Source organism: Cervus canadensis, chromosome 3 (genome assembly GCF_019320065.1).
Source record: "Cervus canadensis isolate Bull #8, Minnesota chromosome 3, ASM1932006v1, whole genome shotgun sequence".
Lineage (NCBI taxonomy): Eukaryota > Metazoa > Chordata > Mammalia > Artiodactyla > Cervidae > Cervus > Cervus canadensis.
This window is the reverse complement of record NC_057388.1, coordinates 48,171,208-48,243,296: the sequence shown is the minus strand read 5'-3', so window position 1 is coordinate 48,243,296 and position 72,089 is coordinate 48,171,208. Positions and strand designations below refer to the sequence as shown.

The 72,089-nt window shown below is 43.1% G+C and overlaps 1 protein-coding gene across 1 annotated transcript; it reads right to left on the bottom strand.

Annotated features, from left to right (window-relative positions):
* Positions 1-26,943: 26,943 nt before the first annotated feature.
* Positions 26,944-70,841, bottom strand: WNT2 (Wnt family member 2). The gene is made up of 5 exons (XM_043463115.1): positions 69,697-70,841; positions 67,368-67,594; positions 61,744-62,021; positions 45,302-45,566; positions 26,944-27,774 (listed from the first exon to the last, which is right to left on the bottom strand). Exons 1-5 carry the CDS (start codon positions 69,777-69,779, stop codon positions 27,545-27,547), a joined length of 1,083 nt encoding a protein of 360 aa, XP_043319050.1. The 5' UTR covers positions 69,780-70,841; the 3' UTR covers positions 26,944-27,544.
* Between the last annotated feature and the right edge of the window lie 1,248 nt (positions 70,842-72,089).

The following is a 72,089-nucleotide window of genomic DNA, read 5'->3' as shown; positions in this document are numbered from 1 at the left end:
TAAATGGATAAAGAAAATGTGGCAAGATAGATATACAATGGCATCAGCCATAAACAAGAAAGAAATTGTGTCCTTTGTGACAGTGTGAATGAACCTTGAGGCCATCATGCCAAGTGAAATAAGCTGGTCATAGTCTGATTCTTTTATATTAATATGAAATAGCTTAAGTACTCAAACTCATAGAAGCAGAAAGTAGAATGGTGAGTGTCAGGGAATGGTGGAGTGAGGAATGGGGAGTTGCCGTTCAGCGGATATAGAGTTTAGTCATGCAAGATAGATAAATTCTAGAGATCTGTTGAACAGCATTGTGCTTGTAATTAACAATGCTGTTGTTCAATCTCTAAGTCATATCTGACTCTTTGCAACCCCATGGACTGCAGCAAGCCATGCCTCCCTGTCCTCCACCATCTGCCGGAGTCTGCTCAAGTTCATGTCCATTAGGTCTGTGATGCTGTCTAACCATCTCATAACAATACCGTACTGTATACCAGAAACTTTTTCAAGAGGGGAGATTTCATGTTATCTGTTCTTCCTACAGTGAAAAAAACCAGTCCAGAAGGGTGTGTAGAATACTTCCTCGCCCTTCTCAAAAATTTATCCTCTCATGGTTCTGGAGGTCAGGAGTTTGAAATTCAGGTGTTGGCAGAGCCGTGCTCCCTCCAGAAACTTCAGGGGAGAATCCTTGCTTGTCTTTTCCTGTTCCCGGTGCCTCCAGGCTTTCCTTGACTTGTGACTGCTTCACCCCACCCTCTGCCTCTGTCTTCTCATGGTAGTCCCCTCTGTGTATCTCTCCCCTGTGTGTCTCTTGTAAGGACACTTGCTGTTGGATTTAGGGCCCACCAGGCTAATCTAGGATGCTCCTATCCCATGACACTTACCTTAATCACATCTAAATAAGGTCACATTTATAGGTTCTCTGGGATGTGAGTATCCTTTGTGGGAGGGCCCTGCCAGCCCATTACATACTCAAACAAAGGTGAATTTTGTAAACAAAGAGACTGACATTTTTTATACTTTATTTTTTAAAAATATTTGAAGTCAATAAAAATTTACACAAAAGTTGGGAGCGTAGTCCAAAGGCCTTCCTTTGAGATTTAGTTGCTGATATGCTGTCCCATCACCCCCAAAGACTTCAGCGTGCATTTTCTATAAACAAGGATGTTCCTCTACGTAACCACAGTGTGACTGTCAAAACCAGGAAAGCGACGCTGACACAGAACAACTTCACTTATCCGCATCAACAATCCCATCTAAGTTCCTCCAATTGTCCTAATACTGGCTTCATAGCCAAAGGACCTGCTTCAGAACCAAACATGGCATTTAGTTATCCCATCACTTCACTTTTCTTTACCTGAAACAGATCCATAGTCTTTTTTTGAGCTTCAAATCCTTAACAGTTCTGAAGATTGAAGGTTAGTTACTTTGTAGAATGTTCTTCAATTTGGGCTGTTACATCCTCATGATTAGATTCAGAGATATGTCTTTCTCAGGACCACCCCCAAAGTAATGCTGTGTTCTCATTGCATTCTACGCATAACCTATGTTTTCAATTCGTATGATCACTGGCAATGAAAATTTTGATCGTTTGATTAACGTGTATCTCCCGGGCCTCTCCCCTTATAATTAGTATTTTGTGAAAAGGATTTTTTGACTTTATGTAAATGTCCTATTCCCAACTTTCAATTTATTAGTGTATTTATTTGTATCTGAAAGGTTTTAATCTGTTAGAATTATTGTTTATTTTGATCCTCAAATTGTGCTGTGTTTAGCTAGAAGGAGCCATTTAGTCTGGTTCTGTGTCTTTGTGACATGTCCCCATCATTCTGTGATCACTTCCTTGCTTTCTGGCACAAGATAAGATATTCTAAGCTTATTTTGTAATTTCTTTGCCCCTAAAAGGAGCTCTGGTTCCTTTCAGTGGAAAAAAAGCATTTCGAGAAACGTGTTTGCTCTGTGCGTTTTTCCAGGCTGTTGTTGTGACAGTTTCTCTCTGTTGCTTTTCTCTTCATTCCTTCCACATGCCGTGTTTTTACCACCAGTGTGCCTTCCCCTCCCTTCCTCCCCAGCTCTGCCCCCACATAGGCCATTCTGTCTCTCTGTTGATACTTGGAGCTCCAACTCTGTGAAGCCAGCAGCCATACGATAACAACCCTGTACCCTGGGAAAGGCTGGTGTGTTGTTGGCAGGCATGCTGGGCAACCAACTGGCCCTGGTTGGAGAAACTTGGCTTGAGGACTTCATGGCAGGTAACTCAATGAGCTTCAACATCTGATACGTGTGAGGCGTGCCTAGGCACAAGTGAGGATCAGGCCCAGGGGCTGATCTGCCATTTTACACTGTGAGAACAATTGGTTTCTTATTTTATCTTAGTTCAGCTTTTCCTGGGATTGATTCCTCTGACTCTTTGAAGTTTGAATCCCTAGCTAGCATCCTTGGAGAAGGAAAAACTGAAAGTCTAACTAACCCAACCGTCCTTGCTTCTGCTTAGCTAGAGAATTTTCACCCAGACTATGCCATGGGGTGGGGCCAGTTGGTTTCCTCAAGACTGTGAATGGAGCCTGGGGGCTACCATGGGCTAGCAGTCCACGTGGTGCTCACACACAGCTGACCCGGTCCTCCAGCCTATGTCCCAACTCCTACCTCCTGGATTGGCCAGGACAACCCAAGATGTAGCCCCCAATGTCCGGATACTTTATCCTTCTCAGCCTCTCTGCCCTCTCTGACCTGCCCTTAGGTCTTTTTCGCTGAAGCCCTCCCTAGCATGTCTTCCCATACCCTCTCCACTCCTGGAGTCAGCGAAATCTTGGCTTTCCCCTGGAGCTGTTCACACCCAAACTTACCATCCGTCACTCCAGCCTCTCTTGAAAGTGAAAGTCACTCAGTTGTGTCTGACTCTGTGATCCCATGGGCTATAGCCTGCAAGGCTCCTCTGTCCATGGGATTCTCCAGGCAAGAATACTAGAGTGGGTTGCCATTCCCTTCTCTAGGGGATCTTCCCAATCCAGGGATCAAACCCAAGTTTCCTCTGTTACAAGAGGATTCTTTACCATCTGAGCTACCAGGGAAGCCCAAGAATACTGGAGTGGGTAGCTTATCCCTTCTCCACCAGATCTTCCTGACCCAGGAATCGAACTGGGGTCTTCTGCATTGTAGTCATATTTGAACCCTGTGAAGCTGCTCAGGAGGGGAGACACTGACCTCTGGGCAACCAACCCAGAGGTGAGCAAGAGGACCTTGACATACTTGCTGAGAGGGCTCGGTTTCTTTCCTTCATTGAACTAGGGAAGAGGAGAGACAGGTGAGGGAAGCATGATGTGGGATGAAGAGTTGGAGTCAATTGTCATGCTAGACTGTGAAATTTAAACAAGTGAAGGAAGAGGCTAAGAGAGAGGAAAAGAAAGCTGAGTTGCAGAGAGGCTGTTAGCATGAATGATAAGGGGAGAGTAGCTACCTTGGTTCCCAACATCTTTCTAGAAACAAACATTATTTCATTCAAAGCCCAACTGTACTTTGCTTCATGTTCAGGAATTCTCTCAGATTTGTATAATCTTACAATAAGTGTGCCCTTTTTTGTCTACCATTTATTTGTTGCCACCAAAAGAGCCTTTCTTGAATATTCTTGGTGAGGGTTTTGCCTTCAAGATCTATCCAGTGGAGACAGAGGGGTCAAGTCGAGATGTATCTATAATATCAACCCTGGGAGAAGGATTCTACTCCTCTTACCTCAGAGTGTCATTTCCCAGATATTTCTGCAACACTTCTGTTAAACAAACAAGGTCATCCTTCCTTTTAGGTCCATGTCCAGACAAGGATGTAGTGTCTTCTTTCCTGTCACCCTTTGATATCTGGACACTTTGGTGGTTTAGTCACTAAGTCATGTCTGACTCTCATGACCCCATGAACTGTGGCTCACCAGGCTCCTCTGTCCTTGGGATTCTCCAGGGAAGAATATTGGAGTGGGTTACCATTTCCTTCTTCAGGGGATCTTCCCGACCCAGGGATCAAATGTGGGTCTCCTGCATTGCAGGCAGATTCTTTATCAACTGAGCCACCAGGGAAGCCCCTGGACACTGTTCCATGTTCCCTAATAAACGTAGATAGAAACTTCCCCTCCCCTTCCTTTCTTTGCCATCATCTTGGGCAACTTCCATGTCTACATGGACGATTCAGGCAACAGGTCAGCTCTGCAGTTCCTCGCCCTATCCACTCCAAAAATAATGAAAACAATACATAAAAAGTGATTAGTATTTTATAGGCTAGGAAATATTTTCCCAGTCATAATCTCACTTTGTTTTGGTTTTTGAACTGCACTCCCAAAGCCAAATCATAGACTCATCCTTTTATAACTGGAGTATTTTCAAAACCTGGATGTCTTGATTTTTCTTCCATGAAGACAATTTCTTAGGCTCTTATTTTTTCCCTTTAGTTTCTCCCAGTAAGCGTGCCTTTAGGATTCATTAAGACCCTTTGTCTTTTTCCTTACCTAATCTCTTGGGCTCCCAGCTCCCTTCAGGTTTCCTTGGCAGTTCAGCCAGCCCCATGCTTGGCCGTGACGACCTGCATGGATGTAGCACCACCACAGCTTCCCTCGTTCCCTCATCTCCCCTGCGCTCACCTTGTGCATCTTGGCTTATCACAACACTTGCTCTTGTGGCTCAAGCTCTCTTCCTGCAAATATATGCTCTCTCCCTCTCTGTTTTTCCATCCCTCCCTCCCAGTCTCTTTCATTTTCTCTCTCAGCCCAGGTGGGCCCCAAATACCATTTAATAACATTGTATTATTTCTTTGAAAACTCCTGACCTCTATTTTCCTCTTCCCAGTCTAGATTCTCCTTCTCATCCAGCCTCTGACTCTCCCCCAGGACAGCCCACATCAGTTTTCCTCTCTTCCTCTACAGTCTTTGTTTCAGATCACCTTTTCATTGATCTGAACGAATAGTCGAGTATTTTTCTAGAAACCAACCATTCTTCAATCTTGCTTCTTCCTGAAGTTGTCATTTAGGACCTTCCAACCCCTTCTTTAGATTCATACTCAGTGCTCTGTCCCTGGTTTCCCTTCACATCTTCTTTCTTCAACCCTCCAAACTTTGCTGTGTCGAATCTGCTCTTTCAAAAGGGAAACAGTGACAGCCCAATTCCCAATTCCAATATGATCACAGAGCCCCAGGAACTCTCCTCCTCTGACCTTTAAGACACTTCTCCAGATTCTCCTTGAGGCTCTCTGATCTGTTTTCCTTTCCACTCTATAAAAACATGCCTCTCCCCAAGGTCTCATCTTGTCCTGGAGGGCCTTCTTGCTTCGCTTCTGGGCCATCTTATTCTTTCACATAGCTTTACCCATGCACTGCCCACTCTCTCCACCCACCACTACTCCACCCCATCTCTTCTGAGTGCCTGACCTACATCTCCAACTACCAGCTGGACCTCTCGCTTCAAACCTGGCGTGTGTCAAACAGTACTCACCATCTTTACCCTAAAAATCCCCCATCTTGTGTAAATGACACCACCAACCAGCCACACACATGGAAACCCTAGCAGGTGAATTCCCACAGGTAACCAATAGCTCATCCAGCCAGGTGGCCAAACGGTTTTGGGTCCATTCTGCAATGGTGGGCCTACACCTCTGCCTTCATCAATTGCTATTACCCTTGCCTGACTTGCCTGCCTCCAAACTTCTGTCTACTCAAGCTTGAAACACAGGTTGTATATGTGTGTGTGTGTGTGTGTGTGAGTGTGAGTGTGTGTATTCAGTCACTAATTCATGTCCAACTCTTTGTGACTTCATGGACTGCAGCACGCCAGGCTTCCTTGTCCTTCGCTATCTCCCAGAGTTTTCTCAGATTCATGTTCATTGAGTTGGTGATGCTATGTAACCATCTCATCCTCTGCCAACCCCTTCTCCTTTTGTCCTCAGTCTTTCCCAACATCAGGGCCTTTTGCAGGGAGTCTCTTTTCACATCAGGTGGCCAAAGTGTGGGAGCTTCAGCATCAGTTCTTCCAATGAATATTAGGTTATATCAGACCATTTCCACTCAGAGATAGCACGGATTCCTCCTTGTATGCAAAGAAAGGTTCAGACTCCCTGGAAGGGCGTTCAAGGCTTTCCCGAAACCCTCTGTGCCCTATCCCTGTCACAACATTGTTTGCTAATCGGCTATTCTCCAACACAAAATACAAAGTTTAAAAAAATAATAAATAAAATAACCTGAAATTATAAAAAGGAGAAAGTGAATGAAGCATGAGTGACCCAGTGAGGATTTTTTCCTGGCAATTTCTGATACAGTGCGTAAGCTGTGACAGCCTGCCATGGGAACACCCTTGAGGACTCAGGGCGGTGGGGGTGGCGGTGACTGATTGTTACCATGGTCCACACCTACTACGTATGCTTCCCCTGCAGAGCCTCGGCTTCTCTTCCCATGAAGATAGGCTCTGCCTTGGGATAAGTCTGTAAAGGCAAAACGTGTCAACGTGCGGCTAGCTGCTAGAGTGATGAAAAAGATGAGAGGAGCGAGGGTAGCCTGGAGGCAGGCATCTCTCACCAGAGAAAGGCAACTGAGGATCAATTTGTGAAAACTTAACTTTGGCCTGTGCTTCCTAACTTCTTTATATTGAAATTTCATTGGAAATGAATTTGGGGCTCATATTGACCAGATAATTACTTTCTTTCTCTGCTTGTTTTTGCTTTTGAGTTTGTACCAACCTTAGAATTTAGGGATGAAGTGTCAGTGGACCAGAAAAGCACATGGAGACAAGATTGAGTGCAAAGATGTATTAAACACACTATGTGCTTAATGCTGGGGGCGTGCCGAATGGCCTAGCACAGTCATTTCCAAACAGTGCTGCATGTTGGAATCACTGGGCAACTTAACAGATAAATCAACACATCCCAAAGTCTGGGTTACACTCCACATCAATTCAATCAGAATGTCTGGGTGGATCAGTAATTTTTAAAGATTCTTCAAGGTGATTTCCATGTACAGTGAAGATTGGGAACAACTGGTCTGGAGAAAAGAGACTAAGCTTTGGAGCAAACTGGACCCACATTCACATTCTGGTTCTTGCCCTTACCAGCTGTGTGACCTTCAAAATAAATGTAACCTCTCTGAAAATTCTGAAAGAGATGGGAATACCAGACCACCTGACCTGCCTCTTGAGAAATCTGTATGCAGGTCAGGAAGCAACAGTTAGAAATGGACATGGAACAACAGACTGGTTCCAAATAGGACAAGGAGTACATCAAGGCTGTATCTTGTCACCCTGCTTATTTAACTTATATGCAGAGTACATCATGAGAAACACTGGGCTGGATGAAGCACAAGCTAGAATCAAGATTGCCAGGAGAAATATCAATAACCTCAGATATGCAGATAACACCACCCTTATGGCAGAGAGTGAAGAAGAACTAAAGAGCCTCTTAATGAAAGTGAAAGAGGAGAGTGAAAAAGTTGGCTTAAAGCTCAACATTCAGTAAACTAAGATCATGGCATCTGGTCCCATCACTTCATGGCAAATAGAGGGAGAAACAGTGGCAGTCTTTATTTTGGGGGGCTCCAAAATCATTGCAGATGGTGACTGCAGCCATGAAATAAAAAGATGCTTACTCCTTGGAAGAAAAACTATGACCAACCTAGACAGCATATTAAAAAGCAGAGGCATTACTTTGCCAACAAAGGTCCATCTAGTCAAGGCTATGGTTTTTCCAGTAGTCATGTATGGATGTGAGAATTGGACTATAAAGACAGCTGAGTGCCTAAGAATTGATGCTTTTGAACTGTGGTGTTGGAGGAGACTCTTGAGAGTCACTTGGACTGCAAGGAAATCCAACCAGTCCATCCTAAAGGAAATCAGTCCTGAATATTCATTGGAAGGACTGATGCTGAAGCTGAAACTCCAGTACTTTGGCCACCTGATGCGAAGACCTGACTCATTTGAAAAGACCCTGATGCTGGGAAAATTGAAGGCAGGAGGAGAAGGGGACAACAGAGGATGAGATAGTTGGATGATATCACCGACTCAATGGACATGAGTTTGAGTAAACTCCGGTGGTTGGTGATGGACAGGGAGGCTTGGCATGCTACAGTCCACGGGGTTGCAAAGAGTCGGACACGACTGAGTGACTGAACTGAACTGAACCTCTCTGAGCCTCAGTTTTCCTTCTTGGCAAAGAGAGATTCCCACATTGCTTTGAAGAGTTGTGGTAAATATCAAATGAGGTGATAAGAACAAAGCGCACATGTTACTCAGTAAAGGATTGTTAGTAAAGAACTTGTAGCAGAAATAAAAATAACCAGTCATTATTCCAGACGGAGTCAGCCAAGTCCTAACAGTAATGCATGAGGGAAGACAAGAGCAGCAGCTGGTGATTCTGCCCAGAAGCTTCGCAGAAAGGATGGCCATTGAGTGGAGCAGAGTTCCCTGCGCTATACAGCAGGTCCTTGTCAGGTATCAATGTTAAACACAGTAGTGTGTACATGTCCATCCCAAAGTCCCTAACTATCCCTTCCGTCCGTCCTTCACCCTGGCAACCACATTTGTTCTCCAAGTCTGTGGGTCTCTTTCTGTTTTTTAAGTTCATTTGTATCATTTGTCTTTAGATTCCACATATAAAAGCTGTCATACATTATTTCCCCTTCTCTGTCTGACTTATTTCACTCAGTATGACAATCTCTAGGTCCATCCATGGTGCTGCAAATGGCATTATTCCATTCTTTTTAATGGCTGAGTAACATTCCATTATATACATATACCACATCTTCTTTATCCATTTGTCTGTCAGTGGACATTTTGGTTGCTTCAATATCTTGGCTATTGTAAACAACACAAAGTGAACACCGGGGTGCATGTATGCTTTAGGATTATGTTTTTCTCCAGATATATGCCTAAGAGTGGTATTGCAGGGTCAGATGGTGACTCTATTTTTAGTTTTTTTAAGGAGCCTCCATACTGTTCTCCATAGTGGCTGTACCAATTTACATTTCCACCAACAGTGTAGGAGGGTGGTGGTGGTTTAGTTGCTAAGTCATGTCCGATTCTTGCGACCCCATGGACTGTGGCCAGCCAGGCTCCTCTGTCCATGGGTTTCTTCAGGCAAGAATACTGGAATGGGTTGCCATTTCCTTCTCCAGGGGATCTTCCCAACCCAGGAATCAAACCCGGGTCTCCTGCATTGCAGGCAGATTCTATATGACTCTAGGAGGGTACTTGAAGTTATTTTAGTATAGCCAAATTTATGGAAGAAAATTTGAAAACTAGACTACCTCTTTAAAATGTTTGTCCCATTTAAGACTATTTATAACTTTTAGTATTAAGTTCCATCAGTTAGGAACCATCACGTGATAAAACTGTGCTGTGAATATACATTAATTTTCTAATGAGTAGGATCTGCATTCTTATAAAATTCTATTAAAGCTTCTGTTCTGCTGCATCTAAGGAGCAGACAACTCAAAAGACCTTTCAGCATGTGTCAAGGCCGTAAAACTACTCTTCTCAGATGGTATTAGGTTCAGATGTTGGTCACTGCTAGCTATTATCTAGAAAATACTAGAGGTATGGACATCCTTTCTATATGCTCAAAATTCTGACTTAATTATATAATTTATTCAACAAACTTTATTTGGAGTCCTCCTAAGGTGTCCACACACACAGTGTCTAAATACAGAGCCAAGTAGTATTTGTTGTCCAGTGACTCACACAGGAGTGTTGTTTTATAAGGATGCCTGAAGCTAAGTTAAATGGTCTCTGTTAAATGACGTACTTAAGAAGTAATGAGGGAGATGCTTCAGGGCCTCCAGTGATTGAGTGCCAAGTGAACAGTCCAGGCGGGCGGCTCCTTGTGGAAGGCACATGAGAGAGTCAGGTGGAGGCTGTGCCTCTCATTTTGAACCCCAGCTTCTTTGACTGCAAGACAGGAAGGTCATACCAGAAATTTATTTCCAAGGTCATCCCATTTCTCATCTGTGGCGAGTCTGGGGGTCTGTAAGAGTTCGTGGGATGGGCTGGCCATGCAGCTTCTGGCAGTGAGGTGTGTATATTCAACTGGGAAGAGGGGAAGTGTCGCGAAGGCTATCAGCCACACCAGTCAGGAAACACACACCACCCCAGTTGTATTAACAGGCAATTTAATAGAGAGAATTCCTAAGTGGGTTCTGGAGAACATAAGGGAAATTCTGAGGTATTACAGAGACAGGAAGTGCAGGAAGCAGCTAGGGGTAGAGGAACAAAGGGAAAAGGTTGGGATCACTAGAAACTTGGAGAAGAGGCCCTGGAGCTGAAGCAGGGCTCCTGTCCAGATGGGACTGGTGTCGCTCAGGGTCACAGTGAGGCTGGTTCTGGAGTGTGGGAAAACCTGCAAACTGGAAATAGCTGTGGCTTCAGGAAGAACTGCTGGAATAACACCCACGGGAACATCCCACGGATAGGAGCAATCTCCCTCTAGTGCCTCCTTCTGGAAGAGCCTAGCAAGGAGCAGCTGGCAAAGCAGAAATGGAGTTTGCAGCCTCAGCCATGTGCCCCAGGCAGGAGGGTGGGCTTGGAGCTGAGAAATAACTGTCTAGTAACCAGTCCTAGAGGGGCAGCTCAAGCAAGGGATGTAGTTGACGCAAAGTAGTAATCATGTCTACTGTGTCCAAGCATCCACTTTCTATCGTTTTACCCTACTCGGTCATAAATCCTCTCAGGCATCTTATGACATGGTCAGCATTTTTATTCATCTGTGACCAAGGAAGAATTGAGGTCAGAGAGGTTAAATAACACCCCCTGTGCGTGAGGGGCAGAATGGGGATCTGGACATGACTGATTGCAAAGCTCTTCCCTTCACAGGATCCAACGTTTGCTGAGAAGGTGCTTGGTGGGTATATTTGGAAAGGTGAGTTCTGGCTCATTTGTGGAGGGGTAGGGAATTTGGGCCTTTTAGGTGATGGAACCAGTGAAAAATTTGGAAAATGGCAGTAAAACGGTGGACACATGTTTTAGAGAGTTTTATTTGGACAGAGTGTGCAAGATGGGTTGACGAGAGAGGAGTCTGGTGCCAGCAAGCCTCGTCATGAATTAATTGTGCTAAGTTTGGTTTGGGTGGCAGCAATGAGAAAGGAAGGAGAAAGGAGAGGTGTTTTAGAAGAAAGAATGAACGAGAATGGCTGGACATAGATACTGCATGAAAAGTAGGACTCAAAATTCTTAAGTTGGGGGATCTAGAAAACTAACAGAAGAGTGACACTGCTTTCAGAAATAGAAATTCTGTGAATTCTGGAATCTTTTCTTTTGGAAGATGACCTTTGCCTGCCTCACTCCGTCTGGTCTTCCAACACCTCCATGACAGTATGAAGAGCAGAAGAGTCCCATGTTCCGCTATCGTGCCCTAGTTATCATCAATAAAGTTGGTAATTGAGATTAGCAGTAACTACGTACTCTGTAGTCAGGGAAAACGTGAGACTGGGGATGAAGAACTGGATTCTACTCCCAATCTGTTGTTACTTGCTATGTATTTTACTTTGTCAGAGTTATTTCAGTGTGACTAGAAGCATTTATTGGGGATAATGGATAGCCCTGGTTCTCTGACTTCAGTATTCATCATAATCACCTGAGGAGCTTTTAAGAAATACCAACACCTAGACTCATTTTCAGTGTCTGATTTTATTCATCTTGGACCTGATATTATTTTTTTGCTGAGGCTAAGACCTGTTTGGGGTGGGGCCCCAAGAGGTGGAGGTTTAGGAGGTAAGGTGGAGGGCGTGGCCAGGACCTGGTACTGTTTTCTTTCTCTCTTTTTTTTTTTTTTTGTATTATCATTTCTGGTTATCTACTATCTGAGTGCTCCCTCATGTGCATTCTTTGTTGACCCCAGAGTGTTTACTAATGCAAACCTCAGGCTCAAGTGTTGTTCCCACCAGAAAACTCACCTGGAACTGCTTTGCCCCGTTAAGGAGGGTGGTGAGCACTTTGCAAGATGAGTCCAGAGAGGAAAAGACCTCTGCTTGCCAGTAGAGACACAGCTTAGTAGGCATTTTGGATTTTCATAGCCTCAACCAATGAAAACTTATTTAAATTTCCCACTGGACTTAGATGAGAGCAAGAACCTGTCACTGTTTCTAATGTCATGTGGGTACAATGGGGCTCTCTGAGAGGATAGGTATTATGTACTACTGCCATTCTTGGTGGGGCAGCATAGTCCGTTTAAGTGATCCAAACTGAGGAGAGCTCCAGTTCACCCAGAGGGTAGGTACTGCAGTGTCATCTGAACGCCCCTTGAAATTCCCTTCCAGAAGGGAAGAAATTCCCATCCAGAAGATGGTAGACCTCTGCTCACACGGTTCAACACAGCTTCTCCAGTGTGGAAGCAGACTGCTGCCTCTTTCCTGAGCCCTTAAGGGGTGGTTGCTGTGTGTTTAAAAAGGGCCATTTGTACCTGAAAACTGTGAGTTGTCACAGTAGGAGGCTTGGCCTGCTCTGGCCTTCTGCACCTTACCTGAAAACAGAGAGCACAGATTAACTTTTTGTTGCTATTGTTGTTTCACTGTTGTTTATATTTTTTATTTTTATTTTACATTGGAGTATAGTTGATTTACAATGTTGTGTTAGTTTCAGGAGCACAGCAAAGTGATTTAGTTATATACACACATATATCTATTCTTCTTCTGATTCTTTTCCCATATATGTTATTACAGATTATTGAGTAGTGTTCCCTGTGCTATACAGTAGATCCTTGTTGATTATCTATTTTATATATATTAATAGTAGTTTGGGATTACCAGATTGGCTTTTTAAGCTCATGTATCTGAGTACTGTAACTACTATGTATAGAACTGTAGATGCGAATCTCTCTGGAGCAGAATTTCATTACAAGTGGAAGTCTTTGTGTACCCAGCCTCAGTTAAGCTAACGTGAAGGCATTGGACTCTGCTCACCCTAGAGGGAGGATGTAACAGAATCTTAAATAAATTCCTGTGGCTTATCAGTTTGCAAAAAGAGCCCTAGAGGCTTCTGGTAGGTAAGGAATGCCGGACCCCATGCTCTTCTTTCTGAGAGTTGAAATTAGAGAAATCTGTTTCTAAGAGTGTGGCATCTGCTGGCATGAGAAAACTTCAAGAGCCTAAAGGGGAATTCCTTAGAGGTGATGCAGGCTCAAAGAAGGGTTCTAGCAAAACATGTCGACGAGGCTGAAGAACCTCAGGACCGACACACCATTGTCTTTGAGGGCAATGACTGACCATTCAGGTGAAAATGAAGAGAGTGATACCCTTGAAACCCAAGTGTGAACTTTGGGTTGTACCAGGATCTGGTCCAGCAAGAGTGTCACCTGGTCCTTGAGCTAGAGTCCTTTCAACTTTACGGGATTAGTGAAGTGACAGCACCTTACCCGAAAAAGTCACAGAAACAATGATGCCAAGGCCGAAGAGACTTACCAGTTCTGCTGCTTTAAAAGTACTGACCCATCTGGGCTTAGTGAGTCTGCGGGATTCTTGGACAATTTGAAGTGGGAACTCCAAGAGAAAGAGCCTGAATTTCACTAATTAGGATATGTAGATGAATAAGCAATAAATTGGGGGAAAATATGTAAAGCTAGGTAGGAAGGTTATAAGAGTAATACTAGCTTTCAAGCTCCAGTTATTCATCTGTGATGAGAAGAGGGATAAAGAGTATGGGGGAATACAATTCTCAGTTACATGCTAATGTTAATGTGTCTCAAGACAACCAGCTCTCAGGGACCATTAGGCATTTGGGATCTTTTTGATCATCTACAGGAAATGAATGTGAGTGTGAATTTCTGCTGCTTTCATGAGTAGATCATTGCATTTATAAACCTAAAGATTTACTTGAAGACACCTCCTGAGCCACACAAGGAATAGGAAGCTATAGAAATTACTATATAAAAATCAGAGCTTTGTTGAATTTAAGATGCATTTAGAAAGTGTTTAATGGGTATTTAATGATTTTCTGTTCTTATACTTCAGTTCAGTCGCTCAGCTGTGTCTGACTCTTGTGAGCCCATGGAATGCAGCACGCCAGGCTTCCCAGTCCATCACGAGCTCCCGGAGCATGCTTAAACTCATGTCCATCGAGTCGGTGATGCCATCCAACCGTCTCATCCTCTGCCATCCCCTTCTCCTCCTGCCTTCAGTCTTTCCCAGCATCAGGGTCTTTTCCAGTGAGTCAGTTCTTCGGATCAGGTGGCCAAAGTACTGGAGCTTCAGCTTCAACATCAGTCCTTCCAATGAATATTCGGGGTTGATTTCCTCTAGGATTGACTGATTTGATCTCCTTGCAGTCCAAGGGACTGTTGAGAGTCTTCTCCAACACCACAGTTTAAAAACATCAATTCTTCGGCACTCAGCTTTCTTTATGGCCCAACTCTTTCACTTTCACTTCACTTTTGCTTTGTCGGTAAAGTAATGTCTCTACTTTTTAATATGCTATCTAGGTTGATCATAGCTTTTCTTCCAAGGAACAAGCATCTTTTAATTTCATGTCTGCAGTTACCATCTGCAGTGATTTTGGAACCCAAGAAAATAAAGTCTGTCACTGTTTCCATTGTTCCTCCATCTATTTGTCGTGAAGTGATGAGACTGGATGCCATGATCTTAGTTTTCTGAATGTTGAGTTTTAAGCCAACTTTTTTATTCTCCTTTTTCACTTTGATCAAGAGGCTCTTTAGTTCCTCTTCAGTTTCTGCCATAAGGGTGGTGTCATCTGCATATCTGAGAATATTGATGTATCTCCCTGCAATCTTGATTTCAGCTTATGCTTCATCCAGTCTGGCATTTTACATGATGTACTCTGCATATAAATTCAATAAGCAAGGTAACAGTATATAGCCTTGATGTACTCCTTTCCCAATTTGGAACCAGTCCATTGTTTCATGTCTGGTCCTAACAGTTAGGGCCTGCCTCTGTGATTAACTGAGTATACAAACCTATTGTAACCTGTAACTTTTCTGTCATTTCTATAGCTGTCCTTTTCTGCTAAGTTTTTTTTCCTTGACAATAATAAAAATCTCCTCTTACCATTACTAACTGTGTTGCTGGAACTCCCATAACCATCTTAGTTTTGTGGCTTGGCTAAATATTGGCCTCTACTATTATAAGAACCAGAGCTTCTACCTCCCAGGTTTCCTTCCTTTATGATTCTAGAATTTGAAGGTTTATTGAATAATTGTCAAAGTCATTGTAGCTTTCATCACCACCAAAACTACTTCCATTATTACCAAATCCACTGTTGCCATCAAGTTCACCACCAACATGGCTGCCAGCAAAGCCATCACAACACTGAAGTTTCCTCCATGACCAAAACTGCCATTCCCTTGAAAACAACCTCTTCAACCACTGCTAAAATCTTCTGAACCATTTTGCATTGGATGAGGAACTGTCCATCTTTTGCTTACCCAGGGCTGTCCTTATTTCACAGTTACGGCTATTCAAAAGATTGCATTTCTGAATGACAGCCTTATCCATGGAGTTGTGGTCACTGAAGGTTACAAACATAGAGGCTGTCTTTTTGTCATTTCCCTAGTAATGATTTCAATCATTTCATCCTTCCTATACCGCTCAGATTAATCTCTTACATGATGTTCTTCAGTCTTGTCTTCACTGACTGACAAAGGTCTTTTTCATAGGTAACTGGGCACCTAATCTTTGAAAACCTTCTCTGAAGACCTTCTATGGTTCACAGCTCTTCCATCCACCTGTGTGGCCTAGAATTCATGATGCATCTGCCTGCACCACAGTGGCGTATGTCAGATCTTCCGTTACCACCCAGTCTGTGGGCGTTCCCATGGCTCCCCAGTGTCTCACTCTTTTGTTTTTTTCCTTTTTGAAGTTCATACCTTTAACCAAGAGTTTATGTGGCTCTTTGGGAGACTCAATTAGACATTATGGCAGTAGAAGGAAGACTGTAACAATGCCCTCTCAGCTGTGGCCACAGGTAGAAAATCACTTCGTTTTTAATATCAGTGGTGATGTTTTTGCTTCTAGATGTTTTAAAAATTCTTTTCAATTATCTTTTAGCTTTATCTTTTTCCTTCAAGTATTGTACCTTATTAACATTTATTATTCATTTAAAATTTTCTTTTATTATCTTTACACAAGTTTGTTTTATTGTCTGTGTATGGTAATTTTATTATCTGAAATTCTTGAGTATCTGAGTCGATGGTTTATTTTTTCTGTGACTCTCAATCTTGGAGGCTTATTCTGTGGCATGTTTTGTATTTTAGATTATAAACTCAAGTTTGGGGAAGTTTTACCTGAGAGAATCCTTTGCAAGCCTGGTGTACAATGTGACCTGCTGAGAGGTTTTGTTCTTGCATCTCTAGGTACATCAATCTAGAACTTTTTTAAGGTTAATTTCTTGGGTAGGCAATTCCTAGAATAAGTTGTATAAATTCTAACTTCAAAATAAGATGAGGAGAGGCTGGTTATCGTAATTAATTGATTAATTTATCTTTCCCTACACAAATCTTAATACTCAGCAAACAGGTTCCCAGCTGATTCCCTGTGCTAGTGGTCAGGTTTGTCCTTTAGTGACCGTATAGCCCTTTGAAGGTTCTGACTTTATGTGGGGAAGGATTGAATATTGTGTCCTAGTTCTCATTCCTCACTTCAGAAGGCCCCAAACCTTGTTCCCTGCACTGACGTGACCAATCTTATAAAGAGGGAGATCAGTGAACTTCCACTGAGGCACCAAAACTTGAGTTTTCAGCTTCCTCTTTACTTTTGGCCTTTGGAACTTTCCTGTATTTGAGGGTGGGTGTGGGGAGAATTCACTGACACATTTCAGAGGATGTTTATTTTACCTTACATTGAATTTCTAGACATTTTGTAGCAAAAAGTTTCTTTGGGGGCTATTTCATCTGCCATATTATTAATATCTGAAAGATAAATCTGATTTATTTTACCTACCTTTTCAATGCTGTTTCTTTAACACTGAGGAAAATATCATTTGGTAGATGGTAAATTGTGCCAGATATTTGTTGAATAAATAATTGTTGAATTAAGGAATAAAGCTCAATAGTATTCATGCATTTTAAAGGAAAAGTCCCTAAGATAGTTTCTTCATCCCTAAGCAGCACTGGTAAGGGTGAGAATTTAGGCCCCATTCTAGGACAATGAGAGGAAATGACATTTAGGGGTGAGTTGTTACCCTCACGATTGTCTATATAATCTACCTAGGGATCTTATTCTGTGATAGTTGTATAAGGAAAAATGCTTACATGTTCAAGAAATATGAAAATTGCCTTTGGACATCATCTCACTCTATTTATTGCTCCAAAAGAATGAATCACGTTCTAGGCAGGATTACTTTTCCTAGATTTTATTTACTTATTTATTTTAAAGACCACCTTCTCCATGATCTCACATTTCTTAGCAGTTTTCTCACAAATTAAAATGCATATCTAGGGACAAGTTTTTTTCATCATGAATAAACATGAGTGTAAATCTATTCCATACACTTTTAAAGTAATAAAAATTCTCCAACCTCTCCTCTCCCCTAATCCATTGTTTAAAATTCCATTTAGACAACAATTCTCTCTTACTCCCCTACACTCCTCAGATATTCATGTAAAGACTTATTCTTGGTTCCCTTACATTCTGAAGAGAATTTCTTTTGCTAATTTAGCCACCATCAGAAGTAATCCCAACCACAAGCCTGGACTAAGTTGTAGACTAGAAATGAATTGAATGTCAGTTCCAATAATGTGTACTACCCCAGTTCTGCTGGACTGTTTCTAGACCAGAAGGTAGAGAAGAGATCATCTGTTGTTTCTAGAACATTATCTAATACTCTAGAGTTATACAAATCTTCCCAGTTTGCTTTATGGAGAGAAAGACCACCTAAACTTCTTGTTAAACAAGGTAAAAATGTCATTATTGCTACTAGATGCTAATATCATCTTCATAAGCACTTTATACCTTTAAAATATTTTAAAATACAGTCTTACATTTGAATACAATTCTGAAATCTTTTTCTTGAATACTGTTGCTAAGAAAATTTAAACCATCTCCCTATTTTAGGGTAATAAGGCAAGACTATTATGAAAAATATTTTAAAATTTATCGACATGTTAATTCAACCTGAGTAATCAAGCATTAGATATGAATTTGATGAAAACTCTTGAATAAATCATAATCCATGTCATGTTTGAATTGATACATAGTATTTTTGAATCCTCTTCAGTTATGGAGTCAATCTCCCCCTAACAGAGTAAATAGACTTCTTATGACCAGAAATCTTATATTTTCTAGAAGACTCTCAAGACCATTGTATTTTAAATATAAGTACCTTGTTAGATGTATAAGTAATAGTCACTTTCTAGAAGAGTTTTTTACATGTGACTCCACAGATGATTTGCATCTGGCTTGCACATAAATGAAATCAGAAATCCTCTGGCAGTCCACATGTCCACTGAAAAATATGTCATAGAACCAACTAAGTAGTTTTCACTAACCCCTTGGACAGAATACTTTTTGAGTTTTTTTTTTATTTTATTTATTTTTAATTGGAGGATAATTGCTATACAATATTACATTGTTTTCTGCCATACAACAACTGTTTACAGGGAAGAAATGGAGATGCAGACCTAGAGAACAGACTTGTGGACACACAGGGGAAGGAGAGGGTAGGATAAATTGAGAAAGTAGCATTAACATATATATACGAGCTCCTTGAGTTTTAATCAAGGGGCTGGCATGCTAGAGAGATCAGTGGAGTGAGACTTGCAAATGAATTTTGAGTCCAGATTCTCTCTCTTATAAGCCTTTTTATGATCTTGAGCAAATTACTAAATTACTTTGAAACTTACCTAGAAAAAAAGGATAATCGTATCTATATCTAAGGGTGGTTCAAAGGACTAAATCCAACCACGCATGTGGAAGTGCTTGTAAAGTAAGAAGTGAAATATACATGTCCCGTGTAGCCCCCCAGAAGCCTCTGGGTGAGGGAATGTCTGTGTTTCCAGTATGTAGCACTGTGGTTGACTCACCGGAGATGCTCAACACAGACTGATGGAATGAATAATTGTTCTTCCCTGAAGATGATTCAGTGTCTTGCTTACATCACAGTTCAAATCGGTGACATTTCTTTTGTTTTCCCATGAATAAAATGAGGAGTTGGGAATAAATTATGTGCATCGTTCCTTCCAACTGTGGCATTCTGTGATTCCATGAATTTTAGGAGGATTCGTACTGCTCTGCTGAAATCCTATATCCATGTGACAGAGCAACATAATTTTCAGAAACTCTGAAACTTAAAGTTGTTTAATTCTATGTCTACAGTATTCAAACCAGGGGGATCATCTTGACCCAATCAGTCAGCTCAGAAAAACATTGATAAATGAAAATTACCAGTGAATGATGGGTTAATAGCCAGAAGACATATTCAGATTCATTTGTCTGTATAGACAGTCTTCTGAGTAATCCTTACTCCAGTTACTAAACACTGTAGAGGAGGAAAATTTCTCATCTGTGAATCATGAGTCTAATAAAATCTCTAAGGGCTGGTGTAAATACTTTAAAAAACACGAGTGCTTATTATTTCATGAGAGTTGTTGAGAAGATAAGGCATTGTTTATAGTTACGGCAATATATAAGAAAATTAAATCCCTACTCCTTTCTTCTTCTAGCTGTCCTCTTAGGCTGAGAATATTTGTCTTGATTAAGCACAATTCAACAGTGACGACTTAAGAGTTCAAGGCCTTTCATGAAATCTTCATTACTGTTGGAGAAAAATGGTCAAGGGGCAGATGCCAAAGTTTATGTGGGTGGGTAGACTTTTGGAGACTACAATTAAAATTTCTTTTTCTGTATTTCCTGATACTGGTTTGGCTGGTGTGCAACCTCCACCTGTAACATGAAGCCCCTAAACATTTACAGATGGGTTTGCCAAACTCCCCAGCCTCTGCCCAAGTAACCCGTATGAGCAAGCCAGCCAGTGGATACTGGATGCATCTTCATCACTGAAGCATTTGAATTGAGTTTACAGGCAGTAATGTGATTCCTCTCATGCAAGGAACTTAGGAAAGCCTACAGTGCTATTAATATAGGATCGTGTGGACTGCCTGGGGAAATCCAGAGCCTGTGATTCAATTACAGGGGCTTTCACACGGTTAGTCAGTACTCGGAAATTACAAAATCAAGCTGAGTCCAAAAATAGTCTAAATTGTAGATTGATCATGTTGATCAGATTTTACCCATGCTGTATTATCTAAAACTGGATCATGGCATGAAGGAACAGATGAAGAGTTCTTTTGTTCATCCAAGTGGTTCTCATCTGCTCTTTACTTCTGTGTGTAGCCTAGATGTAAATCCAATTTGAACCATGAAAAATTGTCAAGACTTTCCATGTCCTTCCTTCAGCCAATTGTCATCCTACCCAAGTTCTCCAGTCAGCTGGGATCATGCTTCATGTTGTCTATAACCAGTATCTTTCTTCTTCCGCTCTGCCCCACCTCACGCCCAGCACGTGGTAGCCCTTTCCCACCTTCGTTGGCAAATGTTGGACAGCTTTCTGAATGCATTCACTTCACTGAAATATCACCCACGCAAGGTTAGGGTACTTGTAATAGGGACAACTGTGTGTTTTATAATAGGTTCTGTGTGTTTGTGTGTGTACAATGAACAACCTGCAGCTGATACCCACCCTGGTCTTCCACTGAAATTTTTCACTATCTCTTGGCTTGAAACTCAGACTTCCTTCATCTTGCCATGTCCCCTGTTGGACATTACCCTCCTCTGTCCTGAGAAGCTCAAAATTACTCAGCTATCGTATTTTGGGGCTTTTTATTCCTGTGTTGTGAAACTGAGAAGTTCCTAAGAAAATATTCTGCTCCCAGCTTCTAAAACCACATTATTGTTTCCTCTTGCTGACCTTTTATCCTGCCTTTGATTCCTGTCGGCAGAAACCCAGGAGCCCCGTGCTTTCCCACCCTCCCAGGACACAACAGCGTAGGTCTAAGTGACCCACAAGTCTCAGCCTGGCTCATTCTCTCTCTGTGTTGGGAAGTGCTGTGACTACATCCTTTCCCAAATCTCCCTTCCCAGCTGGTCTTAATACTGAGAATTAATCCCATTAAACTAAGACTCCCAAGGAGATGTTCTACCTGACAATGGCAGGAATATGTGTGACTTAATTTTAATAAGAGGACTTAAAATGATGGACAGGGAGGCCTGGCGTGCTGCAATTCATGGGGTTCACAAAGAGTCAAACATGACTGAGCGACTGAACTCAACTGAACTGAAAATGCTAGATCCTCGGTTCTCAACTGGGAGCTGTTTCACTGTCACCTCTCACTACCCCCATCCCCGAGGGCATCTGACAGTGTTTAGAGACCCTGCCAGTTGTCACAGCGGGGAGCAAGGGAGTTGCTCCTGGCTTCCAGAGATTAGAAACCAGGGTTGCTTCTAAAGATTCTCCAATGTACAGGACAGTCCTCTTGTACAAAGGCTTAGATAAAAGGGGAATTTCGTTGACAGTGTCTGGGCAAAAAATATTTGGGGGAAATGCCCTTTGAAAAACACATGCAGACACATGTTTTGTGTTGCCATCTCTTCTTCAGATCATTCAAGTGCGGGAGTTTCTAGAAGGAATGATGGGACTCTAGAGGGACCAGGCGAAGCCCAACTAGGGGGCTGATCACCTTGGGGTGCTTGAAGTACACTCAGTACCTTGCTTAGTGAAAGTGAAAGTGAAGTCACTCAGTCATGTCCGACTCTTTGCGACCCCATGGACTGCAGCCTACCAGGCTCCTTCGTCCATGGGATTTTCCAGTCAAGAGTACTGGAGTGGGATGCCATTGCCTTCTCCTAGTTGCTTAGGTCACCCCAAAACATAGTTCATCAAGGAAGAGAAAATGCACGGGGGGCGGATTTCCCTTGCTGTGGGAGCGTTTATTTCCATTTTCTGAGTTTTGCTGCTTGTATGTTAAGTGGCACACACAATCTGGATGCACAGATTTCAGTGAAGTCATTAGAGATCTTATATGTTTTTAATTAAGCTGAGGGGAAAAAAAAATGTTAGCCAAGAGCAAGCACTGATACAGAGTACAATAACAGAGAGAAGTTGATGGGGCGGGGTCTAGCTGCCATGGAGAAACCTGATAAATGCTCCCAAAGCATGCTGGTACTGAGAGGTGGTGAGCACTTAGATGACAACCCCAGGAGAACACAGGTGAACATCTGGAATAATTTCTTAATCTAGACTATGTCTTACCTGTGAACTCACAAGCTAGTGAGTTCTGTTATCAGTGATACCGTTATCAGTAAGGTATGCCTTCCCTGAAAATCTTTACAAATTGAAAGACACCTGTTAATCAAGTTGTTAAGTGTGATCCTAAAAAAAAGACAAGGGAATAATTTCCATAACTTCTTTTCACCAGAGGGTTTGGCAAGACTATCACGAGTTTAGAATAACAAAGTCAACACTGAAAATTCGCTTTAATATGTTTTGATTTCGCAGAAAATGTAGACTTGTAAATAACAATAGTTCTTTGTAACAGTCTGCCTGACACTTTTATTAGCTTTTGGACGTGGGAGGTTTGGTTAAACAAGAATCTATGTGAATATCAGGGGGGAAAAAAACTAGATCTGGAACAATGATGATTTAGAAAAATAATGATCATGTTGGGCTTTGCAAGCCACCTGTCACCTTGCTGATCCCCAGAAAAATGTAAAGAACATTCTCATGGATGAGTGAAAGTTTTCTCTGCCTAGGTAAGGAGGAGTTAGAATCAGCACGCCTTAGTTGTCAGCTTACACCAGCGGACCGCTTTGCAGAAGGTCAGTGCAGACCTGACAAGAGCAATTTACCGGCTTTGGAACTGGGAGGTCTGTTTGTTGACAGTGCAACTCTTGCTCTTAAGATAAGGAAGCTCAGGTTGAAGTACAGTAAATAGACAAAAGAATGGTTCTGGTCCATTGGATACCTCTCTGAGCCTTTATTTTGAGAGTGGGCAAGAGGGGAGATGAATGTTCTTTAGCTGAGCAAGACATCAGCCCTGGGCCAGCCTTTAATAAATGAGAAGTAATAACAATATCCTGGCCTGAAAATACCATCAAGCCCAAGCACGTGTACAGTCACGTTGGCTGTCCCAGCAGAGAGAGGCCTGCTGTAGGTCTTGTAGAGTCAATGTAAAATTCTTTAAGTTAATAAGGCCAAGAAATGCCGATGTGAAGTTAGATTTTTCTGACTTTAAAGCTACCTTCTTTGAAAAAGAAATATGATACCTGATGTTTTCAAGCTTTGTAATGACTCCTATAAAAAGGCAAGTGGTTGTGACAATTGAAAACATCTCTTGAAATTAACACTGGCAGCTGGGAGCAGAGCTGGACACGAGGTATGGACAGCTGAGCAATGGCCTGAGGCTCAGGGCCTCCAGATGCCTTAGAAGTCAGTGCTGGGAAGGGACAGGGATGCAGCAGCAGCAGGAGGCTGGAGGTTACCCACCAGAGCTGAAAAAGCCACACTCCACCATTGCCAAACTCAGCTGGTCTCTTGACAATAGTTACCTGGCTCTTTCCCTCTCACTTCTCCTCCCATGATCAGGCCATGTGCAGATTAAATTGCCATTTTTGGTGGATCTTCTGGGATGCTGTGTCCAATCTAGTGACACCCATCGTAAGGCAGAGCAGATAGGCAGTGTTCTATGCCAGGGGTGTTTGTACCTCTGCTCCCATCCTGAAGCAACTGTGGTCCAGTAACAGGTCAGGGTCCCCCATCCCTGAGGGGCACAGAGCCAGAGCCAAGTGTGATCATGGCTCCAGGGGTGCTTGTGCTTGAGTTTAAGCCATTTAAGGGGATAAACTTGTCTCTCCTTTTCTTTTCTTTATAATATTTATTTAGCCACTCTGGGTCTTAGCTTTTGGCACGTGGGATCTTTGTTTCAGCATGCGGGATCTTTAGTTCTGGCCTGTGAACTCTTTAGTTGTGATGTGTAGGATCCAGTTCCCTGACCAGAGTTTGAACCTGGGTCCCCTGCACTGGGAACACAGAGTCTTAGCCCCTGGGCCACAGGGAAGTCCCTAACTGGTCTCTTAAGGCAAGGTATTAATGCTTTCAGAGCGACCGTCCAGGAAGCTGTAACTAGAATGCACCTTGACAAAGGGTGTTCACAGAATAAAAAAATCGTTGGCACCACAAAGCAAATGAACAGGCATGATCTTGGGCTTAGAAAACTTCCATTTCTAATAAGATTTTTTATTGAGGGGGAATTCATAAGGGGATTTGACCTGAATGGAGTCTCTCATTGTTTTATTTTGGGTAACCCGTGCCGTATATTCCCTTAAAAGCCTGGATAATCAAGAGTTTAGTATCTTTTAGAGTCATGAAACATTGATCCTTTACCAAGTGCTAGAAAAAATGAGTTTGGAATTATCTTCACCTTTTAAAAAATTTGGAGAATTTCCCCCAAAGAATGGAGATTTTCTCTTTCATAAGTAAAAGCCGGTAAAAATATTTCACTCTCTTTATTTTGCCCTCTACAGTGGCTTCATCTACTGCTGCTTGAGAAGGTTGCCATAGTCTCTGTTACAAATTAGGGCAATTTATGCAGCAAGAGGCAATTTATGAACAAGGGAACATGGACATGCCTTGTCCCCTTGTTCCTTATCATGAAGGATACATTTCAGCAAAAAGAAAGTCGGATCTAAACATGCCATGGATAAACAAACAATGAATGAACATCCCCTCAAGATGTTAAAATTGCTTAGAATCTACTAAGTTAATTCGGAGACAAACTAGTTTCATTTAAGAGATAAAGTGCCTAACTCTCTTGAAGACTTTGAGTATGTTTCTGTTTATAGGAGCATCAGGGTAATGACTGGTATTTCTGTGGATCCCTTTACATCTTTTGGTCTTAGTCTTTCCAGATATAGGCTGAGGGGAGCTAAAATGTCCTCCAAAATCCTTTCCATGTCTAACTATATCCATTGATTTATGACTTCACAATTTATCCAGCAGGAAGAGACGTGCTGATGGTTTGGGGGCCCCTGAGAAAGACTCCGTATCTTTCCACATAAGCATCAGTGTAACTAAGACTAAGTCTCACTGCTCCGCCTCCCAGGAGACCCCCAGGCCCACATTGGAACCATGACACTCCACTCCTTCCCTCTGAATCCATAGAATGAAAAGAAGGAATAGCCACTTTGGAAAAATTAGACGGTAAAGCATCTGCCTACAATGCGGGAGACCAGGGTTTGATCCCTGGGTTGGGAAGATCCTCTGCAGAAGGAAATGGCAACCCACTCCAGTACTCTTGCCTGGAAAATCCCATGGACAGAGGAGCGTGGTAGGCTACATTCCATGGGGTCACAAAGAGTCAGACACGACTGAGCGACTTCACTCTTTTTTAGGATTTGGCAGTGAGGGCAAAGAGATAAATCCTGTCATTTTTGAGAAGGGTGATTGCAGCCATGAAATTAAAAGATGCTTACTCCTTGGAAGAAAAGCTATGACCAACCTAGACAGCATATTAAAAAGCAGAGACATCACTTTGTCAACAAAGGTCCATCTAATCAAGGCTATGGTTTTTCCAGTGGTCATGTATGGATGTGAGAGTTGGACTCTAAAGAAAGCTGAGCGCTGAAGAATTGATGCTTTTGAACTGTGGTGTTGGAGAAGACTCTTGAGAGTCCCTTGGACTGCAAGGAGATCCAACCAGTCCATCCTAAAGCAGATCAGTCCTGGGTGTTCATTGGAAGGGCTGATGTTGAAGCTGAAACTCCAATACTTTGGCCACCTGATGCAAAGAGCTGACTCATTTGAAAAGACCCTGATGCTGGGAAATATTGAGGGCAGGAGGAGAAGGGGACAACAGAGGATGAGATGGCTGGATGGCATCACCGACTCAATGGACATGGGTTTGGGTGGACTCCGGGAGTTGGTGATGGACAGGGAGGCCTGGCGTGCTGTGGTTCATGGGGTCATAAAGTGTTGAACACGACTGAGTGACTGAACTGAAACTGAAGGGACAAATATCATTGTGACAAAGGACTCCATAAAGTTGATATCTGTAAGCTTTGGTCTAAATGTCCTGCTCTAAAGCAAGGATCAAGAACATGAAAACCAAAATATCCAAGGATGAGCAGCATCAGTGATTTGACACAAGATGCCTAAAGGGAATAATCCTGTTAGTTAGCGTAGCTATGTGAAGAGATCACATTTAGATCTAGAACCTAATTGGATAGGGCAGAAGGAGTACCTTCATATATTTCACCTTTCCTTCATCTGATACATTAAGTAGGGCAGGCAGCCTCTCCATTTCCCCTGGATGTCAAGTTTTGGTTTAGGGCAGAAGCCGGCCATAATTTGCTTATTGTTGTTTCCATAATTACAGCTGGGTCTCTTAACTATAGTCTCCAAGTTACAATTTGTTTGCAATATAATACACTAGGGTTACCAACTTCATAAGCAAAGTTACGTGTCATTTGCTTTAGGTTAGGGTATCTTGTCGTCATATAAGCATTAAATGACACAACTAAATATGACAGGTCTTAACAGTGTGCTTGAAGGGAGATGAGTACTAGCTGATGCTCCCTTGTGTGTGTGGCCAACTTTTAGGCACCTGCTTATGGTAGAGGCTGTCTGGGCATGACTTTGCTTTGGAAACCTCTCTGTCAGCATTTTGGTTCCCTGGTCTTATCATTTCAGAAGTGTTCATTCTCAAAGCCATTTCAGTTTCAAAATTCCATGGGCCACAGGCATCACACCAAGTAGGAATTTTATTCCCCACTTTCCCCCTTATCTGTACAGATACATTTTCTAACCTTCCACTCTCTATGCTACTTTCCTCCATCTTCACCCAGTAGTCACAGAATACTGCCAGATCATCAGTCTCCTTTTAAATTCTCTTCAAATCTCATTCCCTAAAAGGTTCTTTGTATTGAGCAAACAATAATGCAAAGCAGTCACTTTCTGAGGCTTTTGCTATTGCACAGATTCCAAACTGTACCAAAGGACAACAGACTCACCTTGTCACATCAGATTTTAATATGGCAACAAATGCCTTGAAATACATGCATTTGAAACCTGAAGTTTATTGAAAGCCATTTTTCTCCAGCCAATTACCGATTGCCCCAGAGGTAGCAGGCTGTGAAAATCACTTCATCAGGCAAAAGCCTTGCTTGGTCTTTTCAAGAATTAAAGTTAAATCAGTGGGGATTGATCCTGCTTTCTTTACTTTACCCTCCAGAGAGAAGTATAGAATTTCTTAACTGTGAACATTTGTTGAAAAACACAGAGGAAGCTCATTTGAGACACTTCTTCTCTCTGGTCATCTGCTTTAGAAAGAGGAAATGTCTAGGGGGCTGGGAACAGTGACCTGGCCCCTCCGCTCCTCTAACAACCTGTTGTGACCAGGAAGAGACTTGTCCCAGGATGCCAGAAGTCAGAGAAAATAGGGCAGACTTAGTGTGCAGCATGTGGCCCCAGTCCTGGGCCCCCAGGGAGGGGGAAGGGGCTTCTGTGTCTCAGGAAGTATCTCCCAGAGAGAACCCAAAGGCCCAGCGTCCTTGCAGATCCAATGAAGTCCTTGTGGGAGGGAAGATGGATGGTAGCCTCCTCTGGGGTCATGTCGGAGCCGCCCAGTCGGGGCTCTTCGGGGCCTTACACGTGTGCACGTCCAGGGCCTCCACGCAGTCCTGGCAGCGCACGGCACAGCACCAGTGGAACTTACACTCGCACTTGGTCTTCCGGGTAATGTGGGAGGTGTCGTAGCCTCTGCCACAGCACATGACTTCGCAGCTGTCCATGCCCCGGGAAGTCAGGTTGCACACACGGCCCGCTGTACCCAGGGAGCCTGGAAGACAAGTCAGGCCATGTTACTGAATTGGCGGGGGTGGAATACAGCATGCTTCTGAAGGAAGGGTTCCGAGATCATCCTCCAGGACTGGGCCCTGATGCCACCTCACCACAGCCCAGGGCTGGACCACGCAGCATGTGTCAGCCTCAGGGGCAGTGGTAGCGGCGGCCACATCCAGGAAGGATGGACATGAAGCCCTAGGGCTCTTCTGGGCATCCTGACTCCAGCACTCCCACTGTAAGTTGAATGAACTTTTCTGCTTACACTTACCCAGCCTTGGACTGATGGGTCACTGAATGGCCAAGGCCAGATCAGAATGAAAGAAGGACCTGTTCTGATCCTCCCTCTCCTGACCTTAAACTGCACTAAGGAAGCAGTGGCCAAAGTTAGCTCTCTTGGAATCTGTCATGGTATGGAACTCTTGCAAGGGAGGAGATTCTGCCTCCCTGGACCTGATTACACTGGCTTATAAGAAAGATTAGAGAGCTCTGCTTGCTGAAGGGGATGTGTGGGCACCATTTGTGTAAGGCCTTGAGGAGGGAGCCATACTCAGCCTGGTTTATCTTTTGTGCTTTGGTCTAGTGGGCCATTGAGATGTGTGTGAGACACCTGGTTGAAGACAGGATTCTAGGTCTTTGATAAACAAAACTGGCGTTGCCAAAAATGGCAATTCATATTTACGTATTTGTTTCTCCAAGAATTTCAAAGATAGGAAGCCTCTTAATTGTTCTTTTCCTGGGGAAGCACTCAGAATTCTTTTACAAGAGTGTTATCAGATAGCAGAACCAAGTGTAGTGGACATTTTTAGAGGCTGCTCAGCTTATAGTGATCCTTTGTGCACAGAGCAGGGAGCCTGGCAGCAATAGTAAACGACATGACTCTTCTCTCTTAGCGGCAGGTGACTGGGCCAGGGGTGGGCACTGACTTGAACTGGGCCACTCAGGTAGATTTCCCTGAGGATTTGTGCTTCTGATGGAGACAGTACAAACTCCAAGTATAAACTCAGTAGCCGTTGGCAGCTGTGTACCATGATGTGGTCTGTGGATGAGAAGACATCACAGAGACAAGACGAGACAGATGTCCAGAGACAGTGAGGACAAGACATGGAATGAGAATGCTGCCCAGATGCTGGACTGTTTTCTGGACATTTCTCTCTGAGGTCTGGCTGCATTCCAACATTTGGATTCCTAGACACCCTGTATCCTTATAATAAATTTCCCCTTTTAGCTTAAACCACTCAAGTTTCTATTACTTGTGATTGACAATCCTAAATAATCTACAAACCTAGAGAAGCTAAACTCTTTACTGAAAAACTAAAAAAAAAACACAAAACTTTTATCAGGATGAAAAAGACAGTGACTTCATTTTCCGTTTCTCCATTATTTAACTAGGAATTTCTCCCTCTTTATAACTCCTCCAGTGCCTCGTGACTCTGTTTATCACATTCCACCCTGTGTTCCAATTATCTATATAAATGTCATGTTGCCCTGACTGTCAAGGATGACCAGGGAAGCAGCCAGGTTCAAGCAGGGCACGGGGTCAAGAAGAAGAGGAGGAGGGGCAGGACTTGCTCTGCGTGATCAGGCCACGACCGCAGGAAGACAGGCAGGGGAATTTCATAAGGACAGGAAGGATGGCAAAGGGCTGGGGTCAGGGTGGCGGGTGGGTCAGCCAGGGATGGCTCGGGGCCTACCTCCTGCTGAAGAAGCAAAGGGTTAGAAGAGACAGCAGCTGGGCCCAGATTCGGGGCAACCATCAGGACAGTACTCAGAATTACTGTGCAGAAAGGACTCACTGCCACATGCTGCCTCTTAACAGCATACCCATTTATTTAATTCAGTAAATATTTAGTGAATGCAAATGTGTAAGACATTGTGCAACTACTTGGGGTTTTGGTGGTGATGATGAGGAAATAAAATAATTAGGATTTTAGTTCAGTTCTGATTCTCAGGAAACTCATAATACAAGGAAGAGATAAATATGTAAAGAGGTATTTCCACTGCTTCAAGATAACTGCTGCATTTGCTGAAGACTTTCTATAGCCAACGGTAGGGTTTTGTGAAAATAGCACTGTAAAGCTCAAGACAATAGAGTGAGGTTATTTAGGGCTTGGACAGATCAGGGTTCAAATCCTAGCTTTACCATGTATGACAGTGTGACCTTGGGTAAATTAAGTAAGATAAATTTACTTAATCTCATTAAGCTTCAGTTTCCTCCCATGCAAAATTGGGATAAAAACAGTTCCTTCCTCAGGGGCTGTGGTGAGGATGGAATGAGATTATGCCTGGAGATGCCTGGCATAATAACTGCTCAATAAATGTTAACCATTCATTTGCTTGGGCTCAGATGGTAAAGAAATTCCCTGCAATGCAGGAGACTTGGGTTCAATTCCTGGATTGGGAAGATCCCTGGAGAAGGGAATGCCTACCCATTCCAGTATTCTTGCCTGGAGAATCCCATGGACAGAGGAGCCTGGCAGGCTACAGTCCATGGGATCACAAAGAGTAAGACACAGCTGAGTGACTAACACTTCACTTCATTCATTCACTTAACAGGTGTTTAACGAAAGTGCCTACTCTGTGCTAGGCCTAGTTCTGGGAGCTTGAGCTGTGTCAATGAACAAAACAAAGATCCTGCCTGCTTTGAGGAGTTTATGTTCTAGGGAGAGTGCATGAAGCATATTATCATAATGATATTTATTAATATTAATAGTAGCAAACAGGATCAGAAAAGGAACTGTTAATGGTTTTGTAGAGGAGGTGGCATTAGATATAAGACATGAAGGATGAATAGAAGATTGAAGGGAGAATGGGGTGACAGGCCCTTGTGGCAGGAGAGAACCTCCCAGTAGAAACTCGGAGGTCAAGTACATAAGAGACTGTGGATTCAACGTGACTGAGGCAGAGGTTGCGTGTTAGGCAACGAGCGCGGAAAGGGAGGTTGGAGCAACAGGTCAGAGAGTCTTCCTGCTTTGCTGCAATTGGGACTTTATTCCGTGGTGGGCGGTGAGCCAGTCCAGATTTTTATTCAGAGAAAAATATGTCAAAATGATAAATCTGAAAGAGTGGCTTGGGGCAGGGTGGTATCTTGAGTCCTTTGGATTAGTCCAGGCAAGATATAATGAGTGGAGGCAGAAGACAAAGGCATGAGGTGTTAAAGAGGAAGGATCACTAGGTCTTGGTGACTCACTGGATTAAAGGATGAGTTGTAGCGGGTGATAATGTGTCAAGTAGGAAAAGACTGAAAACTATTCATTTGGTTCAATAATAAGGGAGGTAATGAGTGTCCTTTAATGAGAGCAGCCTCAGTGGGACAATATGGGTGGATGCAGTGGGCTGAAGAGTAAACAGGAGCAAAGGCCAGGTGGTGACTAAGAGCAGGCAGTTTTTGAGAAGTTTTTGAGAAGCTTGATGATGAAGTGAATGAAAAAGCATAGGTGAAAGGAGTGATGTGGCTGGGACTTCCCCGGTGGACCGCTGGCTAAGACTCTGTGCTGCCAATGCAGGGGGCCTGGGGACGAGACCCCACGTGCTGCAACTAAGAGCTTGTGCGCCACGACTAAAGATCCCACATGGCACAACCAAGACCCAGTGCAGCCGAAGAGTACATTTAAAAAAAGAAAAATAGTAATAAAAAAAGAAGTGATGAGGCTGAAGGTGGAACTTCAAGGTGATTTCAGGCCATTAAGTTGATTGGCAGTTTGTTGTGTAGCAGGATATCTCTGATACACTGTGTGTAGGTGTTCGTTATATAAAGTACAAAAATGGGGAAAACTATGCTATTAGAAGTCAGGGTAGTGATGTCTTTTGGTGGGGTGTAGGGAAAAGACGTGCAAAGGAGACTTCCAGAATACTATTCTCTTCAAGTTCCGGATCTGGGCACATGTTATTAATACCCAGAGGTGCTTCTTTGAGAATTCACTGGGCTGTCCACGTGGGATACATGCACTTTGCTGTATGAGAAAAAGAAGAGAAGGGGGAAGAGGAAGGAGCGGCTGAGGCCACAGGTGCAAAGACTTGGAAATGTGTGAGGAGCAGAAAAGTGTTCACTTCGGTGAGAAGCTAGTGCTCAAACGGGGCAGTGGCAGGAGGTGAGCTGGTCAGGTGGGCAGAAGCCTGGGAAAGGCCTTGTGTCTCAGGTTCAGGGATTTACATGTTAGCCAAGGGCAGTGGGGTGCTCCCTAAAAGGGTGACGTGATCTGATTTGCGTTTCAGGAGAATCACTAGGGGTGAGTGGATTGCAGGGGCCAGGGTGAAGGCCAGCAGACAAGTTAGAAACCAATGAAACTCTGGGCAGGACACGACACGGCTTGGATGGAGACAGTGGTGGTGGGAATGGGAGAGGCTAACAGACTCGAGAGACGCTGAGGAGGAGCATCTCAGGATGTGCTGGCTGACGGGACCAACAGGTGAGAGGATGCGACTGAGAAGTGCTGCCGGGCTTCTGACAGGAGTGCTTGGGTTTACATGGGGACATTCTCGGAGGTGGGGAACACCTGGGAAGGGCAGGCTTTGAGGAAAGATAACGGGCTTAGTTTGCAGCATGTGGAGTTGGCTGTGAATGTGGGCCATCCAGGTAGGAATGGTCACTGAAAATCCTCTTGGGACTCAGGAGAGAGGTCAGGATGGAGACACAGATTAGGACATCTTTTGTGGAATTGGCAACTGAAGCCTGGGGTGTGAATGAGACCCTGAGCAGGTGTGAAAAGTGTTCTCACCTGCCATCTCAGAGGAGACTCAGAATTTTTACCTTTTTTGTGTTTTGTTCATAAGCCCTGCACACTGATAAACATTCCTCACTTCCTCTGATATGCTGTTATCAGAATATAAATCCATGACAGTGCAGTTCGAATTCTTTACCCACTTTGGGGTTGTGGGGCACAAGGGCCAGGGCAGGGAGACAAAATGTCTCCTTCCTGAATCAGGCTGTGGGCCTTTTACTGACATCACACTCAGTGGTCGTCCCCTGGTGGCTGGCGAGCGTAAGGAGGTCTACACTGGTGGTCTAGCTCAGCCTTGAGTAATGGCCCTGGTGGGTTTTGTCCCCCAAATGCAGCAACTGGACTAGACTCCATCTGGACAGACGGCTACTCAGTGAAGGAATCTCCACATCATCCAAACTCTGAGAGGAGCAGATAGAGCGATGGCCACTGGCAAGAGCTTAACTCGGAAGTGGTTTCAGAAAAAGAGACAGACTCTGGCGCTGAGTTGTCTCAGCAGTTCAGTGTTCAGCTACAGAATGCTGGAAAACACTACGACTCTGAACAGAAGGTTGAGAGTCACTGATGTGAGAGTGCTGTGAGCTCGCAGCCCGGAGCGGCCACAGCCCTTCTGAGGGATGAGCAGCACCAGGACGGGCCAGCTGAGAGAAAGGATGAGGCTGCCTAGGAACAGACTACCAACCGGCTCTGCTTTGGGCTTTGGATCTCATTAGATCTGAAGACAGACTGTAGGGAGGAAGGGAAGTTCTGACACTTGCTGTAATTTGGGCAGAAGATATGATTGGAGGACATCACCAACTCAATGGACGTAAGTTTGAGCAAACTTCAGGAGAGAGTGAAGGACAGGGAAACCTGGAGTGCTACAGTCCATGGGGTGGCAAAGTCAGACATGATTTAGTGACTGAGTAACAACAGAGCTATTTCATCAAAACCCTGAAGAGAGTGTTGGCCAGAGTGCAGAAGCTATATAAAACTTGTTGGTATTGCTTTCCTGTATCAAAATTCGAATAAGGACTTAGTATTATTGACAGCAGTAGACCTCTACTGTCTTCGGGACCTCCCGTTACCCTTTCAAGACAGAAAACATCACCATCACCATCATTCTTAAAAAGAATCAAGACTATGCATTTGTGCATGTGTGTGTGGGAGAGAGAGTGAGCTCATGTGTATGAGAAGGAGTCACTGAGTTATATGATCTGACTCCTTGTTTAGTTCTGAATATTTGGGACATGTATTTTAGATCTTTTATTCTAAATAATATACCAACTTATTAAATAATGAGTCACTTATTACATGATCTGATGACCCCCACCTGGGCCACAAATAAAACCAGCTACACTACCAGATTTAAGCCCCAAAGGGCCAGTTTTTACATTTTCAAAGCCAGATAGAGCTGAAGTTCATCCATCCTTTCTTTTCTCCTCTCTTTTACCCCTCTTCTTCTGTCTTTTTTTTTCCCCCTCTACATTTTTTCTTATCCTCTTTATCTTCTTTTTGTTCATAACTGGGGCCAATATTTATGGAGCACTTATACAGGCCAGGTCCTGTGATAAGCCTTTGCCTGCATTATCTCATTTAATACTCATAAGCACTTATAAAGTAGGTACTATTATCATCACTGTTTTGGAAATCAGGAAAGAGAAGGTCAGGGAGATTAAGTGATCACATGGCAAGCAGGTGGCAGGGTCAGAATTTGGAGAAGGCATATCCAAGCCCAGAGATGGAGGTCTTGACCTTGTGATTGGGCCTCGTGTCCCACCGGAAAATAGGAAACAAGCCCAGAAAGCTGGCTCATGTGTGACAGTATGTGATCAGTTCTTCTACCTATTTCCTGCTCTCTCCCTACATTATTTTATCAACTGAAGAACTTGCAAAGGTCCTGACACGTAGCTCCTTTAGAGGGGAACTTTTTCTCCAGCACATGATATGTCATCAACAATTATAAGACATATAAAGTTATGTAAGAAAGTAAACAAGGCTGGTTAGCATGGTGCTTATGGCTTATACTGCATTCTTCCTTTATAATATTCCTGTTGAATTCCTGTCACCTTTTTGAGGAACTAGACAGACTGAATATTTTGTAATAGCAGGGTATATATCTCTAAAACATGTGTGCCCTCAAGGTCTTTCTAATGTACGTCACTCATGTGACTGAAACTCTGGAAGGAGCCTCTCTAAGCTGAATTCTCTGGTTTAGAAAAGCCTGTATCATCAATTGGGCTTCCCCGGTGGGTCAATGGTAAAAAATCCACCTTCGATACAGGAGACGCAGGAGACACAGGTTTGATCTCTGGGTCCAGAAGATCCCCTGGAGGAGGACATGACAACCCACTCCAGTATTCTTGCCTGGAGAATGCCATAGACAAAGGAGTCTGGCAGGCTACACTCCAGAGACATGACTGAGGTGACTGAGCACAAGAGAGCATACATGGCATCAATTTGCATCTCACTAAAAATGAAATGGCATCACTTGATCACTTACCTAACTCTTCTCAGACTTCATTCTGAGATTCTCTGTGCCATTTTCAAATGCCAAATTGGTCTTTATGGGTCACATATTTGCATCATACAATGTCTACAATAGCCTGTGTGGCTGGCTCTAAAAGTCCTTCAAAGGAGAAATTTTAAAAATATTTTTGCGTAATGGCCCTAATATCAGCCTCCCAAATTGATATGCTAAAAGGATAAACATATATTTAGATGCTTCAGATTTGATATGCTTATTTAAAATATTATTTACATTGCTTTATAGTGTTATTTCTTACTACACTTTGATTTACTCAGTTCACTGAAGAGAAGTGCCAAGTTGGAAACTCTTTTCCCTGACTTCCCTTTGCTTTAAATTTGTGAAATGTGCCCAGATGTGTGGCCTGCTGGGTTCAGATTCCAGTGCCCAGAGTGGTGCAGACTCAGGCCCAGCAGACCCAGCCTTCTATGGTCTTCACACTACGCCATAGTCAGACCATCTGCCTGGAGTCAGTGCCTGGGAGATCCAGGCTGTCTGCAGCCATGGGAAGGTGTAGGTTCCAGCCAGATCGACCTTTCTCCTCCCACAGGTGTTGTCCTCATCCTGACCCACACAAGAGCTCACAAACCCGAGGGGGAAAAGGATAAAGAATTGGAGCTTCTAAATTGCGTAAGTTTGGGACCACGTAACACACCTTCGGTGGAGCAAGGCTGAGGGAACGTTACAAAATCAAGCATGCCATCCCCAGAGCTATAAAATTAATAATGGAGTCAAGGTTCCCAGCACAGAAACACTTCTGTCTCCACTGACATGCATCTTCCTGACAGCAGAGGAGGATGGGGGGCTTGTGCTAATAGTTCCCAGACCCACACCTCAGGGACCTGGAGGAAGGGCGCTCTCTCTATCTCTCTCTCTGGATGGGTCTGTATCTCTGGAAATTCCTGCCCTCCAGGCTGACAGAAGCCCATATGTTGACCATTAGGGCATAAAGCAAGATTCACTTAAGCCCGTCATCCAATAGGCTGTTTCTCCTCTGGCTGACTTACATGTTGTCATTCACAACACAGATTTATCGAGGGGAGAAAAGAATGTTAAAGAGCACATGTTAGAGGCCGCACATTCATCTGCTTGGAAGGCTTCCCCCTTCCTTGCATCAAGGATTGTAAAGCTACAGCTGGGACAATGTCTCTCCACTTATCTCAAGGCATTTTATTCAGCATTCTCATAATCACTAGGAAAGGTTTGACTGGCACAGGAAAGAGCGTCCCATTAAATTAGCGAATCCTATCCTAGAATTAAAGTTGTTGAGTCAGACTCTTTGAGGTTTTCTTTATCTGGCACTAACTAGCCTAAGCCAAGTTTATTTCCCATCACCCACACCCTCATCAAGCTGACTCCTCACTGTCCTACTGAAGTGACTTTCTGATGTCACAGCCATGTAGACTGTTTGTAGAGTTACCCTCACCTGCTGCACGGGACGCTCCCCTCACTCCTTTAGACTGAAGTCTTCCCACCCTTCAAGATTCAGGGCCTACTTGAGCACCTTGCATTGAGCACTCTCTGTCTGCTCCAGGCCCACCTGGACCGTCTTCCTAAGTCCTGTAATGTTAGCACGTTAGGCTGTAGGGCTCATATGCTGTTTTGGAATGTTTGGTGATTTCTCATACATCTTGTTCCCTAAGGACAGCATTAGGTCTTATATTACTCAGGTGGTAAACACATACTTCCTGATTTATTAAGTACTAAAATCAACTTCTTACAAATTAATATCAACCTTCCCTTGCCAAACAGGGGCATACTTCTCCAGGAAGGGCTCACCCAGGGGCGCTGTGGTGAGGACAGAGGAGCTGAGAGCCTGGTTTTTATTTGAAATATCTCACTCTTGATATATAAAGAGAACATATACAAGAAATATGGCACATTTTTAAATGATAGAAATTAACATGACAGGAGAGTCTGTGGCATCAGATTCAGGTTCTGTTTTTGCAAGCTTAGAGTAAGATTAATTAACAACCCATTCATTCGTACATTGAGTCATAGGAACCTTAGGAATTTCTAAGTGAGATACATATCTTAAGAGACCCAGAGAAGTGAATTTGTCCAAGACTACCCAATTAGTAATCAGTAGAAATAATCACAGGCAGCATCCATCTCCTAATCTATAATGCAGGGCTATTTATTATATGAAATTTGCAAATTCATAGGCATATGAAATTTGCAAATTTTAAGAAGAGATTTACCACAGCAGCACAAAATAGGTTTCATGGGAAAAGCTTAAAGGAAGTATGCAGATACATTATTTTAAAGTACTTTAACATTCTTTTATTTGTAACACATTAATATAGTAATCAGAAATAATCACATATTAATACAGAAATTAGAAATAAATTTTTTCTATTTCCAAAAAAGTAAAGGATATCTATTTGATAAATTCTTTGTTGTTAGTAGTTAAGTTATGTCAAAGACTTAGAAATGAGAAAATTAAATTTTCTCCTTTTTGAAATAAAAAAATCTGTTAAAAAATACTTTACAAATTCAATCTAATTGTCACCATCAAATCAGGGTATTTTTTAGTGTATCCTAAATGTATAGTAATTCTTGCAAGCCTGTATTCTAAAAGGAAATGCAGATTTACAGATCATGTCTATACTATAAAATAGCATTGGCTGTAAAAGGTATTTTGGTATGTTAATAATGAAATCTGATGAACTAGCCTGTAATCCCACTGATAACAGTAAATGAAAAAGGCCTCCCAAAGACTAAAAGAACTGAGTATTTGGTGGCAGCTAAAAGTAACATATAGAGTCTGCTGCTGCATTTATTTAAGACCTTTTATCTCATCCAAGGAAATGGGTAGCCAGAAGCCTCTTAGGCTCTGTAAATGCCCCACTAACACACTTGAATATGAGGAAAAATTCCATTTAACACTTATGCTTAAATGGGAATTTTCATAGGCTGTGTGTTATTAAATAATCAGTGATGAATTAAGACATGCTGAAAAAAGAAACCAAATTATCTTTAAGCTAGACACTGCACCAACATAAGTACCTGGCTAATATGATGAACATATTTTATGTTGTTTATAACTTGCCATTCAGTTCAGTTCAACACATGTTTATGTACTAGGTGCCAGGGATTTAGTGGTGAACAGACAGATATATTAATAGTTCCTGCCATCATGGAGTCAGAATCCAGTGGGACAGACAGGTAGTGAACAAATATTTAAACAAATAAAAACTTCTGGCACATTCTAGGAATGAAAGAAGAAGGCTTTCTGTGATAGATGCTTTGTACATTTTAAGAGGACATGGTGATGGACCAGATGTGGAAGTGAGAAAGCAGTGTAACAAATGATGTGTGGGTTTATGGCTTAACCGATGGAGTGGGCAGTCATGCCATTTTCTGAGAAGGGGAAACCTGGGAAAACATGTTTGGAGAATGGGACAAATCTAGAGCTCAGTTTCTAACAGAAGTAGGTTGATAAAAACATGCGCATGCTGGAGCTGTTAAGCAGGGGGGTGAATACAGAATGAGGAGAGAGGAGAGGACACAGATGAGGTCTGAGATAGCAGTTAGAATCATATCAATGGAGGAGGCCACCCAGGGAGAAAATGCAGAGGAACCAGTGAGAAGAGACTAGATCAGGCCCTGAAGATCTTCAAGGTTTAGAAGTAGACAAAGAGACACTAACAACTGAAATTGAAAATCAGGAGACTGTGGTGTTACAGAGGTCAAGGAAATAGTGTTATAAGGAGGAGGGATAGGCCATCTGCATTATATGCCACCAAGAATTTGAGGGTCCACCAAATAGTATTGATATAAATTATATAAGATAATCAATAATTACCGTGAAAATGGTGACTTAAAAACCTCACCGATATATTTTCGTATCATTCTCGCCTATTCTAGCTGTCTTAGCACTTTTTGAGATATCATGAAATTTCTACAGTAAAGCTTAACATAGAAAGGGATAAAAAACTTATTCTTTAATTTTCAAAGTGACAAATGTAAGGTAAGAAAATAGAGCAATGGAGTAAGAGCTGAAACCTAAGAAAATCACATTTTAGCCCAGGTAGGGTTTCCTAGCACCCAGCCTGCATCCCCTGCCTGCCACCCACCTGGGTCATCCACAAGGACCGGAAGGCCCAGGAAGCCATGAGGTCAAAGACCAATTCTGAATACCTCATTTTTGCATTCCTGGGGCTTATCGTAGTTTCTGGCATATAGAAGGGGCTTAATAAATATTTGTTCCATGAAGAGATGAGGAACCTCAGATATCCTGGTGGGAATTGTACATTTTGGATCAAAATAAGGTCCACCCACTGCTATGGTGTTCTCTTGTTTTTTTTTTTTTAATCAGGTCATAATCACAGCATTCAGAGGTTCTGCAAGCTAGTCACACCACGGGGTAGGTCTAGAACATCAGTCTGTGTAAGCCTTGGTTGGGGTTGTGTTCCCATAGGTATTGAGCTGTTTGCTAATATGATTTATGTGGGAAGAACCACGATACCCGAGAGCTCACATGGTTCACAGCCTGCAGCTGTCAGGCAGGTAAAGCTCTCCTCTGATTTCTGAGGAAGTTCACTTTATGCATTTCACTTTGCAGAAAGTCCTACATCAGGACCTGTTTTTGCTAACAGAGAATTTTTGCTTTACCAAAAAAGGTGAAAAGTGAAAGTAGCGCTGAGCCTTTGTTTTTGGAGTAAGCTGGTACAGAGGCAGCACCCACCCAGAGCAACAAGAGTGGCCCTACTCAGCTCCTTCCCCAGGACCTACACTCAGCATCTCAGCATCAAGGCGCCATCACCTGGAACTGAGTGTGTGAGTGTCCATGCTTTATCTCCATGGATTCTGTGTATCTCTGTTAGCAAGATGTGTCCTAAGGTAATCACTTCTTCGCTTTTTGCCATTTCGGCTTATGAAAGTTTTTATAGGAAGGTTCTACTTCTAGACAGCAAGGGAAACCTGTCTCAGGCTTTCAGTAACAAGTTAAACAACTGGTGAACTCCATTTGCTTTCTGAACTTGACAGGAGGATTGCTTGTTTTCTACAGCGGGAGGAGACCTCGTGGTGACCTCTGGCCCAGGTCAGGGTTTTTACAGAATAACCAGTGCAAGTGGCCTGTGATTAGGTGCAGGCCTTCTCTGGAGAGACAGCAGCATTCCTTAGCCAGAGATGCACCTATCTCTAACTGAAGGGCTTCTTTGATTTACAGATGCCGGGGCAATAACCAGAGGAGATAGCCACACAACCACCCATCCCCGAAAGCCCAGTTCCTGGATCTGGCCTCCAGTTCGGCCTGCAAAATGTCACACGCACAGCATCACACGGCTGTACCTACTCTCTGAATCTCTAGGAAGTATTTATAGTTGAACATCAGAGCACTCAGCTTCTTCAATGGAAGACTGGGGGGTAAAAAAGTCTTTTGTCATTATTGTTGCCGTAGAAAATCTTCCTTTACAGGTTTTCAAGCTTATCATTTCTTAGGAGCAATTGGAGACGTTAACACCCTCCAAATCTGAAAGGGCTTGTAATTGAATGGGGCTTCTTGGCAACGTGAGCTGAATGAGGTTGAAGCTTCCCCACCTCCCACCTCCCTGCTTTGCGGGCCCCTCATTCCATTATGTTCTCTGTCCTCATGCTGCCTTTTATTACACAGCCCCCCAGTCGCTACTCTCAAGTTTCAGGAAGTAAGGTAAGAAAGGTATAGAATTTTGTTTTGATTTTATTTATTTTGTTTTGTTTACAACTTACAGGCCATAAAATCTTGGACAAGTTACCTTTTCAGAGGCTCAGTTTCCTTCTCTATAAATAGAGGTAACTGCTGTGAAGATTTAGAGAAAATGCACACAAGGCTTGCAGCCCAAGGCCTGATTCTCAGTAGGAGTTCACCCAAAGTTCCCATTACCTTTCCAAACTGAGGTTTGGGTCTGTCTTCACCCAGGAATACTCTAGGGTCTTGACTCACCCTTCCGTAATTCTCACCAAAATCCACTAGTCCTGATATCATTGTTTCAGGACTTCACTAAAGGGCTGACTTGATGATCTCCGTCAAGCTAATTCCAAGGAAAGTTTTGATGGATGAGATCATTTCAGAGTGCTCTTCCCGGTAAAAGAGGGTCCCAAAAAATGCCTTAATGTGAAAGAACACCCTCTTATACTGTGTAAGTCAGGGCAGGGATATTTTTGAGTGACACTTATTTAGAGCTTTTCAAATAGAAAAATTTCTTTTTCCTTTGTAAGAGATCAGATATTTAACAACAAAAAATCTCTCAGGTAAGATTTCTTCATACCTGATACTTATAGAAAATCAGGGAATTGTGGATTCCCTGAAAAGTGAAGTGACAGTGTTAGTTGCTCAGTTGTGTCCAACTCTTTGTAATTTCATGGACTGTAGCCAGCCAGGCTTCTCTGTCCATGCAGTTCTCCTGGCCAGAATACCTAGAGCAGGTAACCATACCCTTCTCCAGGGGATCTTCCCAACTCAGGGATCAAACCTGGGTCTCTCTCATTGCAGGCAGATTCTTTACCATCTTAGCTACCAGGGAAACCCTTTGGATTTTTCAAACTTTGATGTGCTTGAGTGTGAAAAGCATACAGAATCTCATGAAAAAAATCCCTGAGATTCTGATTCAATAGGTCTCTGAAGAAGTCCTCACTTTGGAAAATAGTAGACTAGACCTACAGACTTTATCCACTTCAGAAATTGAAATGACAAAACAAGCCAGCTCACTTCAGTCAGATATGAGTGGATTTGAACAGGAAGAAGCCTCTAACTAACAAGAGTAAAGTCTGCCAATTCCAAATATCTATGACTTGACAATATTCAATCTTCTCACCACCATTGCTTTTCTAAGTGCTGACAAAGGGAAGTTGCCCAATCAGTTGAATATTAAATGTACATGATATTTTTTTAAAGAAAGCAAGATAAAATGATCACAACACAGCAGAGTGGGTAGTTTGTGATGAAATCAAGGGAAAAGTTAGTGTCAATTTTAATAGAGAAAGTGAATATATATATATATACACATACACATGCACACACATATATATACACACACACAAATATATTTGATTTAAATTTTACTGAAAACTTCTGACTTATTTTAGAGCCTGGATAAGTCTGATGGTAACCCGTTTCTGAGAACAGGGAAGCTGGTTCGTGCAGTCCATGGGTCTCAAAGAGTCGGACACAACTTAGCAGCTGAACAGCAACAACTCATGTTGAACATGTTCCATTTACCATAAAGCAGATCTGATGTCATGCAATCACGCGGAGAGACTCTCTCAGTGATGTCCTGACTCGTTAACTGTGAGTGCTTCTTAAAATGTACACCAGAGAAGTTAGCACTGACCCAAATGAAGGCGGAGAGCCCAGAGAAGGAATGCCACTGAGTTAGATTCAGGAATCTCCCCCTTCTCACAGTTCTCAGACTCTGTCATATCTCACTGCCTGCACAATCAAAAGTTGGGAGCCACTCCAGGAAGATTCAGAACTATACACTTTGACCGACTTTTCAGAGCACATACCACAGAAGTCTCTAGTAAAAGTAGTCTGGAGAAAGTCTCATCTCTACACAGACCAGGGCAAGGCCCTCAGCAGCCCTTTGGGTTAAAGGAGGCTGTCTCAGGGAAAATCTGCATCTCATATGTGTGTTATTTGTAAGTGTTTTTGTCCAGATATGAACAATGAAAAAATACTGTCAGCAACCCAAAATTTCTCCACATAATATCAAACACTCTAAATCATATTTTCACTAAAACAGTCATCTGATGGTCAACAGAACTAAAAAGAAATATTGCAAGTTTTCATAGATGACTTTGGCATTTTTCTAGGCTTAGCTAAAATAAAAAGGCCTTAAGTATAGTTCAATTTATGAATAATCTAGGAATCTTAGTGGAAATCTGATCTAAAACAATGGAACTGGCTACTTAAAAAAATAACAAGGTGTCTCCTGGTAAATCAATACCAACCCAGAACCAAATTCACATCTTTTTAAGTCAGAGAAGCTAAAATAAGCCTAAAATAGAAGGGAAATAAATTAAGAGAGTGAATAAATTATATAACCTCCCTCAGAAAGTCTGGACCTGCAGCAGTAGGCCTTGTGGCTGGTGCATTTGGAGGCAGACTGAAATAGTTACAAGGATGGAGGGACTTGGATTCAAGTGCCTGCTCTGCCTCTTACCCATTAGAGTCCTTGGGAAAAATCTGTAACCTGTCTGAGCCTCAGTTTCCCCTCCCATGAAGTAGGATAATAATATCCCACCTTACTCAATGAGAGAATATGGATCAAGCCCTAACATGTGGTGGGTACTGCAAATATGTTTGCTATTTTAGGATCAAGAAACAGAATCGTGTTCTAATATATGGGAGTATAAAAAGCAAAGTGTACAAGAATAACTTAGTATCCTGAAGAGGCAGCAGGGATTCAATTCAGAATCTCCCTATTGTGAAGAAAGTAAGGTCTTTCTATCTATATGTAGCAATTAAATGGTCATCATGCATAACTAGTTCACTGGGCAAACTGCTTCAATTAAAAAAACCAGAAAAGATGTCCAGGGGAAGCAGGTCCTCTTATGTTTGAAGTGAGGTGCTTCAAACCTGGGAGAAAGACAGGAGCAAGTTGTAATGTCTGGGTTAGGAGCACAGGCCATGGGGTCAGACAACTGGACATTCATCCCCTCCAAGACCAGCCAGATCTTGAGCTGGTTACTCACTTTCTCATCTGTACAATAGGGACAATGATATCCAGGGTGCTTAACTGATCTCAAAAATATAAGTGGCGAATTTGGTTCCTGGTTGATGTTGATCAACCAGGAGCCACCCTCTTCTTAATCATTTTTATCTTTTTTCTTCAATAATCAGTTCCAGTGCACTGATGTCATAGGGCGGTTCTAAGGATTAAATAAGACCATGTGTGCAATGGTCTTAGAGCAGTACCTGGCACACAGGAGTCAGTACATCGTTCCTAAAGTGATCCTGATGTCATCAGCCCCATGCTTGTCTGAGCAGTCTGAGGTTAAGCAGCTAGTCAATGGCAGAAAGGAACCCAGACCTCTGGGACCCTCCTGTACCAAAACACAGGTTTCTTGGGGATTCGGTGGAAACTTTGGCCTAACAGGTAGGATGACTTGTTAGAGGTCGCAAAGCGCGTGAGGAATGCAGCCGGGCACAGCATCTGGCCCTTTCGCTCAGCAGTTGTTAATCCAGGGCTGCATGTCCAAACGTGCTCCGGGGCTGCAAAGAATCAGCTCATCAAACCATGAAGGCAATTCAACCACTCAAGGACAAAGAAGAGGCTCTGGACTTTTTGTGACATCCCCTGATAATCCTGCTCAGACCTGTGAGAGGAGCTGCTGACGTCCGCTCTGTTTTACTGTTTCCTTTGCAATTACTTTGGAATGAAAAACAAATTCAGAATTTGAATTCGAGGATGTTTTTCCTGGTAATGAATTCCTTTGCTTTCTACTAAGTCTGAGAAGTTGGCTTGAGATAAGTTGGCTGTGGGCTCCCCATCACCTCCTCTCCACTGAGACGTAGTGGTCATTCTTATTCTGTATCAAAGTCTTTAATGGATTTTGTGCTAAGCCCGGAGTTCAGGGCTGACCAGGAGAGGCACGAGGGGAGAAGCACATGTGTGAAGCCCACAGGTGGCAACCGCTGTACTGAGGCTGGTGGAGCTGCCCTCTGATGAGTTCAGGACAGGGAAGGTGCCGTCAGCGAGGGAAGGGTGTGGCTTTAATAAACCTAGTGCCTCTTACGCAGCCCTCATCCACTGGTCTCCGACAGCTGAGCCAGTGGGGATGAATTCCTGCTTTCAAGTATTTGGCAACTTCAGAGCATTTTGGAAAGAGCGAGGGAGTGTGAAGTACGGAGGATTTCAGAACAGGCTAACTGTAAAGCGTTGGGACCCTCTTCCATAATCACAAAGGTGGGACTTAAAGGGGCAGATACACTGCAAAGCTGTCCTCCCCTGAGCGTCAAATCACAGGGAAGATGCTGGGCTTCTATACATAGTGGACATGATCCCACCAATTAGAGTTCTGCCTAGGCTGAGGACTTTTGCTAATCTGCACATTTTGACTTTTTGCCACGTACATTCTTGTTGGGTTCCCATTTCTCCAGAATCTGCACATTATCAGTGAATTTCTCCAGTTGCTTAGGAGAGCTTTCTGTGCACTTAAAATATGAATGCTAAAGAACCTGAGCTTTGAACCTGAAGACAGCAGGCTATACTTAGAGGACTAGCAGGTGGAAAATACAGTACTGTACTTAACTTGAGGAGTGCTGATTCTTGGAAGAATTAGATACTTTGAATAAAGTGTTTTGAACTTACCTGCATCTCGGTCCCTGATACAGTAGTCTGGAGAATTCTCAAAATACACGAGGTCATTTTTCGTTGGCTTTTTAAACCTCTTGTTAGCCACAGTGAAACCAGTGCCATCCTGGTTCATGACAACTTGGATGGCCCCATTGTACTTCCTCCAGAGATAATTGCCCGTTTTCCTGAAGTCAGCCATGGCCAGCCAGCAGGTCCTCAGGGTACAGGAACCGCTCACGCCATGGCACTTGCACTCCTGTTTCAAGAACCTCTTTACAGCCTGTGGGAAAGGACGGGTGAGTTCAGTGGAGGCAGATTCAAATATACACACACGCTGCCACTTTTCTTACCTCCAAGCAATCAGGAAGTGACCATAAACCATCAGGGTAGAAAATATGAAAAAGAAGGTATATATATGTGTGTGTGTGTGTGTGTGTGTGTGTGTGTATAACTGCATGACTTTGCTGTGCAGTAGAAATTAACACAACATTGTAAATTAACTACACTGCAATAAAAAATATATATATTTTTTAAAAGGCAGAGGTGGGGGAAGGAAAAGGGAAGTAACTGAAGACCCAGGATCCTGGAACCCAGAACTGGGAGATGTTGCAGTCACTTGCTGGTCGCTCTGGGCACACTACACGGACTGCAGCAGGTGGGGAGGGGCAGCATCTGACTGTGAACCTGCTTCCCTATGGGCATAAAAAAAAGCCTCACTAATTTGAATTTACTGGGGTGTGGGGCCAATTTGAAGAATGAGGGAATGAATTAGAGTATTTTCTAAATAAATAAGTTTTACTGTGTTGAAAATGTATACTATCACTCAAATGAACAAATAATTGTGAAGCCTGTTTTCTTTCGATAAGCCGATAATAGTGATTATTCCTCTTTACGAGGTGTTTGCCATGGTCCAGGCATGGTGCTGATGCTTCTGCACTCTGTCTCGATGACCTTGATCTTCACAAGCCTGTGTTACAGGATTCATTTGCAGATGACTGAGGAGCAAGACTTGCAGAGTGTAAAAGCACTTGTCCAAGGTTACACAGCTGTAAGGACAGAGTCAGGGTACACTGGAAAGTCAGTCGGTGACCCTGAGGGTGACATTAAATTTGGGGGATTATCACTCAGCTCTGGGTGAGTTACTCTGAATAACTCAGTGAGAGCTGGGCTCGCTCTGTTCTTTTGGAGAGAGGAAATAGAGGCAAGTGGGATGAGTAGGGTCTCCCTCATCAGCTCCCCAGAGCACTGTGACACTCATTTCTGAGTGAGAGAGGCTGTGGGAGAGACCGACCTTGGAGACCTCACCGAGTCTGAGCCTTTGGTCCTCAGCTCAGGCACAGAGCAGAGGATGAGAAACCTGCCTTCTGAGGGCCTCCGTCCTCTCCATTTGCGTGCCTAAGCCAAGGGGTGTTGCGGATGGGAGGTATAGGCAGAAGGGGAGTGAAACCCCTCGGTGAGATTATCTGAGGCGGTACTAGGAACAAAATTCTTAGGGTAACGCATTGACAGCCCTGTTTCTAAGAACTTGGAGCTGATGGTTGGAACTCTGCCCACTCTCTGAGGTGTTTAGTTGGGGTGGGTGGGGATATGGGGGTTGGCTCCAGCACAAAACGGCGGTAGAGCTCCCCACAGCACCCCAGCTCACCCCCACACCCCACCTCACAGAAACCAGTGTTCCAGGCTGCCTGTCCCTCCCCAGGGCCTCACCCCAGGTAACTCTACACAGGCTTTGCCTCTTCCACAGACTCAGTTTCCATCCAAGGCTATGGTAGAACCAAGCATGCAGAATGTTCATCATTGCAGAAGATCAGTCCCACAAAAGCAATCTAGAAGGAGCCGGGACAGCATGGGAGCTCCATGGTTATGCACCCCCTTCTTGGCTCAGGCCGTAGCACCACACCTTTCCCGCTTTGCCCCCCATGAGGACTGTGCCCTGTTACATTTGAAGTCTGACCTGTTCAGCATAAGCCAGCTTTGGAGGGAAGCACACAGGAGGAAGGAGAAATGTCCTGAGTGTGGTCCTCCAGGTCACGGGTCTCTGGGCATCTTTAAAGGGTGTTTCAGAATGGACTCCTTTTCTGGAACTACACTTCCCTTGTGCCCCCAACTCTGCCCTCTATCTTGATATGGCAGGTGTTTGGTATGAGACTCATTAGGTGACCTGGACAGCAGGCCCCTGCCAGAGAAACACCGCTAGGAGGACCATCTTGACTCTACCCGCTCTGCCTCACTTGGGTCACCTGTCCAGGAGCTTTCTGTTCGAAGATCTTGATGGAGCCACACAGAGCTCACTCTATGCCAAGCGTTTGGGAACTGACTATGAACGCTTATTCGTCAAAGCTTATTCCTTTAAAAGCTGACTCATTTACTCACAAGTAATACTTCTGTCTTTGAAAATAATGGGATATATTACTCTCCTTTGTAATATTAATACTAAGTTTCCAGGCTACAAAGTTAGAACTTGGTATTTTTATATGATTAACTGAAGGGCTTGCATATTAATTTAAGATACACTTTATGAGTTCTTACAGGCACATGCGGCAGCAGTACACCCTGTCGATCATCACTGTCACTCACTGTTCAGTGGCTGTGGCCACTTCTCTCTTCCTTCTAACTTCTGTTCAGGTATTGGGTAGCCATGTGCTTCAGAACTGGCTTGGACTCTTTCTGACCCAGAACAACCCAAATCATTAATACTAATTGCACTGTTCTGCCACTGATCTTTTTTTTTTTTTTTTGCATAGAGTATGTAGTGATACAATTTGGGCCAATATGATGTTACAAATAATCTTTTGGGAGGCTTGTAGGAAAGGTTCCTTCACTCTTTAAAAGAGATGAATGTCCTTTTCTCTGTCTCTGGATGCAGTTTTCTGCAGCTGCCTCCTTGGGACATGAAGCAGCCAATGCAGGACAAGCAACAGGCTGTAGACAGCAGCCTGGAAAGGCAGGAAGAACTAGCTTCCAGAGGGCGTTGCTGAACTGCTTGAATGAACCCACCATCGCCCTGCCCTCCTTTCAGACTTCTTGTGATCCAAGATACTAAGGTGTCCTCATCTTTTAGTGTCCCGGGGTCTGTTACTTATAAGTGAAAGTATTTCCACCGGAACCATGATCAGTTCTTGATTGCGGTTTAATCACAGACTCTGACAATTAACCAAGGGGGAAAGTGAAACACCTTCTCTGGTACTGGGTTTGCTGGCATCTCCAGGTCCCATCCCTAACATGCAGTCCAAGCAGTGCTCAGTCACACTTGGGGGCTACCTCTGCCTTTTCTATATACTGAGTTTTCAGACTTGACATTCAAATCTTCAATCTGGAAGAGGGAAACACCCACTCCATCAGAGAGGCAGAGGGCAGGGGATTTAAGCCTAGGTGGCCTGATTTAGAGTAAGAAACTCACAATAATGTTTCTTAGTTTAGAAGAACTCCAATATTCAAATGGTATAATAACATTATAATAATAAGCACAGCACTGTGTGCCAGGCTCCACACATTGTCTTATGTAATTACCATGATTAGGCAAAGTAGATTATTATTCCCATTCTACAGTTATGGAAACCAGGGCTCAGTAAGGAAAGTCAAATCCCCAGAGTCACCCCGAGAGACAGAGGCAGACTATTAAAAAAATGTGAATCAGATATGTCTCACCCACAGATCTGTGCTCTTTCTACAAACACATTTTAAATATTCCTGTAAATTGTGTTTTTCTCAAATTTTGAATTGTGCATACTCTGCTTCCCTCTATTCTTTTGACTAAATCAAGAATTAAATGGATAATGTTATAGACCTATTAGAGCAAAAAAGAGGTAAGGAGGGAAATAGGAATTACATTGCATCTTCCAAACTATTGTCATAAAAAAAAACCTATGAAACAGTTCATTCATAGGAGAAATACAAAGTACTAATAACAAGATAAAAAGATGTTCAACTTCACTAGGAGTCAGACAAAGCAAACTTGAATAGTGTAACACTTTTTTTTCTTTTGCTTAGCAGGTTAGCAAATAATAATAAAAAAATCAATGATTTGATAATATTTGGTGTTGGTAAGAGCGTGGAAAGGAGATGCTTTAACAAACTGTTGGTGAGAGATTAAATCAATATGTCATGTAAAATAGCATTTTTGCAATACTTGTCAAAATTTTAAATGTACAGTATCCTTTGACTTTGGTGATACTCTCAAAATATTTGCACAAGCTTTGAAGGATACAGACCCATATGGATGTTCACTGCAGCATAATTAGCTATAGCAAAATATCAGGAAAAACCCAGATGATGTCAGCAAGACAATGGTATGTGCTTAACAAAGAATATGATATGGCTTTTGATTAATTAATATCATTCTTACAGGCATAAAAGGAATCAAGTGAAAAGTAAACTGCAGAACAGTGTAAGTGGTATGATGCACTTTAAAAAGGCTTGCATATGTGTGCATACACAGGGAAGGAAGGGAAAGAATGTTCATTTACAATCTGGATGCTGTCTGAGGGGCTGCATAATCCGAAAGAGGGAAAAACAGTCAAACTACTCCTCAGGTTAAAAGAAAACAAACCAACCAAGAATCTGGGCATTATTCTCTGGCAACTAGAGAGAGCAGAGCAGAGTACAGCCGTGCTTCTCTTCCTGGTTACACATTAGAATCCACCTGGAGACTGCCTCCATCACAGAGCCGCTGACCTCTCCTGGAGCGGAACACACCGTAACCTGGGTGGGTGGGCGTGGGTGGGTGGGGCCCACCTTGAGGGCACTTCCGGTCCAGGTGCCTCTAATACACAGCCAGGCCGAGAGTCACGTCCACACCCGGGAAGGTGGCGGAGTAGAAGAGGAGTGCGCGCCACGGCCAGAGCAGGTGAGACATTCACGTGCAGAGCCAGTATTACATTTCTAGAAACTGGGATATCCGAGGACTGAATTAGAAGTTGTGTCATATCCTATGTCTCCAAAATGTCCTGACCTCCAGAGAAAATTTCCCACCAACAGCCCTTTGCGTTAGTGTTGCTTTGGGACAGGCTGCCGCGCCGGGCCCTGCCACAAGGATGCTCCTCCGGGGTCTCCGGAGGCGCGGGAAGAGGGGCTGGGGGCTTCCCACGCAGGCAGCTGTGAAGCTGCAACAGACTTTTTATTTGCGCTGTGAAGAAATGAGGGAACGAAGCAGGGGACCTGGGGACATCCAGGACTGCCAGCCAGTCTGGGGCTTTCTGTGTTTGTTTTTATATATGACTTTTGAATTCTAAAGTTAAGTATGTGCACATGGGGTTTCCCAGGTGGCTCAGTGGTAAAGAATCCACCTGCCAAGCAGGAGAGGCAGGTTTAATCCCTGGTTGGGGAAGATGCCCTGGAGAAGAAAATGGCAACCCACTCCAGTGGGTTGTCCTGGGAAATCCCGTGCGCAGAGGAGCCTGGCAGGCCGCAGTCAATGGGCTCACAAAGAGTTGGACACAACCGAGCGACTTAACAGCGGGAGCCGCAGCAGCATGTGCACATGATTTAAGAAAATTAGAGTCCAGAAAAGAGAATAAAAAGCAGTAACTCTGCTGTGCCCACTCCACCTCTCCCCTCCCAGTCTGCTTGGCACAACCCCAGAGCCGTCATTTTTAATGCATTGTGCCCTTGTGGTGGTTCATTACATGCCTGTAGAACAAGGTCTGTACTAGTTTTCCTCCAGCTTTGTGAGAAACAGAATCCCATCCTCAAGGTATTTTATGGACATCCACCAGAAAGTTCTCTTAATAGCTAAACAAACCTGAATGCCAGTGAATGGAGCCCTCTGGAGAGGGGTGCCACGCACGGTTGGCACAACTGAGTGTACAGCTCTGCCAGTCACTTTATTTTCCTTCCAGTCAATGTTGTATAGTCCCTGATAGACTTCTCCTTATGGGAGAGGGTGAAAACTTGATTCACACCTCACTAATTTTACCCTTCCCTCCCCACTCCCTACATGGTTCTATCAAGGTTGGTTCTGATGACTTCTCCAACTTCAAGAAGAATCCTTATACCTCTTCTAGTTCCAAAAGTCACCAGTGCTCTCTTTTATGAGATGAGGATATTTGCAGCCCCCTCCATTCTCTTCCCCTTCTACTTCCCAGTCTCCGTCAGCATGGTCTGTCCTTTTGTGGTGACGAAGATTAGGGCATTAATATTCTGTAACCATAATTAAGTCTCTCGTGGTATGTCTAAACATCAAATCTAAAAACTGAAAACAATAAATATTTGTTGTTGTTCAGTGGCTAAGTCGTGTCTGACTCTTTGCAACCCCATGGACTACAGCTCTCCAGGCTTCCCTGTCCGTCACTATCTCCCAGAGTTTGCTCAAACTCATGTCCCTTGAGTGGATGATGCCATCCAACCATCTCATCCTCTGCCACCCGCTTCCCCTCCTGCCTTCAGTCTTTCCCAGCATCAGGGTCTTTTCCAATGAGTCATCTCTTCACCAAAGTTTTGGAGCTTCAGCATCAGCCCTTCCAATGAATATTCAGGGTTGATTTCCTTTAGGAATGATTGGTTTGATCTCCTTAGTTAACTGCACAACCAAGGACTGTGCCAGGACTGCATTTTATAATCACTGATCCAACTGCACAACGTCTGTGCTGAAGAATGTTGCTAGAGTGAAGTTTGGTGTTTTCGTACTTTACTTGTTACTAAGTGCACTTACTGTAACCTAATGTCTTCCATTCTCATGCTAATTCCGCCTGTTCCATCACTTCCCCTTCTTTCCTGGGGGGGTTCTGTGGCCCTGAATCTTCTTAGTCTCACCTGGACACAGCTGGGATCATGCCCTCCTAGAGGAACACACAGCACTGCCAGATGCCATGTTTCTCTCTCTCTTTTGGTTCATTCTTCTCTTTACTGCAGTCCCCTTTTGAGTAACTCCTTCAAGGTGCATGGGGGATGCATTGTCTGAATCTTGTGTATTATGAAGTCTTTATTCAGTCTTTACACTTGACTAATAGTTTGGCTGGTGATAAAATTCTGGGTTGAGAATAATTTTCCCTCAAAATTGAAGGTATTGCTCCAAGGTTTTGGCTTCTAGTGTTACAGATGGGAAATCTGATGTGCAGCTGATTCTCTACCAACCGATTTTTGTTTTCATTTCACTTCTCTCACCCACTACATGAAAGGCACTAGAAACTTGCTTTTATCCTTGGTGTTCTGAAATATCACAAGGATGTATTTAGAAGTTTTAAAAAAATTGGTCCTGTTCAGCCCTCAGTGGGCCCTTTCAATCTGAAAACTTCAGTGCTGAGATGTTCTCTTAATATTCCACCCCCTCAACACGCCACAATTTTTTAGTCTCTTTATGGCCTTCTAATTAGTCAAGTTGCTGACCCTTCTGAATCAATCCTCCATGTCTCTTATATTTTCTCTTTTATAGTTTTAATACTTTCTTCCTGGCTTCTTGAGGAAGAAATTCCATTAGAGTAACACTCCTGGCTCTCTCTCTCCCCTTACTCATTTCTCCCCGGGGGAGGACAACAGACTTTTCCAACTGGTGAGTTTAGAGGAAGGAGCAGGGCTTGTGTGTCTGGGTTCCTTCTCTTTGGGCGCTTGCCAGCTTGTGGAGAAGATGAGTTATGATCAGCTCCTGCCCTCCAGCAAGGGCTTCCCTGCAGGGCCTGGGTACGCAGCCTGGGACAGCGTGAGTAAGTCTGCCCAGCTCTGGAGTGGAATCGAAGCTTCAAAGCTGCATCCTCCAGGGCTGCCTTTGTTCCCCCCATCCTGCAGCAGCTGCTGTTACTCCTTATATCTACCTCCCTTGTCCACTTTTCAGCTGGTTTCAAACTCGAGTGGGAAAGAGAGGTGATGTTGTGACTCCCTCTCCTTCTTGTTTCACTTTCTGGGAGATTTCTTCGACTTTCTCTGCCAAGTGCGCTCTTGTTCTCTCATTGTCACTTTTTGAAAGCTTTCGTTCTTGTTGCTCATACCTTCTTGGATCTTCTTCGTTTTTAAAAATTTCTCTTCTCATCCCTGACTTACTGCTTTTTTGTTTTGTTTTTTCTTTTATGCTTCTGAATTTAATCAAGTATATGGTAATTCTTGGACATTCTCTTCATATCTAAGAGTGAAGTCATAAAAAGATATTTAAGAATCTGGTTATATGGTAGGGCTTGTCGACCAGAGGTTTGGTTTCTAGTGACTAAGTAGGACACTGTTTGTTTGGGGGACTGTAACTCCAAAAAGCCTAGAAGATTTGATGCTAAACTTCCAGGAGTTCTGCCTAGGAGTAAAGGGGAGGAGATGGGGCTCTTTATGCCACCAGTGGATTTTTCAGTTAATACCAATTTTCAGACCTATGCTTCTCTCCAGTGCTCATTTGTATCTGAAATTTTCTCAGGGCGTCTTGGTTTCCATGTTCCTCATCTGCTTTATCCCCCCTCCTCATCTATTCTGACAGACTGAGGCTTCTCCATCCTGCTTTATCAGTTACAATTTCTTCATTCCCTTTCCACTTTTCAGAAATTTGTTGAGTTCTCTCATTTCTTTGACCATTCTCTTTATTGTTGGTTTAAGCCATGTCTATTCCATTACTATGATTTTAATGAGGTCTGAGGGAGAAAGAAGTGAAAAAGTATATGTTCTATCCACAGCCTTGCGTCTGATTGCACTTTGAAATGTTCTGGAAGGAGACAAGGATTGTGAGGGGAAGAAATGTTCTCATTTTATGATACACACTTCTGCACTTCTCTGTTTGTTACTTTTGTTTGTATGAGTATTGTTTTTATAATAGAAAGAACATGATAAAGAATCGATTACAGTGACTTGCTCTCTGTCTTCAATGTGTGATACTGAAAACTTCTTTCAGAAACGTAGGCCACATCCCATGACACATTCAAGTCCTGTTTCCTATTTTGTCTTGAATCTTTTCTAAAGGGTTTCTTCTACCACTTCCTTCTTTGATTCTTGACATGGGCTGCTGTCAAAGTTCCATTTTCTGTCTCCTTAGGCTCCTTTTTTGACAATCTCACAGCCCTTATAGCTTTTTATACCCTCCAGGCAGTCAGCACAATTCCTCATCAGCCCCCTCTCACCATTTGTTTAGTCCCATCAGGGTTTGTGCTGTGGCATCTCATCACTAAACCTCATTTGACATGACAACGTTTAAAAAGATGAATAAATATGACTGCTGAGGACAGCATTACTCTTGGCATTTAGCCTTGTAGAAACCATTTTAGCTTAATATATAACTGTTCCCAATGAAAAATCTTCAATAAGCTCATCGTTCCACTATTGCTAAAATTTTACTTAGTAGATTGTGGATGGTCCTTAAATCTTTGACTTTCAGCATTTTAAGCCTTCAGGTCTACAGAAGTTATGTTCTACTCTTAGAATTTAAGAAATTTATAAATATTAGTCTTCTCTACCGCAGAAACAGAAGTCTGAATGTTTTTTTTAAAAAAAAAGGTATAGAAGAAGGAAATACATGCATTGTGCAACATAGAATAATTCTGTTTTATATTTATCTGTCCCAACTAAAGGTCAGAGCATAATAATGAGGCATAGCATTCATTAGGCTCTTGGAATATGTTAAGCCATGCTAAGCACTTGATTTAAGCACTTTTATTTAACCCACTCAAGCATAAAAGGCATATACTATTTTCATCCCCATTTTACAGATGAGGCTATTGAGATACCTAGATGCTGAGGACCTTGCCTTAGGTCTTACAGGCAGTATGGTTGAGGCAGGATGCACCCCAAGCCTGTCAGACACCAGGTTGACACCTGAAATCACTCTGCCAGCCTTTCTTATGAAGTTCTGAGAGGTTCATTTACTCTGGTTTCAGTGGTGGGTTCTGCAAAAGTGTCTGCATTTAGTGTTTTCACATTAAATTAGTCCACAAAGAATCATTTTGACAGTTTTAAAGACAAACTTCTCCCAAGGAGAGTGAAATTTTAGTCTCTTAACAGCCTTTTTGAAGACAGAACTCAAGCAATGCCGGGGTGTCTTTATAAGACTTCTTTGTAGATCACGAGAGTTGTCTGTTTTCTAAGTACCTACTTTGCTAAGTTTATGACCCTTGTATCGTGCCATACTGATTCTCTCCCTATCAGAGAAAAGGGCAGTCCACCTCACACCATGTGAAATCTGTGCAAACTTAACTACTGACCTTGCCTTAGAAAGCCTACTTAGGATTTATTTTAGTTTGATATATGTTGTATGTTTCAACTAAATTATTTAGTTTAACTTGAGCATTTGAAGAAGTGTTAGCACGTCACTTTTTAGTTGGGTGTTTGCCACAAACCCACCATATTTCTGGTCCTATATCAATTTTCCTGAGGGAAACACACATTAAAATCATATTATTTAATTTTCAGATACTGGCTGAAAGCCAAGTACATTTATTAACAATTAAATCCTTTTGACAGGTCCACATCTCTGAGAGTGAAAACCAGACCAACATATCTTTCGAACATATATGCTCTGGAACTAGGAAAACAAGGAATATTTATTAGCAAACTGTGCAGTTGATTTGCTTATGCAATCAGTTATTAATTTAAATAAGACATTGTGATTTCTTGAGCACTGTCATTCTTTAAAAACAGTGACTGTGGGTGGGCTTAGCTAGGAAATATAAGGTGTGGAATTTATATTTGTGGAATTCAAGAACATTACAGTTGACTAACCATATATATAATAGTTCTTACTGACTAATGAAGCTAGTCTAAAAAATATTTTATATGAATAATAGAACTTTACCTGGAACGTAACAATTTTGTTAAGAGTTATTCTTTGCTTCAGGGATTTAATTCTGGTTAGTTTTTGATTCATACACAATAAAAGATCAACAGTATCAAGAACATATTATTTTGGGGTCCATTAAGACAGAGATGAGGCAGGGAAAACTGATCTAATTTTTCAAAATGCATTTAATTTTATGAATGGAGAAAACCAATCAGAAAATAAATCTGTGCTAAGTGTAAGTTGGGCTTCATGAAGATGCTCAACAGGAAGGGAAGATGAGGATATATAGGAGGTTAAAGCAGTTTGGCTCTAATTCAGTTCAGTTTTATCACTTTCTTTTCTACTGCCATTCCTTACTTTTAGAGAGTGATTTCTTTTTCATCACGCCCAGTTCTCTTGGTTCAGAACCATTATGTATTATTTATCTTAGGTGGCATCATAGGATCTATTCTTGGAAGCCTTTGTTAGGCCCACAGTTTACTTGCCTGTAAAGTTGTGCTTACATCTTGTACAGTATCCATTTGTGTTGACTTTGGAGGCATTTCCTGTGGTCAGAACCGGGAAGTATCTGTTCTGTGCCGCGCCCCAGTGGGCTAAGCTCAAGGGCAGGCCCAGGGCTCCACAGCACTGACCTTGCTTGGTGCTGGCCTGGGCAGGGCAGAGAACTAAAGCTCTGGATCTTCACCCTCCAAACTTCTCACATATAAAATACAGGCTATCAAAATATATAAATAAAAATTACAGGAGGCTAGGTTAAATTTGAATTTCAGCTAGGGAATAAATTCAATTCTGGTGGGAATTAGGTAACAAGTTGAACTTATTCCCTAACTGAAATTAGTCTCTTCATATGCAAAATATAGATAATAATGATACCTATCTTCTAGGCTTGCTTAAAACCTGGTGCATATGTATATGTATTTTATGTAGCAATCCTTGCTAGGTAACCTGTCCAAGATTGTGCTCAAGTTTCAGAACCAGTGTTCTAATCCCAGAGTCCCAGCCTCCATGCTGCCTCAGCCAACATGCTGTCAACAGCCGAGCGCCCCTAACGAGCTAATAACAGTGTGAGTCTGTCCATGCTCCTGCTCAGGTGGGCCCCACTCTTTGTGACGCCATGGACTGTGGCCTGCCAGGCTCCTCTGGCAGAATCCATGGGCTTCTTTAGGCAAGACTACTCTAGTGGGTTGCCATTTCCTTCTCCAGGGGCTCTTCCCAGTGCAAGGACTGAACCCGTGTCTCCTGTGTCCCCTGCACTGCAGGCAGATTGCAGGTAGATTCTTTACCCCCTGAGCTATAAGAGAAATGCCAATAACAATATAAACATTATGTTAAAAATATAATAGCAATAGCAACATCGGTTGCCATATGCTAATTTTTAATTACTACTCATCAGGAAGCTTACTATTTGTATCAGTCTTTATATGTATAGATAAGGCTGAAAATAAAATTCAGGGAGGTAAACATTTCTCATAAATTTCCTAGTGAGTCCATTTTTTAAAGTTGTTCATTCAAACCAGAAGATTTGAATTTTGAAATCTATCATTCTTTTAAAGTGGACTCTAGAGAAATTAACAATGCATAGAAATAAAACTTGAGAATTTAACATCGCCCCCTTCCTGTTCAGTACCATCTTGTTCAGTACTTTCCTGATGCTTCACAGCGGCATCTGAATCTCTCAGCATGGCATTTGAGGCTCTCCACAGCTGGCCAAGACTCAGATTTGCAGCCTCAGGCCATATGAATTCTAAGTCATGAACTCCTCTGGGACCCTTGTCATTCCTCACTTTTGATGTTTTTTCTGCTTTCATATCTTTCTGTGACTTGGAGGCCCTTCATCCTGGAAAGCGTTTGCCCTATCTCAGTCATGGGAAACCTTTCTCTCCAACATCCAGTTCTTTTATGACATAGCCTTTCTCTCCTCAACTGACTGGCTCTGTTGGGTGATTTTTCTACTATACCATATAGTATAGGGCTTCCTCGCAATTGTATTTCACTTGTCTCCCTGACTCAGATTTAGTTTCTTGTGGTCGGAACTTTGTTTTATTCTTTTCTCCATGTGACATAGTACCAGAAGCAGTGCTTTCCCCAAATTTAACCCAACAGTGCCTTGAGTTGAAATTTTGGGAATCCCACCAAATAAGGCTGAGTTGCTTTAGGCATGCTCATGGTGACTAGAAGTTATGCTTTTGGCATTTAAAACAAAGTTTTCCCTTTTATTAAAAATAATAATACATATTCACTGTAGAAGACTTGTGAAATTAAAGACACACACAAAGGGGAAAAATCATCAGTAAACTACCTTCCAAGGGCAGCAGCTGCTGCTGTTTTTGTTTTTAATTTTTTAAAATACAGAAATACTGTGTGTTTATCTTTCTCAACAGAAACAACACGGAAAGGTAGAGAAAGACAAAAGGGTGAAAGCAGAGGGTTTGAACCCCCAAGCCCAGTACTTCATGACTGTGTGCCTATGTGTTAGTCACTTGATCCCTCTGAGACCCAGTTTCCTTACTTGAAAAGCAAAAACACTAATACTATTTTTTATTCCTATAGGGGTTTTTAGAAAATCAAATTACAAAGGATTTTGATGGTCTTTTGTACACTAGGGAATACTGTATGCCTACTTTTTATTAGTATGTCAGACTGTATTTGAAGATGAGTCTCTGGGTACTTGCAGAGATCAGATTGAATCCTAAGTACCAGCTCAAACTGGATTTGTGCCTGATTCTGTACCCCGAATTACAGATAACCTTCACATCACAAAGGGAGGAAGAGGGGGGACTTTTACTAAACACCTACTATGTGCCAAGTTCTCTTATGTTCACTTCCCTTGTCTTTCCATAGCATTCTGTAATCCCTTTTACATCTGAGAGAGCTGAATTCAGTGATCTAAGCCACTGGTATTGCAGGGTTAAAATGAAGGTAGGTCTTGCTTCACATCCTATGTTCCATCTTCACTATGGTAAGAAATACTTTTGCAGGAAAATATCTTTATGAAATTCCTCTCTTAGTATGGAAATGTCCAGTGGATTGAAGGGCAGTATTTGGGTACATGGACTATTTTGAGACAGATTCTCTCAGGAAACGTAAAAGAAGTTGGGATTGCTTCATATAGAAAGAGTGGATTACTTTAAAAGCCATTTTCTGGATCCTGAGAGGAAACAAGTGGTGGATATCAACCAAGTACCTTTTGCTTGTCATTTACCTTAACCTACCTTACAATGAAGTTTACAAGCTTTCATAGTATGGCTTCTTTAGATCTAAAAAGAACTTCTGAGAGAAGCTATGGAATGTCTTTTCCCATAAATGTTTGTTTTGAACAAGGTAGCTTTATCTTTTCAAGACTTATTAATAGCCCTATTTGGAGGTGGAAAACTAGACTCAAGATGAGTTTCAGGAAAACATCATTAGAAAGTCTGTTGAAGGTGTGATGAAAATAAAGTGATATAACAGTACAGATATAAAATGATATAACAGTACAGATGAGACACATGAGGGTGCTCTAACCAGCTGTAAAATAAAGGGATTAAACTGCTCAAACATTAGGGAAGGTAAGGCCTGTTGTGATGGCATTGTTGAATTCTCGTGTATAGCATTGGCTATACAGAACAATCTTGGAATAGAAGGCTTTTCTTTTAAAATGTATTGGCCCAACTCCTCCTCCCACCCCCATTTAAAATAGTAGAAAATGTTCATATTGGACAATTTGGGAAATACTGAAAAGCAAAGAATAAAAAAACAAATGAATCAATGTTGCTGTCAGCCTTGGAGGCTGGGGTTTACTAGAGCCAGGCCAGTTGGAGGCTTAGCTCAGGAGGTTTGCCTTCAAACACAGCCCAGCCTGTTCTCATTTTGATTCCACAGACCTTCTGCTGGTAAGAAGGGGGAGCAGAGGCTGGGGGTCTAATGACCGCAAGAAGAGAATTAGAGACGCATGTTTATCTCAATACATTTACTCTCATTAAAGTTCATATTCACTGACATCATGCATCTCCTTGAAAAAGTCTGCCCACCCACCATTAATTAAAGCCACATTTTAAAAAGTCAGTGTGTGCACTTTTATTCCAATCAAAAGTAGCCTCCTAAGTTTTGCAGAGTAGGCAGGAGAATATCTGAGGCCTGACAGCTGTTCACCTCTACCCAGTGAGGAATCATGTGATTTACATTAAAAGTCATATTGATTCAGAGCCTACAGTATAATAGCTGAGATCTATTGTCTTGAAGAATGGAAACATGCAATATCTAATGACCTACTAAGCAAAATTAACATTTATTTTGACGAGTCAGTGTTATTTTGGATGCAGTGTATGACCATATGCTCTTATCTTACAGATAGTCTGAGAGATCTGTCTATTGTGCTTGAATAATTGAGCAGCATTCTCCTATCAAAGACACCACACTTTATAACCTATATATGTGGTATCGATGTCAAAACAAAGGTCAATGTAAATTTTTCCTTATCTGAGCCATTGCATAAACAGTAATTACCAATAGTTGTAGGATTGCACAACCGTAGTCTATATTCTTGGCAGTAGTCACTGTAAGTTCATAAATTCATGAAAATAAGGAATGTTGATTTGCAAAGTTCAAGAAGGTACTATTTGTAAACAGTTCAGGTCACACTCATCTTATTCCATGTGCTAAGCAAGACTTCTTTCCTTCCAACTTCCTTTAAATGATATCTGTTCCCTCTGTGAGCCTAGTAAAAGGGTTTTCATCCAAACAGATCTGCATTCTTTTCTATTATTTTTCCTATTAAAGCCCCCCTGGGGACTTTTCAATTTTATGCTGATCTTTCTTTAGATATTAATATCAAGCACATTTTTATTTTGTGTTGATAAAAGACAAATTATGGTTATCTCTTCTCATTGGCAATTAGGTTATTTTAGAATGGTTCTGACTGAGTGATTAACCCAGCTGGTTTATGCTTTCTTTACACAAAGGCCTAACATGCAGCATTCAGATTCTCTAGTTATTCTGGTCATGCCACCATATCCCAAAACATGGCTCATCAGTGGATTAAGCTCTGGCATTAAAATGGTTTAATCCTAGGCCAAACCACCCTGAGGCCGGAAGGTGGAACCTGAATTCTAGTCCTGACATTTCTCCTGATTCTGCAGGTGACCTAGCTCTGGAGGGTCTGTTTCCTCATCTAACAGATAGGGGTTAGGGAATGAATACTGACCAGATAACCAAAAAGTTAGGTAGGACTAGCGGTTAAGGGGCCAAAGCACCTCTTTGGGGCATGTCTTCCCCTGGTGCATTTACTCATCCAGTAACAGAAAACCCAAGGTGGGGCTTTCAAGATGGAAACTGGGGTCTGGTTCTAAAAAGAGCCTCCCTGAATCTAGAAGAAGCCAACAAGCCATGCCTGGTGAGCTGCTTTCATGATAAGTTTAAGAGAAGATGTTCTTGGTCTTGACACCCCTTAGATACAAGCATTCACGTCCCATCGGTATGTGGGATGCATCGCTAGTCTCAGCCACAGATGCTGTCTTGTGACTACATGGCACAGTGTCCAGAGAGACCAGACCCTTGACTGTCCACACTGCCAAAAGCAGCGGGTGGGCTCTTTCACCTCCGCTGTGGTCGGGAAGGTGGAGTGCAGGGGGGTATTTCAGCCCAGTCGGTGGTATTCTGTAGAGCAAACAGCTCTGGGCTGGGGGACAGTGGGAAGCTGTGATGATAAGCATTTTTGTAACTCTCGGAAAGTTTAAGATAAGCTTGGCTTAAGTGATTTATAAGGCCATGCAGTCTACACAGTGAGCACTGTCGCAGTCCATACCTTCCTGCCGGCTCGGTTGTTGTGAAGATTCATCAGGGCTCTGGCATCCTTGCCTTTCCTTTCCTTGGCGTCCACAAACGCTCGGGCAAACTTGATCCCATAGTCAATGTTATCACTGCAGCCACCCCAGTCAAAAGTGCCCTTGTTGTCCTTGGCGGTTCCCTTCTTCTTTGGGTCACAGGAACAGGATTTTAATTCTCCTTGGCTACAGGCCCTGGTGATGGCAAATACAACTCCAGCTGAAGAGATGGCGTAAACAAATGCAGATTCCCGGCTACCTGTAACAAAAATGCTGTTCTTAAAAGTAGTCTGGAATGGCTTGTTGGGAATGACTTTCACACGATGGCTGTTCAATACTTGTTCTGCCTCTGACAAAGAATTCTTGAAGGATTCTTTCCTAGAGCCAAGGCTCGCTCTTGAATATGAATCACTGCACTTATTACAAGCCTTTGTCAATTTGGATAACTGTGTAACAACTATCCTTAAAGTAAACAGAGTATAAAAGAAAATGCAGAAGGAGCCTGCCCTGCACACGTTAGTCTCATACCTGTGCCTTCTTTAACCTAGAATCTCATGTGTCTCAGAAGAGAGGAGACAAATGTATCTAGGCCTTCGTTTCCTCCTCTGCACCATACAGTCTGAATTTTACAGTTCTGTCGTTCCATAACATATTTTGGTATTCATGCCACTACAGCTTTCCTGGAAAAAACCTTCCAGGCATTATTGAGGACACTCATATGCATGTAAATGATTATTACTGAAATGCTGAATTCAAAGTAATCTAGGAGCTGAGGTGGGAAGACAGTTCATGGCAGTAACCATCCCCTCTTGGCATCAACTTGCACAAGTTAAGGGAGAGATTTTTGGAGGCAGTATGCAATATCCTTGAGTTACATGCTACGTCTAACTATTAAGGTGAATTTACTCTCTCCTGGAACACCTGCACTAATCACTGGTATTGGGTGAAAGACAGTGAAAAGCTTTTCTTTGGTTTTTCTGGAAGGAAACAAATTTACCGCTTATAATTAGACCTGGGCAAGAACCCTTTGGGGTGCTTTCTTAGAATTGTTCTTTATTAGAGCACAGGCTACTTTCACTTACAGACTGAAAGGTACATATTTCAGTGCAATAACTACATTAAATTATTTTAATAATCTGTAGTAACTCATAACACGGTGTTGTGGTATAGTGACAGATATAAGGCTCTTTAGGGTCTGTGTGCACCTCATTTTTCAAGTGGAGCTGTATTTCATTGTTATTAGCATGCCTTTTTATTAATGGTTGCTGCAGCAAATATATTAACAATCAAACTAGAAGCTGAACAAGCTAATGCCAATGCAAGGCAGCAAATGGAGAGCCATTTGGTGACTCAGTATGTCAAAACGAGTGTGACTTTTTGAACCACGCAGCTGGGAGAACAAACCACCTTTTCGCATCGAAGCCCTACTTGTTTCCGCTTGTCAGTCAGTGCTAAAATTTATTATTCATCCCTTGCAATATTTGCTCTGCTAGTCTCATTATTAAAAATCAGGAAAATGTATCTACACCATATTAAATGGCACTTACCTCAGCCTTCAAAAAAATCTCCCCTGAAACCTCTAATCATCAAACAAACCAAGAAAAGGAATCAATCATGCCTTGAAGTTAAGTAGAATCAATTATATGAATATTTGCCATAGGTAGCAGGTAGTGCTCTCCGGAGAGAAATGTGATGGTCGTGGGAGCTGTTTTAGAATTCCAGATTATATTATAAAGATCACAGACGATTTTCTAAGTGAAATTGAGATGTTCTGTAAAAAATGGTGACTAATAGATGGAGATGTGGCTTAATCTCTGGTAGCAGCTTTCAGATATATAAAATTTTTATCTTACCCATTTCACCATTTAAGAAAATACCTTGTCCATAGTCATCCCATTGGTCTGTTAAAACCTGGTTTTGAATTTGGAGTTCAGTGCCCATATTTTAGAGATATCACATGGGGGGAAACTCTCAAATGCATAATCTATTTACACTAATCTTACTTTTTAAGGAGAAAGAAGAGAAACTTTAGGAGGTGGTCTTTTAGGGGAAAGCTAGGGAAGATGCAGATGATAGAATGTCAGTGACCAGACAGTATTTTGCAAGTTAGTAGAGGAGTGAATTGCCTACTCATAGACTGCATCTTGGCTTAACTTGCAAACAAGTACATTGACTTATTGGCTGAAAGAAAAAAAAAAATCACTCAAAATCAGCTACATTTCAGAAATAATTTCCAAAGCAAAACCATCACCTTTCTGAATATGTGTCATTTATTATTCAAACTCATTACTAAATGGTTAGATATTTGTTTATTTAAATAAAAAAATAGCACATGGAATGACTTTTCATTTTACCTCCAGATGTTTTGGTATCATGTAGATACAGCCTTAAGATGTTTTCAGTTAAGTGTCTTAGATGAATCACTTAAATGCTATGTGCAAAATAGTAGCACATTTCAAGAGTTGGCTTTGTAACAAAATAAATTTTGATCTTAGTCCTCTTAGAAAAACTGATTCTGCTTAAAGCCATTGCAGTATTAAACAAAATCCAAATCTGAATGGTGATATTTAGACTTCCTATTATGTTACTATTGAAGTTTCTCTAATTTTTGGTTTGAGATAAGTCAAGCAGTGTTTACTCAGTGTATAGGCTAGCATAGGTGACTGGGAGGGCAAAACATTAGAAGCTAGGCTTTCTGGAAGGCTATGGATTGTGCAGCTCTTTTTTAAAATGCTTGCTTTTTTTTTTTTTTTTTAAAGCAAGGATGCTACCTAATGAACTTTTTTTGTTTAAGGCTTACTCTAGAATTCTGGCTGCTACTGCTAAGTCACTTCAGTTGTGTCCGACTCTGTGAGACCCCATCCCTGGGATTCTCCAGGCAAGAACACTGCAGTGGGTTCTGGAGGTATATGCAAATTCTTGTAGGATTATTTTTAAGTTTACTAGTTCTGTCTTTACATATCTCTGCCCATGTCTGGGGACAGCCAGTTCAATGAGCAGATTACAAAACTTCCCAAAACGTGTTCTGGTCTTACTGTTGTTCTCTGAAGCAAAAGAGGCAAATATCCTCCATTTCTCTGTGACCACAGGGTATGTTAGTAACTTTTATGTTCTCCTCATCTGTGGTACTGCCCTTTGTCTTTCCTATTCATCTATGAGAATATTTAGGTTTCCGAAGGAGAGTCCTTTACAACTCTAAGATCTGAGTTTCCCTCCAAGCAATTAATTGTAAAACTCTTTGGATAGCTTCATTGGAATTTTGTGATTATTTCCAGGATAAGCTACCTTAGGCCAAATTCAGCCTTCCCATAACCAACACAAAATCATCACTGACAGTCACAGGAGTTCACATAAATGTCCAGGAAGAAATCTGGCCTTCTGTGAAGATTGGAAAGAAATTGTGCAGCAGGAGTGTTCTAAGTTTTGAGTGCTTTGGCAGAGCATTCGGCTTCATATGAAAGAAATCTGAAGGAAATACGGTTATAATCTCTAATTTACCTGAAGCCTTCGATTGAATCAAACTTGTTATGCTTTCTCTATTTATTACCTTTTCCCTCTCAGCCATGGTACAGCTCTGAAGAAACAAATATTGCTGATACTAAGTTAAAGTATTTTATGAATGAATCTCCAGCTTTGGGAGATATACTGTCTTTAGGATCAGTGGTCAAACTTGCTTCCTTTGATTTGTGATCTGGAGGGGTTTTTTTCATTATGGAGATTTTCATAGACAGACTCTGTAGGTGATCATTTTATAAATAAGAGGTACTCTCAATTTGTAACCATTGGAGATGGTTGTGAGAACTCTGAAAAGGAACACTCCTAATACATCTTAAATACCGAGAGCCTGTACATAATATATGCAAAGATTTCTTGTGCCAGATATTTGCAAACTCTCTTTGACAAGGTCCAGCACTTTGATTGATTCACTGGTGAGCTAATCTAGGTGAAGTCTTAAAATTCCATGTAGCTGAAATTTACTATTATCATCCTCTCAAAAATTTTGCGATGTCATATCGAAACTCCAAAAGGAATGCAGAAGAATATAGTTCTTAAACTAGAGAATAAAATTGCAGAATATCGCAGTAAATTAACTTTAGGGATACACTAAGAGTGAGAGCACTACGCCCTTGGGGGATTTTTAGAGACATTCAGTTATGCGTTTGGCCTCATAAAACCCTAAGGCTATGATGATTACATGATAGAAACACCCTCTGTTAAGCATTACCAAGCGCACAGCCCGAATGATTTTCTTAGGAAGGGGGTAAGGGAGGGCGGTGGGCAAAAACAAGAGGAAAGCTTCCTCTTTCTGGGGTTCACACATAGACTGTTGTGTTTTCAGTCAGATTTCCCAGTAGCAAATGGGATGTGCAGCTTCTTGAAGAAGCTGCTAAGGCCAGGTTAAGGGATGGGTTTTTATTTTTTAAAACAGGATTTGATTTTCAGTTAATTTTCTCCGCTTGTATACAAGCTAGTGAGCTACTTTCCACATTCAGAACATTTAAGTTTATTATGTAATTAGATAATTTTCAATGTGCTTGCTAAAAAAAGTAAAGAAACCACAGGCGTACCCCATTTTATTGCACTTTATTGCCCTTCACAGATACTGTGATTTTTTTTTTTTAACAAACGGAAGCTTTGTGGCAACCCTGCATTGTCAGATGACAACATTTTTTGAATAAAGTATTTTAAAATTAAGGTATGTACATTGTTTTTATAATAGTTAATAGACATGTATACATAATGCAATATACACATATATAATTTAAACATAACTTTTATGTGCATTGGGAAACCAAAAAAATTCATGTGACTTGCTTTACTGTAGTGACTAGTGATCCAGAACCAAACCTGCAATATCTCCAAGGTCTACCTTGATGTATTCATGGTTCTCACCCTACCTTCCATAAATATGCTTCTGCCTAAAAGGTACCTGGAGAATAGGTACTCACTGCAAGTTTATCCATTCATTCATTCCACCATTCAATGAATGAGTGCTGCCTACAACATATGAGATACAAACTAGGTGCAGAGAAGGCAAAATGAGCCCCTGCCTTACAGAATCTACAGGTTACTGAAAAAAAAAAAGTTTAGGAACAGAGTGACCCAAGACTGAGTAGCTGAATGGGAGGTCAAAGGTGACAAGCAGAGGTTTCTCTCTGCTTCTCAATCACACTGATTTGTTGTCGTAACAATGACCATTTATGGCCAATAAAAGATGTGGGCATTCTTTCCCAATCTTCTGCTAAATCCTTCTGGAAGGGTCAGGTCCCAGAAAGAAGAGTTTAAAAGTCAAGAGTGCTCTGTGGCTGCTGCTTCCTTTTCTCCTAGAGACAAAATCTGAACCTAGAGGGACAGGCAGGGTTATGATGGGACACGGATGGACAGAGCCAGGGACCTGACCCATGACCAGCCTCCTCCAAAACTTTAGACAGGCTTCTTGATTTCTCGAGCCCACATCTGTAAAATAGGGCCAATGGCACCCAACAGAACAAGCTTCTTGACTGAACAGAATGTGAGACAAGATGGGCAGGGACTGTGAGGACCAAATAAGGGTGTGTGCATGTGAGCGCAGAGCCCATGAGCTGTGTGAAGGCGAGAGACTTACTTCGGAGCAGGACCCTGCCGAAGAGGCTGTGATCCCTGTCCAGGGTGTTGCAGTTCCAGCGGTGCTGGCGGAACTGGTGCTGGCACTCCATCGTCCACTCGGTCACGCCCAGGCTGATGGCGCGCATCACATCCGGGTGTCGGTGGCAGAGCTGCCGTTGGTGGCTCACCAGGCCTGGCACGTTGTCACACATCACCCTGGAGGAGCCACTCGTAGCTCTCATGTACCTGGGGAGGACCAACGTTGGGGAGAGTACTGAACAGCAAGGCCAGGCAGGGTGTCTCCCCGGAGTGGGATAAGTTCAAAACAGCATTTCAAATATGAATTCTTTATCCTTTAGGGGATATTAGAAAGCGAAATTTGCTTTGTTTTGTTTTTTTAAACTTAAGTTCCCTGGAGAAGTGGCATGGCAGGTATGGTGAGTGACCTGGTAGCAGCCACCCCAAAACCAAGTGCTGACTGTTTCTTGGCCGTGAAGCCAAGGCCACCAGACGAGGCTCTGGGCAGAGTGGGAGAGGCGAGGTCTGCAGTCCAGGAATGGGGTGAGAGCGGAAGGGCCAACAGGTTTTTGGAAGACATTTTTCTCAAGAAGGCTCTGATCTCAATACACGGTGTGTCCAGACTTGGCTTCGGAAGAAGTGGACCTTTAGAAGCTCTTCACTGCCATTTTGTTGATCTGATGTTTAAGTGTCTTAAAGAAACTGTCTGTCTAATCAGCACCTACAGGGATCTGATGCCACACTCTCTGCACAGACATGCCATTCTTTTCCTACTAAAGAATCCTTTAATATTTCCATTTTCCAGCTCTTTTTGGCTTTTATAGAGAACCCTTGGAAAAAAAATCTTTCTATTGTTATTAAGGATACTAAATGTTTGGAAGAATCAAACAGTGTTATAGCTTCATAAAGTACTTTTGAAAAGAAACTTTAACAAAAAATTACATCATCATCTCTACCCAGATGTTCTCTATTAGTTGTGAAATGTTTAGAAAGGTACCTTTTATATAACCCAAGCTGCCATAGGTGTCTTTTGAAGCGATCAAACAGGGAGAATGTCTTTTTCTTGTATTTTCATTATTTTATATGATCATAAAATCGTTACAGCTGTGACTCCCCAAAAATATATTTAAGTGACAGCTGAGAGACAATGTGACAAAAAGCCTGGGCAGTAAATAATGTTTATACACCCATGGAAACAGAAATAGTCATTTTATTGAAAAATGGTCACTCTGATAAATCAATCTTTGATCCTGTGTCAGCAATGTCAAGGCTAAACGCCTTTCTGTTCAAAGCAGCTTAGGAAGGAATTGAACCCCTCTTCCTATCAACCTTTGCCTTGCTTCTTTAGAGAGCTTGTGTCTTCCTAAAGTTTCCTGCTCTAGTCTTTCATTTGGCCAAGATACCTTACTTTTGCCAGATTCTTTAAAAAAAAAAAAAAAAAAAGCACTTCATAACAGATAACCGATCTTTCTAAATCGAGTTTTAAGTGTCTGTTATGAAGTTTTTAGGTGCAAAAACGTTACAGTTCTCAACTCTCTCTTCTCAAGATCAGAAGGAGATGGAGAAGAGTTTGTGGGTGGGGAGAGCTTCTCCCCTTGTAACATTTAAGGATGATAACCTGTTGGGTTTCAAAGTTACTTCACTCTGCAAAATAGACAGAAGGTCACCGTATAAAGGCACAGCAGCAAAGTTACCCTTTGAGATGACTGGTTTCTAACGGGGTAACGTCTTAGAGTCCCCGACCTCTGGAGCTTTCTATTAAGGCGGTAGTCTCTACCTGGGAGCAGCAACACGTTCTTCCGCCCCACTGGGATGAAGCACTAGGAATGTGGAAGGACGAGAAATAATGCAAAATCACACGCATTGGGTTCTACGGCTCGCGCCTGCCTGAATTGGCCCGTCGGTGTACCTTGAGGGTTTTGCGGGGTGGGAGCAGAGGGCTACGATTGTAGTTTTGGAGGTGAGTTTACACGCGCGCGCGTGCGCACGCAGACACAGACGTCTGTGCTAGTGGAGCCGGAGACCCGGCTAGCGCTTGTCTAAAAGATCCCGATTTTGCTGTCACTCAGCTGGATCCAAATAAACCAAACATCCGAGCTCTCGTTTGAGGGGCAATGTGGGGGTAGTGGTGGAAGGATTGGAGTTGTCAAAGCCGGAATGGCCTTCCGAGGAAAAGCGAAGGGGTGATAGGAGAGGGCAGCCGCTGGGATCGGGTCGGAATCCGTGACTGCCACGGCCGCGAGGAAGCGCCGCCGGGAAGGATCTGTGTGACCAGTGCGGTCTCCATTCCCATCTCCAAAATCCCTCGGCGCCCGTGCGCGAGGACTTACCACCATGAAGAGCTGACCTCAGGGCTGAGCCAGGTAAAGAGCAGAGGGAGCCAGAGCCAGATTCCAACGAGACAGGCGTTCATATTAACCCCCTTGCGTCCGCATCAGGTCAGACTCCGTGTGCGGGCGCCATGCGTGCCCGGAGCAGAAGCGCTCAGCGCTGGGAGCGCCTCGTCACGGCCGCCGGCGCCTCGCCGCGCCCCCGCCCCCCGTTCGCGTCTGCGGCGAGTGGCGAGACTCGCTGATAAAGTTTCAAGCGACCAGCGGGGCGAGCGATAAAGGCCAGCTCGGGCCGCCTCGCCCACAGCCAATTCCCCAGGCGCGGCGAGCACGGGCTGCTGGAGAGCTCTGCGCGCCTCCCGCGCGTCCCGGTCCCTTCAGCTCCCTGCCCGCCCAGGCGCAGCCGAGGGAGGGGGCGCTGCGCCGGCTAGGGTGGCGGAGGCGGTGGGGGGGCGGTGTTTTATATAAGGCTGGATGAAATGATGGCAGGAGAGGTCTGTGGGTGAAGTGAGAAGTGAGGTGGAGAGGAAGAAACAGCTCTGCGTGGCCTGGAGCACCCGCGGAGGCAGGCACCTTTCGGGAAGCTCCGGGTCAAAGAGCATCAGTGGGTCCCCAGCTGCGGGACCGAGCGCTCCGGATAGGCGAGGCTGCAGAAGTCCCCCAGCGTGCAATGTGGGGAAACGAGGCAGAGGGAAAGGAGACAGCTGTGTGCTGGAGGCAGAAAGCCAGAGCAGATTTTCAACTCGTTCCGCCGCTTCTCTCCCTAACACCGAAAGGAAGAGCAAACACTTGTAAATTTGGAGCTAAGCAGAGCAAGGTTGGGGAGGGAGGGGCCAGGCCTCAAGGAAACGAGGACCTGTGGCCTTGATTCCTCCGTGCTGGGCTTATATACAGAGCTCGCTGGGAGGGGAGCCAGGAAGGTCCCTGACCCTCCGGACCTCACCCGGGCGTACTCAGCCATAGCGTCTGGGGAAGATGCGGCTTTTACGCACACCCAGCTCCTCCCTGGCGCAAAAGACCACGCAGGGAGGAAGCGAGGCAGCAGGAGCCCGCCGAGGGTCCGCGCCCCAGCCCTGGTCGCACCTCTTGTCGCCCGGGCGCTCGGCTTTTGCGCCTTGCGGAGGTAACGGGGCCATCGGTCCTGATCTGAGCCCCCGGAGGGCCAAGAGAAAGAGGCTTGAGCCCGCGGGTGGAGCATCTTGAGCAGCAACTGGCTTGTAGCCCCGCCGTTTATCACCGGAAAGGAAGGAAGACCAGGAACTCGCGGCGGCCGTGAACTGTTCCATTGCTCTTTTCCTGGGGCGGGGGGAACCCGCCCGCCCGCGGAGCATGCCTTGGGGAATGTGTGTGCGTGTTGGGGGTTGGGTGGGCGCTGTATTGTTCGCAGGGAATGGAGGGGTGGCGGTCCAGATAGGAAGGACAGGCTCTCCCCACACCCTACTCCTAGAGCTGAGACTGGCCGGAGCATCAGCTCTCGCTCGGCGCGAACGAGGTGAGAAGCTGGACGGGGCGAATCTCAGAAAAGCCAAAAACCTGAAAGATGCTGTCATCGCCACCCCTTTCCCCCCACCCGCTTCTCAACCGCTGGTCCCTGGCAGGTCCGGCCCCTCCCAGGCTGACCCAGATACATCCCCGTTTGGGTCCGGAAAGGGAGGGGAGGGAAGCAAGCACCGCGCCACCCACGACTCGGGAAGAGCAGGGCCCCGCGCCAGGGCCGCTCCATATCGCTGGGCCGCGACCCAGGGGAAGTTCTGATCGGTCTGTGCCGGGAGGGAGGGAGGGGCCGGGGAGGCGCGGGTTGTGTTTCTGCTGGTTGTGTGTGTGTCTGTGCGCGGGGTGGCGGTTACGGGGAGGAGAGTGATGTGAAAGGCACCAAACAGCAAGAAATATCTCATTTACGTCTATGCTTTGCTCATAAGCCTTTTTCCTGGCTGAAGCAGAAGAGTAAGCTTAAGTTGACTTCCACTCTCCTTTGTCCACAGTCCCTGCACTTCTCCCAGCGACTAGTGAATACTGTAGAGGTGTGGGTGTGTATGTTGGGAAAGGTAGGCAGTTGTACGCTTTTCTCCTGGACAGTGAGACCTGAAACTACCTGAAAAACTCAAGTTCCATCCACCTCAGCGCATCTCCCAGCTGAGGGGAGTTAGAAATACATGGAGGGTGACTATCAGCTTAGAGGCCTTTCCTTCCCACCCAGGAATTATGGACTGGCCAGGAGATCTGCCCTTCAGTTGTAGATGAGGCCAATGGAATGACCTAAACCTGAAACAGACCTCCTGGAATGAGATCAGGACCATCCCCAAAACTAATGAAATCCACTCCAAAGGACTTGATCCCGGGGCAGGAGAAGTACCTCATGACTTGCAGAGAAGAAGTCAGCCTTGGTGAATGGC

Coding starts and splice junctions, on each gene's coding strand:
- WNT2 (XM_043463115.1), bottom strand. CDS start 69,779: ATGAACGCCTGTCTCGTTGGAATCTGGCTCTGGCTCCCTCTGCTCTTT. Junction 67,595..69,696: donor GAGGTCAGCTCTTCATGGTG/GTAAGTCCTCGC, acceptor GGTCCTCCCCAG/GTACATGAGAGCTACGAGTG. Junction 45,567..61,743: donor ACAACCGAGCCGGCAGGAAG/GTATGGACTGCG, acceptor CCTTTCCCACAG/GCTGTAAAGAGGTTCTTGAA.